Source organism: Lycium ferocissimum, chromosome 6 (genome assembly GCF_029784015.1).
Source record: "Lycium ferocissimum isolate CSIRO_LF1 chromosome 6, AGI_CSIRO_Lferr_CH_V1, whole genome shotgun sequence".
NCBI classification, from domain to species: Eukaryota; Viridiplantae; Streptophyta; class Magnoliopsida; order Solanales; family Solanaceae; genus Lycium; species Lycium ferocissimum.
Genome location: NC_081347.1, coordinates 21028922 through 21098315, shown reverse-complemented (window position 1 = coordinate 21098315; position 69394 = coordinate 21028922). Strand labels below are relative to the sequence as shown.

Below are 69394 nucleotides of genomic sequence, written 5' to 3'. Positions count from 1 at the left end.
AATACAATTAACAAAACTCGGACTCACGACTTCGATCAATTATTCTGTGGGTCCCTACCGAAAAACATATTTAAGACGCTCACATGAGCTCTTATATGAAGGTAGATAAGAAGCCTTACCTTGGGACTATGCTGAGCGGAGGATAGAAGCCGAGGCGATAAGCGATAACGAAGCACCATCAAAGCCGGTTAGCCCAAGCATAGATACTGATACAGTTGAAAAAATAATTATTCTCATACTTTGCATGTCGTCATACAGCTTATGAAAGTATATTTTCATTTTGTTGGTTTTACTTTAGTTGACCAAAAGCACATGTATGTGCAAGGATGTTTAAAGTGGCTATTTTGGTTTGTAGTCACTTTAATATGAATACAATCATTGTATTTTGAAAATTACATTGACTAATGTTAATGGTTATGTTTTCATGCATGTATACTGTATTCAAATATATATATATATATATATATATATATATATATATATATATATATATATATATATATATATATATATATATATAAGTTTGCTGAGAAAATTGTCTTTCTGATTGATCATCCTAATTCTTTGCCAAGCTTTTTTGTTGGTATAGAGTCCGTGTTCTGTGCTATACCAAATGGGATCATCTTCCTGCTCTGCTGAGCCAATATCAGTGGCATATATAATCTGCAAAAAATGGTTAGGAAGCACTCTGGATAGTTTATTGTAATTCCAGCTACCATTAGTAATATAATCTTTCACATGAGTTTCTGTTCATATTCCTAACATGAGGAATGGAAAGAATCAGTGCAAGAGGAACAATATCTGACCAAGAATCCCACTAGAAATTACAAGTATTAGAATTAATCTTCCATTTGATATTGCTTTCAGCCATTCCTCTTTGCCCAAATCAAATTTTCCAACTTTGAGAGTTGCCAGGAATCCATTTCTTGTTGACAATGTTGATTCTTGAGTCAGCCTGATGATCTTTCAACTTGAGAGCAATATGTTGTTCATGGTCTTCTATGATTTCTGTGTTGTCCATATGGTTCCAAAAGCACCAAATTTTCGCAGAAGTATTAGCAACACATTGTTGAAATCCTAGGAATCTTCTGTATCCAATAATCTTGTTCATGTTCACAAATGGTTCAAACATTGCCACAAAAACCACTTTGTTGATGTTGATAAACTGTTTCAATCTATGAATAGCTTTTTTGGATCTCACTCCCCTAATATTCCAAAATATTATACTAATCATTGGATATTATTTGATGGTTTTGTTTGTTGCTTTGTTCCTTCTGAGAAGGTTTTGTCATATCCTATTTTCCGTTAATTCTATATCTGCCCCTTCCTCTATTATTAGAGATTTTAGAGCTTTCCTGCATATGTATATCATCTTCATCCTCCCCTTTGTGAATTTTGATGTCAATAGTTTTGTGTTTCTCTCCTTTGCTAGTTTTACTTCTGCCACTATTGGTAGAGTCAGCTTCATAATTCTGATTCTAGATGTTACTTCCACTGTTGCTTTGTGTTCTGGATTAGAATCCTCATAATCCCTCCGTTTGTCTTGTTCGTCTTCTTTTTCAACTCTATTAATACTTTGAGAAGTATAAATTACAGTTGATTTCCACAAATAACTCAATAGCTTTCTGGTTCTTAATTTCCAATGGAACACTACTGGACTGGACTGCTCCTCTTCATTGGAATGATCTGTTTCTTGTCCATCCTTTGTAGCACCATGTTCTTCATTGATAGGTATTTCAGCATCATGTTCTTCCTGAAAATTCTGATTTGTTAAGTCAACATTGTCATGAAAGGTTTAAGTAGTTTCCTGAAAATTTCCCAAGTTCTGATCAGTGATTTGGGTTGCCTGGTTTCCATTTTCTTCATCCGTCTTGTTCTGGCTCATGTCCCCTGCACTTTCCAAAATATTGTCAGGATTCTGAGGCAAGTTGTGATCTTCCTGGCTTACTTCCATAACAATCTCCATAGGCTTTTTTTTTTTTTTTTTCTTTCTGAAATAATAGTTGACTGCTGTTTCTGAGTGTTTTTTGGTGTCAAGATAGGTTTGAACAGCACAATAGTCTTTTTTGGAGGTTTCTTGGGTCTTGTTTTTCTTTTTGGATGTCTCACCTTTCCAGCAGTATTGTACTGTATTGTTTTGATAAAAACAACATTTGGATAAATTGTATCGTTTCTTGTCATTACATAATGTTAGATATCAACAGTTTGAAGGATAAACCTACAAGAAAAGTAGGGTACAACATAAAGCTATCATAAAAAAGTGATGAAGGATAAAATATGATAATTAGATAATAAGAAAAGACAAAATGAGAAAAATAGATAAGGTAACAACGTGATAACACCAAATCGACTGTTACATAAAATGTTACTTTCTTCGTTACATAATGATGGATTTAACGATATGATACAATAAAATTAAAGCAACAATCAAAACAAACATTGTATTTAAACTAACAACACCATACAATACAATAGGTAACAACCATCCAAACAAGCTGGTAGTATACTTCCATCAACATTAGCAACTTTAGACTTTCCATCAGCAGCAGCCACATAATTCTTCCTTTCTGGGACTCTACAGTTCATAATGTTGTGTCCTAGTTTCCTGCATTCTTTACAATATTTTGGTATTCCTTCTTCATATTCAATTTTTTGTGCATAGCCTTTAAGAGGTGAATCATCATATTCAAGTCCCACCCACACTCTTTCTGTCAATGGTTTCAGACGATCAACTTCGTCTCTTATTTTTCCTCATAATTAACTTTCAATTAAAGAAAAAGAAAGAAGCTAAACACCCAATGGCCAAAGACCAACTTTCCAACCAATAACCCAAAATGCTCCCGAGTGCCTCGGGGACCGAACTGAACATCCCACCACGTCATAATCGACCATCCGGACCGCTCGAAATTAACGCAATTTCCGAAGAAGGTCCGTTTACACAAAAAGTCAACTATTGGTCAAACATTTTTCACTTGAAGGCCCTATGTCCCAAAAGTCCTCATAAATCCCGCCCGATCACCTTTGGGACCGTACCACCCATGCCCGTTGCTCAAAATCGTACTAATAGGGCTCGGGAAAGGGTCAACGGGGGTAAATGGGTCAAAAGCGTTATAACGACCAAACGGGTCATTACAGAATAAAAGCAAATTAGAAAAAGACGATTCTCTAAAAGGAAAAATGAAATTAATGTATGAAGAAAAACTGGGGAAATTTTGGCAAAGCAGGAAGGCGATAGGTCATTACTTGGACAATGGCCCATTACTTTTCCGTGGATCCATTCCCAATCAAATATCTCTGTATAGGTAACAAAGTATAAGCATTGGTAAATAAACCAATATTTTTAAGATAAAGAAAAGTAGTGGTTCCAAAGCAGCCTACAAGAGTGATTTTAAAAAAATAAAAAAAGTACAAACGTCATATTCATACTATAATATACTATAAATTATTTAACTGTGTATTCATAAAAGCAATTATTTTGTTAAATTCATGTCAATTAATATTTTCATTTTAATCAAGCTATTTCAAAGAGAGTAATAGTTAAATCACAAAATCCAATGAAAATCAAAGTACGTATAGTAGTACATTACTCTCTTTAGGTTTATAATAAGTATCAAAGGCAATTAACATTTTTTCCTTAAGGAAATAAGCGTCGCACATAATAAAAAAAAAAAAAATTATTTTTTCAACTTTGCCTTATTAAGTGGCAAGTGACCAGATCTCAATGTGTCAAATTAATAGTATGAAATTTATAGCACAAAGATTAAGGGTAAGCGTATGACTTATTCTTAAATTAAATAATGTGTTTAATTAAAAGCCTCAAACAAGGCTGTTTTTCTTTTTTTGGTCAACGCAACTCTTCGTTGGGGTATGTTTCCGTTTTCTTTCATAATAGGCCTATGAGTTGAAGCGCTGCTTCTGTTCGCAGATGTTAGTTTTAAATATTTTGTTAAATAAAGTGCTTAGGCTGATTAAGAAGTATATTTTAATAATTTAACTTTTTTGATTTTAAGGTTCCCATTTTTAAAATAAATATAGATATAGATAAAATACTACTTCCCCGGTCCATATAATATACTAGTATTTTTAGTTTGGACACACTTGTTAAGAAATTTTCAACTCTAAAGAGTAATATTTCGTAGACATTTTCACTAAATTATCCTGAATTAAAGTACCTATTTAATATGATTTCTTGGTTATGTAGATACTCATTATCTTAATATAAGGGTAACTTTAAAAAAAAATATTAATGCCTTTTTTATTATGTAAAAAATTATTTATTTTGGATTAAATATAAAAGCTAAAAGTATCTTATAATGTATATCTTTTTTTTTCTTTTTCTTTTTTTTTCTTATAATGTATATCTGCCGGTGCTTGCTTAAACACTTGCAATTTAATTTCTATTTCTATTTCTAATATTGTACCAATCAGATTTATGCATGTTACAAATTCTCTGAGGTCTTTGATATTAGAACAAGAATGATAATAATAAAAGAAATCCAAAATAAACTTGCTTGGCTTAGAGGCACGTTAAGACGTTTCTTGAAGATAGTTGGAGTCTCTCCCACGAGCAAACGGAAGAATAAATAACAACTCTATCTTCGGGATTCAACTAAGCCACAACAAGTAGCGTTCAAGAAAGTTGCTCTTCTATTCTTGAATTGGTGATTTCACCTTTTGATCAATGTCTCTCTAAAGTTTTAAGAGGAAATTGTTTTCTTCAAGTGCTTGCCTTTTCCAAAAGAATGAAACACTATTTATAGGATAAAAAATTACATAACATAAAAGTTTTCATTAAATAGGATTTAAAATAGGTTCATGAATTTTTCTTAAAATACATGCAACTTTCATGTAACTTTCAAGAACCTAAAACGTAAAATACTAAATGAAGAATGTATCTTCAAATTCACATTCATTTAGTTTGAAAAACTTTTGTCATATGAAATGTTTCAAAATTAATTAAAACATTAACTTAACAATCCCCCACTTGTTTCAAGAAATTTTGAAAATATTTTTGAGACATTAATCTAGTAATATGCATCAATAATGGTGTCTTTTGGACTTGAACCATTAGCTAGTGAATACATTCTAAATCATTGACTACTTAGTGAACGAATCTTGAACTCGAGTAGATCATTAAATGAAGTAGAAAAATTTCCACGCACATTACTATGTTCCTGTGAAAATCGTAATCCTTCGACACCTTACTGACCATGTGTCCCGAATCCTTTAAACTAAGTGCTTTAAGATTTCCCCGTTAAAAATCTTATTGAAGCGCCTCACTTCGCACTTAGCGCGGTGAATCATCATAACTTTGCATACTCCGACCAAATAGTCTACGAATTCATTAAGAGAATTTAATCTCATCCTCCTTTACAGACAAAGTGTCGGTAAATCTATCAAGAGGGTTCCTACACACTCCAACCGATACCGGTTTATAGACTTATTAAGAGAATATAATCTCATCCTCCTCTACAATAGGAATATTGGTAAATCTATCAAGAGTCGTCATACTAACTCCAACCGAGATCGGTCTTATAGATTTATTAAGAGAATAGAATCTCAACCTACGCACGTTTACTCAATCTTTGAAGAAATGGAATTTTTATTGATGTGCTCCACAATTGTAACTTTACTTGTTTTTCCCTTTGAACCTAAGATTACATCATTAGGTAGGGTTACCATAAAGTACCATTAGTTTACAACAGGCTTTATTCCCATCCCTTTACAAGTTTCCATTACTAACTCTTTGCCTAATCCTTTAGACAAAGGATCTGCTAGATTAAATATAGACTTCACATATTGAAGTGATATTATGCCATCCTCCAATAGTCTTCTCACATGATTGTGTTTGAGATGAACTTGCCTCGATTTGCCATTGTAACAATCACTTGAAGCTCGAAAAATAGCGGCTTTATTATCACAATAGATAGTCAAAGGTGGCATTGGCTTACTCCACATAGGAATATCTATCGGCATACTTAAAGCCGATCGACTTCTTCTCCGGCGAAAGACATAGCTATAAATTCGACTCCATGGTTGAGTGAGTAATACATGTCTTACCTTCTTTTGATTTCCAAGAGATTCTTCTTTCCCCAAAGTGAAAATCAGCGATAATAGATTTAGAGTCATTTGGATCGAAATTCCAAGTAGCATCACTATAGCCTTCAATAATCTGGAAAAGGTAGAATAATGTAGGCCATTATTAATCGTGCCTTTAGATACCTTAAAACACGAATTAAGGCATTCCAATGTTCAACTCAGGGTTACTAGTAAACTTGCTCAAAGTTCCTCTTTATAACCAATATACGGCCTGGTACAATGCATGGCATACATAAGACTCCCAACAATACGAGAATACGTCAATTGATCAAGAACGTCACTAGAGTTTCGCACTAGTTTGATGCTGAGATCAAATGGTGTAGAAAACGAACTTGTCATCAAAATGACCAAACCTCTTCGAACTTTCTCAATATAACTTGCTTGAGTAAGAGTCAAAGCATTAGGCGATCTCACGGCTTTTAATGCCCAAAATTACATCGAACTTCTCCAAGATCCTTCATTTCAAAGAGAAGCAAGAAATGATTTTGTTTCTTTAACTCTTTAAATATCAGTTCCAAACATCAACATGTCATCCACATAGAGACAGATTATAACTCCAGAGTTTTCTTGAAATTTACTGAATATGCATATATCGCCACCATTGATTGAGTAGCTATTAGAAATCATGACCTTTCTAAATTTCTCATGCCATTGCTTTGGAGCTTGTTTTAACCCATAAAGAGATTTACTTGCTTACAAACTTTATGTTCACGACCGGGAATGATGAACCCCTTTTGGTTGTTTCATGTAAACTTCTTCATCTAGATCTCCATTCAAAAACGCGGTCTTCACATCCATTTGATGAATTATCATATTATGAATTGTTTAAAAGCAATTAAGAGCCGAATAGATGTCATCCGAGCTACGAGAGTGCAAAGGTATCAAAATAATCAATATCTTTCATTTGAGTAAAACCTTTTGCTACCAAGCGAGCTTTGTACTTATCTATAGTACCATCGATTTTAATTTCTTCCTAAAAATCCATCTACAACTAATAGGTTTACACCCGAGAGGAAGATCCGACAAAATCCATGTATCATTTGACATGATAGAATGCGTTTCATCATCAATACTTCACGCCCGAGGAAAGGAGCGTCATGGGAAGATCTTTATGACATAACTTTCGGGATCTTTTTCAACCAAATAGACTTGAAAATCGGAGTCCAAAGTTCTTTGGGTGGGCTGATCTTATACCGCGCCTCGATGGCTTTCTTCCACGGACTCAAGCGTTTTCCTTTTAAGAGAGATGTAAAAGAACTTGCATCTTGTTCTAAAGATTCTTTTGCTTAGGAAATATATTCTCAAAAAAGTTAGCATGTAAGGATTCAATAATTGTGTGAGGACTTGAAGTCTCAAGATTTAAGAATCTATAAGCCTTCTTGATAGAATAACCAATAAACACACAATCTACTCCTATAGCCAACCTTAGCCAAATGTTGATCTGGTAATCTAACATGAGCCAAACAACCCCATACTTTAAAATAATTTATATTTGGCTTTCGGTTCTTCCAAAGTTCATAAGGGGATGCCTCAAGTTTCTTGGAAGGTATTCGATTCAAAATATGACGAAGCTGAAAATAAGGCTTCAAATCACAAATTTCCAGGCATACCGGATCCATAAAGCATAGAATTAACCATTTCTATGAAAGTCCTATTTTCCTTTACTGCTACACCATTTTGTTGTGGTGTATAAGATGTAGTCAATTGTTTTTCAATGCCTTCTTTTTCACAAAATCAATAAAATCTGATTTTAAATATTCTCCACCTCTATCGGATCTAATTGATTTAATCTTCAAACTCAATTTATTTTGACTTAACGCTTATATGTTTTGAAAGACTCAAATGCCTCATCTTTTGTTCTTAATGGAAAGACATATGTATATCTTGAGTAATCGTCAATTAAAGTGATAAAATATCTCTTACCATGACGTGACAAACAATCCATCTCACGGATATCGGTGTGAATTAATTCCAAAAGTGTGGATGTTCTTTCAACCGTCTTAAAAGGTTTCTTTGTTATCTTGCATTTACTACAAGTAAGACACTTAGTAGTATGATCTTTTCCACATCCTTAATTAATCCATTTTTCACCATAAGTTGTATGGATCTAAAATTCATACGACCAAGATGTTCATGCCATAAATCTAGAAGACTCCACAATATAAGCGAAATATTTTCATTATCAATATTGAGTTTGAACATTCCATTTGTAGCATAGCCTTTTCCAACAAATATGCCATTTTTAGACGCAGATAAATTTATACGCCTCAAAAATCATTCTAAAACCATGCTTCGAAAGGAGCGTACACGACACCAAGTTCTTCCTAATTTCGGGAACATGCAATACGTCCATCGCCGTGATTATCTTTCCGGAAGTAAACTTCAATTCAACGCTTCCTTTTCCCACAACCTTAGCGAGAGGATGAGTTTCCCATATACAAAACTTTATCGTTCCCACTAATTCATAGGTCTTGAAAGCATTTCGATCACCTGATATATGACGAGTTGCGCCCGTGTCTATCCACCATTCCACTTGATTTCCTGCTACAAATGCTTCTGTAACCATTGCTACAAATTCATCTTTTCTATGGTTATTTGCCTTTTCTTTCTTCTTTTCAGCTTTAAGAATTTTACAATCACGCGCATAGTGACCAAATTTGTGACAGTGGTAACATTCAATCGACTTAGAATTGGTACTAGTGCGCTTGAAATTCGTACTTCTCTTTGCCTTCGAATTTTCTTATTAACGATTCCTTCTTGGTTGATTTTTCTTGACCACGAGCTTTCATGACGGGTTCCTTCAAAATATTATTGTCACGATATCGAGTCTCTTGTTCAATTTGCAAATGTTGCAACAATTGCTCGAAGAGTCAAATCTTCTTTCTTGTGTAAGAGTTTGCTTCGCTATTCTTTCCAAGAGGAAGGAAGTTTCGAGACAATAGCACCAACATGAAAATTTTCATCAAGAACAATTCGAGAGATAGCAATTTTATTAGCTATAAGTTGGAATTCTTGCACTTGTTCGGTGATTGACTTATCATCAACCATTTTGAACTCCATATAGTTTGAAACAAGAAATTTCTTTGAACTCGCCTCTTCCAGCCAAATAGATATTTTTGGAGAGTGTCCCAAATATCCTTAGCAAATTTGCACTTGGTATAATATTGATCATAAAATTTGTTAGACATTCCTCCAAGAAGATAATTCTTACATAAATAATCATCATCTTTCCACTTGGCAATTTGTTCTTTAATCAAAGTAGCCTCGTCGCGTTCTACCTCGGAACCGGAGCATTAGGACAAGGTTGTTCAAGAACATATGCCAACTTCAATCTTCTTAAAAAGAATTCCATCTTTCCACGCCATCTAGGAAAGTCTTTGCCATCGAATATTTCAAAATTAGGATTAGGATTGGAGATGGAACACCATTTAATGTTGATGTAGTAGCCATAGAGACAACTATCTTCAAATTGTTAGAACAAGAATGATAATAATAAAAAAATCCAAAATAAACTTGCTTGGCTTAGAGGCACGTTAAGACATTTCTTGAAGATAGTTGGAGTCTCTCCCACGAGCAAACGGAAGAATAAATAACAACTCTATCTTCGGGATTCAACTAAGCCACAACAAGTAGCATTCAAGAAAGTTGCTCTTCTATTCTTGAATTGGTGATTTCACCTTTTGATCAATGTCTCTCTAAAGTTTTAAGAGGAAATTGTTTTCTTCAAGTGCTTGCCTTTTCCAAAAGAATGAAACACTATTTATAGGATAAAAAATTACATAACATAAAAGTTTTCATTAAATAGGATTTAAAATAGGTTCATGAATTTTTTTTCTTAAAATACATGCAACTTTCATGTAACTTTCAAGAACCTAAAACGTAAAATACTAAATGAAGAATGTATCTTCAAATTCACATTCATTTAGTTTGAAAAACTTTTGTCATATGAAATGTTTCAAAATTAATTAAAACATTAACTTAACATTTGATTCTAATATATTGAAGGATAGCATTGATACTTGAAAATTTGATTTGCATAAACTTTTTGCGTTCGTGAAAACTTAACTTTGTCATTTGTGTTAGATATTGATGTAATTAATTGTAATATGGTATGTCAATTATCATTTAATTCTGTTGCTGAAGTTGAAAAAAAAAAAAAGGAAGTCAAGATTCGCTTTGAGAAAATTGAGGTAAAACTCAAGAAAACAATGTCTGCGAAGATAAAAATCTTTGTATTCTACCAAAACTACAAAACATACAAGAATATAACTAATGCAAGAAAATCACTAAAAAATTTAATCCAAACCAAATTAAAGGGCATCTAAAGCAACTCCAAGTGCAAATATTTCATAATCATCAGCACTGAAAATACTATTACTATTGCACCCACAATAACCCTTGCAAGTACATGACTCATCCAATGATCTTCTCAATCTATTATTATTATTCCTAACTTTTGTTGCCTCATTTACTTTGACCTTCATTGCTATCTTCACTGCTGGAGGTTTCACATCTTCAATATTTTTCTTAGAAGTTGCCATGAATATTACCCACTCCTCTATCTCCATTTTTGTTGACTCAAATACTTTTTCCCATGGAATTTCAACTCTACCCAAGAGTTGTGAGCCACCAATATTTTTCCCAAAAACTGAATGATATTTTCTTGACCGGAGCTCGAAAAGGACTGTTCCTCTCTTCAGCATGTTAAAGGAGTCTTGATTTCCCATGCAATCCAATGAGAAAAATTCATCCCAAAACAAGTCTGATTTTGATGAGATTTCTTGGGTGTTAAGCTTAACTCTTTGGTTGTTTCCTGTTGGAAGATAACATCTAACAAACAAGTTGCTGTTTCTTAATAAACTTTGTTCTATGTTCCTTGCTCTTATGATTTGTATTTCACAATTAATAGATGAAAAATCTTGAGTACTCTCCATGAAAAAATTAAAAGTAGATTTTTTCTTTGATGGGGTTGTCTTGGATGGTTTGTTTGGATGATGAGAAGCATTTAGTTAGTGAGGTATTTATAGTTGGATAGTGCTAAGCAAGTGGTGTAACTAGTTAACTAGGATTATCCTTGTAAAATATAAGGAAAACCACCCACCAAGTGAGAATTAGTGCTATTCTAGTAAAGAATATTTGATGGAGCTAAAGTGAATCCTTTGAGAATCATATAAAAGATTATATTGCCTTTGTGAAAATTTCTTAAAGAGCTCTTTGGACTCTTGAAAGGTTAAAAAAAGTGTGAAATAACTCTTAGGATAAGTATTGATGTGGAATGCATCAAACTAGGGCTTAATGGGTTGATCTAACATTAGGAGTATCAAATTTAACTCATGAAAATATCACTAGTTTAAATTTGAGCTGGATGAAGTGGTAACCTGGTATATGTTCATTAGCATGTCATTTTGGGTATAATTTAAGTTGGTCCATACTAAAACTTACCAAAACATAGCCTCACCCTCCAACAAAGCCCCACCTCCACCCACCCCATCTCAACCCCCATAGCCACCACACTCCTACCCTTCATCCCATTCCCATAGCGTTCCTAGATTATATAAAATGTTTTTGGTATAATTTTTTTTACTTACTTAATTATTAAATAAATACCGGAAAATACATAAAAATCTAACTTATTTTCTAGATAAACATTTTTGGTAAAACACATTTTCCTCCAAACCACCAAACATACTGGAAGCATATAATGCACCTGACTGCCACTTATTTTTTTCTAACTAGTAGTGTAGTACTTGGATGTCATTACCCACATAAATTAAATGGCGATCCATGCTAAATGGCCTTGTATAAAGGTATTCCGCTTTTGTGAGGGACCCATTTTTTCTTGGCATAATCTAGTTCAAGCCATAAAGCTAATCCTAACACTAAAAGTTTATTTTTTAATTACACATGCATATGAAAAATATAATCTTAGGATAGCATAAACAAGGGTATACTTATTAATGGGATGTTCATTAAAATTAGGAGTGTCAATGATACGGTTCGGGCGGTTATTTTATAAAACTTATACCTTACCAATTTTTGGATTATTTCATTTTGTAGAACCAAAACAAGTCTGATTTTGATGAGATTTCTTGGCTGTTAAGCTTAACTCTTTGGTCGTTTCCTGTTGGAAGATAACATCTAACAAACAAGTTGCTCTTTCCTAATAAACTTTTCTCTATGTTCCTTGCTCTTATAATTTGTATTCCACAATTAGTAGATGAAAAATCTTGAGTACTCTCCATGAAAAAATTAAAAGTAGAATTTTTCTTTGATGGGCTTGTCTTGGATGGTTTGTTTTGATGATGAGAAACATTTAGTTAGTGAGGTATTTATTGTTGGATAGTGCTAAGAAAGAGGTGTAACTAGTTAACTAGGATTATCCTTGTAAAATACTCCATAAGAAGGAAAACCACCCACCAAATGAAAATTAGTGCTAATCTAGTAAAGAATATTTGATGGAGCTAAAGTGAATCCTTTGAGAATCATATAAAAGATTATATTGCCTTTGTGAAAATTTCTTAAAGAGCTCTTTGGACTCTTGAAAGGTTAAAAAAAGTGTGAAATAACTCTTAGGATAAGTATTGATGTGGAATGCATGAAACTAGGGCTTAATGGGTTGATCTAACATTAGGAGTGTCAAATTTAACTCATGAAAATATCAGTAACTTAAATTTGAGCTGGCTGAACTGATAATCTGGTATATGTTCATTAGCATGTCATTTTGGGTATAATTTAAGTTGGTCCATACTAAAACTTACCAAAACATAGCCTCACCCTCCAACAAATCCCCACCACCACCCACCCCATCTCAACCCCCATAGCCACCACACTCCTACCCTTCATCCCACTCCCATAGCGTTCCTAGATTATATAAAATGTTTTTGGTATAAATTTTTTTACTTACTTAATTATCAAATAAATACCAGAACATACATAAAAATCAACTTATTTTCTAGATAAACATTTTTCGTAAAACACATTTTCCTCCAAACCACCAAACATACTGGAAGCATATAATGCACCTGACTGCCACTTATTTTTTTCTAACTAGTGTAGTAATTGGATGTCATTACCCACATAAATTAAATGGCGATCCATGCTAAATGGCCTTGTATAAAGGTATTCCGCTTTTGTGAGGGACCCATTTTTTCTTGGCATAATCTAGTTCAAGCCATAAAGCTAATCCTAACACTAAAAGTTTATTTTTTAATTACACATGCATATGAAAAATATCTTAGGATAGCATAAACAAGTGTATACTTATTAATGGGATGTTCATTAAAATACACAAACAAGATTGAGAATATCCTAAACAGTATCTTTGAATCACTGACAAGATTCTGACTTTTTTACAACTCAAAAGCCCTTATACTTAGATGAACATATTTAATCACATAGATACATATCCATTGTATTAAGAAAATCAACTAGTTGGCAAGTAGATCTATATGATCTTAAATCTAATAAAATAATTAACACATATAAAAAAATGATATGATAGATTAAGAGGAAGTAGACTATAAAGTCATAAAAGAAATATAAAATTAACAATATTGTTTGACCTTAAATTTCTGGATAGCTGCTTATCAATTGGGATCACTGCTACCACCTATATATCACCTAAGAAAGAAAGAGAAAAAGAGAGACTATGTCTAGGCGGATCCAAGATTTTGAAGTTTATGGATTCCTATATCGACTTCAAAGTATAATACGATAATAATAACTGAGTTTACAGTCAAATATATACATATAAATATTTAGTAGGTTTTCTTAAATATCTATAAGGTCTGAACAAAAGCAACTGAGTTCACGTAAATTTGCAACTGAGCTTCTAGATCCGCTCTTCGACTAGGTTGTTATTTAATTTAACTTATAGTGATGTTGTACCATATAAACGTGTACAACTAAGTTTTAAAATGTGATCTTATGGGATTTCTATTGGATAGTGGACTTTGTAATTTAGTTTACCGCTCTTATTAAGTAGAAATTTGTTAACACTCAAAGATAACATAATTTTAAGTTAAAAGATGCTGAAAGAAATGAATAAAGATTTTGGCTTGACAACTTAAAACCCTTTGGTTTGTTACAAAGAATCAAGCACACCTTGTATAGACGAAAAGGTGATTAATTAGTTATTAGGAAGTGTAGCAATCCGAACCTTATGCACTCAACAAAGAAAGATTATGACAATTGACAGCCGTAAAAATAAAGTATATAAAGTGACAATTGACAGCCGTAAAAATAAAGTATATAAAGTGAAAAAAAGATACATTAATTAACACTACATCAATCTTAGTGCACATCCTCTTTGTCAACTTAATCTCCAGAATAATGTTATCATACGATAATTTGATATATAATACTAGCAATTTAGGCCACAGTAAAGTAGCAATATATATAAACCACACATAAAGTGTCAACACCGCAACAATCTTTTACTCACTTATGTACTCATCAAGGTAATTTGTGGTTTGTTTTCTTTTTGTGTTGTTGTTAAACACTTAAAAATTATTAATTACTATCTATAAGATTTTGCAGATCACCTGTCCTTAATTTAAAGGAAAAAAGAATCTAAAAGTGAAATTGGCATCACCCAAGCCTTCCATAAATTAAGATGTTGAGGGAACTATGTTTAACAATTTGAAAATTGAAAATTGAAAATTGAAAATTTGAGTGTTCATCCACTGAAAATTTAATATAATTCATGTTAATATTGTGTCGTCATTCTCCATTTAAGATCTGTCGACATTCCATCCTATGCTTCTATTCTATCCACCCCATGAGTTCCAACTTTCCCTCATTTAAGATCGTAGAATCCCTAATAAAATACTTTCCTTCTTATCCTCCTTTATATTAGATACTGTGTAAATATAAAATTTTCAATACCTCAAAAACTTTTCGCTTAAATATTCAGTTTCCACTTGAAGAAAGATGTTAAACAAAAAAGAGAAAAAAAATGCCAAGATATATTGGCTTTAACACATAGGTAGCCCTTAAACTTGCCAGGTTATTCCATGTAGATACTCGAATTAATTAAGCCCTATTGCAATTGAACACCTCAACTCATAAATAAATATTCCAACTAACACTTTCGGTTCAAATTTTGGAGAAAAAAAACTGCGTGTGTTTTCATTAGTCTATTAGGTAGTTAAGTTAATCACATAAAATAAGTCATCTCCTGTAATTATAATTCGCCTCATTAAGCCGTAAGACCCTAGATATCTTCTACTTGAGTTTAATGCGTATAATTAAAGGAGATGAAATATTTAATGTGGTTAACTTAACTACCTAATAGACTAATGAAAACACACTCAAAAAAATTCCAAAATTTAAACCAAAGTGTCTAATTAATACAATTTATTAAGAATTAAGGTGTTCAATTGGAATAAGATTTAGTTCGAGTGTCTAAAAGTTAAACGGGCTGGCTATCAGTTAATTAGTTATGGGAGGAAAAGGACCAATGAGGATCCGTGGCGCAATGGTAGCGCGTCTGACTCCAGATCAGAAGGTTGCGTGTTCGATTCACGTCGGGTTCAATTCCCCGATCCATCCTCTCTTTTTTTAATTTTTGTTTATCTCCTTTTCACTTTTAATTTTTGTTTATCTCCTTTTCACTTTTAATTTTTGTTTATCTCCTTTTCACTTTTAATTTTTGTTTATCTCCTTTTCACTTTTAATTTTTGTTTATCTCCTTTTCACTTTTTCTAAACCTTGTTTAGTATTTCCATGGTCATAAACATATAATCTTTGAAGAATTATTGGAAGTTAATTGTCACAAGATGGAGCAGTGAATTCTAGTTTATTTTGAGATATTTGATTCAAATGTGTAGTTGTGAATGCCTATATTATGGAGCTTCTTAGTAGTACCATTTTTTCCTGTAGAGTTCAACAGAGAGATGAGAGGCTGCCAACATGTTATGGAATACCTTCTAAATGGAATTTTTACACGTTATAGCTACTTTTAATACATAATTAGTGGTAATAACTATCTTTTATTTTAATTACTAATAATAAGTAAATACTTTTCTAATTTAATTATTATAGCTATACAAGACTTTCAATTACCATTTCACAAATACACCTAAAAATTAGCACCCCTAATCCCATATCTCCTTTTAATGGTAACAATATTAATCACTTAATATACATTACCATTCTCTCTCCTTTTTCATAAATTCTTACCTTTTTAAAAAGGAAAGAATCTGTGAATGCCCAGTGAAATAGTCGTCTTCTTCCTCGATCTCTTCCCCCTTCTACAAAAATTTCACTTCCATTCTCACCAATCAACAAGTTTTTTAGGGTTTTGAGAAAGTTTTTTAGGGTTTTGAGAAGACGAAAAATATATGTATTTGTGTATGTTCTATGATATAACTACCAATTGTTGTGGTTGGTGAAGTATTTTTGTAAGTTTTTCCTATATATTTGTGTATCTTGTTCAAATTAATTCCATTAGTTCATCTAGTTTCAAATACACAGGTGACGCAAATACATGATAAGTTTTTTATATATTTATGTATTTTGTTCAAATTAATCCCATCAAATACATGGGTGATGCAAATTGTTACCCATACAAATACATGAGATTTAATATAGAATACATGGGGTTTGATTGGAAACTTCAAATACATTAGTTATGTTATCAAATACATGGGTAAATAAAAAACGAAAATCAATATTGAAAACTTCAAATACATTACCACTAAATACATAGGTGATGCAAATTGTTACTTACACAAATACATGATATTTAATATAAAATACATGGAGTTTGATTGAAAGCTTCAAATACATTAGTTATGCTATCAAATACATGGGTAAATAAAAAACGAAATCAATATTGAAAACTTCAAATACATTGGCTGTTGAATGTCTTCAAATTTTGAATTTTTGATTTTTTACGTTTGAATGTTGAAGATTGTATGAAGGAATAGAAAACGGTTATGGAAAAGAAATCTAAAATCTGATTTTGTGGAAGAGTATGGTAAAAAAATACCAATTAATAACTAATTAAATGATCCCACCGTTATGGCCTAAAATCAAGGGATATGTTTTCTTTTTTTACTGTGTTTCTATGAATTTACATGCATCAAATACATCTAAAAAAATACCTTATTTTGGGAAAACATAGCTACAAATGGTAATATTTAAAAGGGTAGCTATAAATGATAGGAAACCACCATAAGGGAGTCATTTGAGTAATTTTACCATTCTAAATTCGAACCCATAACGTTACAATATCAACCCATTAGGTTAATTTTTTATACGAGTCAATATAAATACCTCTACATTATTATAAATTTTTATACAAGGTTGATAAACTGTATACAGTAGATGAATAAAGTTGTATAATGTTGTATACCGTGAAAAAGTGGCTATGCGAATGTAAATTAAAAATGTGGCTATGTGGATGTAATTTTGTATGCTGGATTGTACATTATTGAAATTTTCCCCTTTTTTTTAAGTGAATCCACTAGGGGAGGTGCCTAGAGCTAGTTTTTCTGTTTATATATGGGAAAATGACCTAATAATACCTATTTAAGACTCTATATACAAAACATAAAGGATACTTTTTCTTATTTACCAAACATACCAACAAAATTACAAAATATACCAGATTTGAGCTTAATGGGATACCCGCGATTTTAAGCTTTTTTTAAGAAAAAAAAATCTGATTTTAAATGTGGACTTAATTCTAGGGTAGTTACCATTCAACTTCTTCTTCTTTTTAAAAATATTTTTCTCTCTATCTCCCAGTGTAAATTTTCAAATCAATATTACAAAGTATTTTGATTGCTAACTTGTTTATTCAGTGTATATAAAAATTGATTTGTATCGTTTTGAGATATATATGATCATTGTCTGTTTTGAAAATCTATATAAATTATATAAACTGTTGTTTTAAAAAATGTTGAAAACTAATCTATGTATGAAATGTGTATGGAGTCCGCTATATATCATTTTTTTAGATATATGCGGCACAATATGTATGAAATGCGAACAAATTCGATATCAATTAGTCTTAAAAATGTTGAAAACTTATATGTGTGTGAAATGTGAATGGAATTTGGTTTGTATCAATCAGAAAACTTATTATACACATATACTTTCTCATAATCTATACATATTTTGATCAGATTTTATACAATTTATATGTACTTTATCATAATTACAATATACATACAACTTTTATACATATTTCATACGTAGAAATTATAACGAATTTATACATTTATACATATTGCATACAAAAATTAATATATATTTATTTTTCGGTGTGTGAACTTTGTATGGAATCTGGTTTGTATCAATTACAAGTTTATTATACATATTTTTCTCAAATTTTGTACATACTTTGATTAGATTTTATACAATTTATATGTACTTTATAAAAATCAAAATACACATACAATTTTTATACATATTTCATATATAAAAATTATAAGAATCTATATAGTTATACATATTGCATACGAAAATTATACATATATGTTTTTTGGTATATGAACTTTGTACATAAAAATTACCGATCATAATGGACTTTTTGAGTAAAAGTTAGAGAAAATTGGGTAACAATATCTCTTAATTTTGAATGGGGAGAGGAAAGTGGATGAAATAAGGAAGCAAAAGTTGGAGAAAATCAGAGAACTATATCTCTAAATTTTGAATGGAGAGAGAAAAGTGAATAAAATAAGTAAAACGATTTCCTTACCTTATTTAATGTATTTTAGTTGCTTCTTTTTAATTTACCTAATTCGTATAGATTTTGTAACAAGTCTATTGATATATTTTGTAAAAATATCATCATATTTTTTAAACATACCCTCTTAGCATTTACATATATGTTTTTTGCCCTTTATATATTAAAAGCGAAACTCAAAAGAAAAATAGAAGCAATGGGGCCTAGAAGTTACCTTACTAATCCAATTGAGGCGTAAAACCAACTTACGAAAGTGGATTCTCTACATCTACGAAATTTTGCTACAAAACTAACTGCTTTGATCTTTATGGATAGGATAGGTTTTTGCTCGTTTGGTAGGAGAATATAGTACGATCAATAACTTAAATTATACATTTACTTACTGTGTTTACCAAAAATTCATCAACCCGATGATGAGTTAGTATGTTCCATAGGTCGGGGCGTAAACCTTATTTCCTCCGTCCCAATTATCTATCGTGATTATTAAAATAGTTGTGTCAAATTATTTTAGATAAAATAGTCATTGTATTATATGTGGTATTATTTCATATCATGTTTGGTTGATATTTTGGGGTATGTATAACAATACCGGAATTATTTAATATACCATAGGGTGTAATAAGTGTATTATCTTATAGCACCACCCCTATGGGATAACTTATGGGAAAATAACCTAACAATACCTATTTAAGACTCTATACTACAAAACATAAAAATACTTTTCCTTATTTACAAAACATACCAACAAAATTACAAAGTATACCAGATTTAGGCTTAATGGGTTACCCATTTTAGGCTTTTTTTTTAAGGAAGAAAATACGATTTTAAATGTGGACTTAATTATAGGATAAGCTACCATTCAACTTCTTCTTCTTTTTAAAAATATTTCTCTTTCTCTCCCCCCCCCCCCCCCCCCACGATAGACACTATTTTCATACCTAAAATCCATCTTCTCTCCTAGTATAAATTTTCAAACCAATATTACAAAGTATTTTTTATTACTAACTTGTGTATTAATTGTATATAAAAATTGATTTGCATCGCTTTGAGACATATATATGATCATTGTGTGTTTTTAAAATCTGTATAAATTATATAAACTGTAGTTTTAAAAAATGTTAAAAACATATATACTTTCTCATAATCTATACATACTTTGATCAGATTTTATACAATTTATATGTACTTTATCATAATCACAATATACATACAACTTTTATACATATTTCATACGTAGAAATTATAACGAATTTATACATATTGCATACAACAATTAATATATATTTATTTTACGGTGTATGAACTTTGTATGGAATACGGTTTGTATCAATTACAAGTTTATTATACATATTTTTCTCAAAATTTATACATACTTTGATTAGATTTTGTACAATTTATATGTACTTTATAATAATCAAAATACACATACAATTTTTATACATATTTCATATATAAAAATTATAAGAATATATACAGTTATTCATATTGCATACGAAAATTATACATATATGTTTTTTGGTGTATGAACTTTTTACATAAAAATTACCGATTATAATGGAGTTTTTGAGTAAAAGTTGGAGAAAATTAGGTAACAATATCTCTTAATTTTGAATGGTGAGAGAAAAGTGGATGAAATAAGGAAGCAAAAGTTGGAGAAAATCAGGGAACTATATCTCTAAATTTTGAATGGAGAGAGAAACGTGGATAAAATAAGTAAAACAATTTCCTTACCTTATTTAATGTGTTTTATTTGCTTTTTTTTTTAATTTACCTAATTCGTATAGATTTTGTAACAAGTCTATTGATATATTTTGTTAACTGAAAAATATCGTCATGTTCTGTAAATATACCCTCTTATCATGTACATATATGTTTTTTGCCCATAACTTATCCATGGATAGCTTATCCATGAATAAAAAACTAAACTGACAAAACTAGCCCTGTTTCATATCAAGAAATTTATAAAGGTCAAGCATCCAAAGATATAATCGTAACAAATTATTCTTTAGTTTAAAAATAAATAAATATTCAAATAGTATATTTTGTGTCCAATCTTAGTGCAATGAAGCAAGCACCCAACAAAAATAATCCTTGTATTATTAATCCCTTCACTATGAATCCATGAATAACTTGTCTTTGAACCAGACGACCCTTTGTGTATTGCTTAGACGACGCATTTTTCTTTCGGTAAAGAAAACAAACCTAACTGTACCAGCAGTGCTTTCTTTTTAATGCAGTTGTAAACAACATTCCATTGTCTTTGTGGTATTTGATGAAGGTAGAATGAGATGATGACTATCCAGCTGAAGCATGGGCTATTGCGATTAACAAGATGATTGCATAACCTCTTTATCTTCATGCAAAATTATTTTTATAATTGTTAATATCTGGCAAGCGATGAGGATGGCAATACCACACAAAAAAAATATTATTATCGCAAATGAAAAGTAAGTGAGATTAAGCAAGAAAGGGTGCCGCTAACTAGTAAGATTTCGTCGTTCTAGACGCAAACATGGGGGCTGACCACAACAGAAGAACTATGAGCCTGCTAATGAATATCATCATATATAATGTAAAATGTCGAAGATAATATCAGTAAATCTGTCAGCCTCAGTTCTACCTCCCATTTTTATATAATGGGGGGCTGACCGGAAAGATTAAGCCTAAAACCTTTTACAACCATGGGACAAAGGCGCTATACACAAACTTGTTTTCCTCTATGAAATATTACAAGAAACAACTTAAATATTTGTATACCCTAACTGCATAGTTTCCTAGCCTCAATCTAACTGCAATGTATTACATGCATAATTCATTAATTATTGCCACTATACCCATCCGAGAACATTTTCACAACATTGGAATACATCATCGTAGTCACAATTGTTGTGTAAATTCATTTGGTTCGTCTTCCTGCTCCTCCATCTTAATTGAACGGAGCTGCCACTTGCCTTCACCATCAATCAACCGTAATTCCAGAGAATGGAAAGGTATTAAAGCAGGGCGCTGAGGAAAATCAGAGACACAGAAAAGTTGGATAAGATCTGGATTGATGGACAAAAGAAATACCGATGACAATTTGAGAGATGGATGAAAACAAACCTGTGAGGATGTAACAACAGTAATGCCAGCACCCTCAGCAAGCCTATAAAGGTGCTCTTCAACATCAACACTAGTAGCACTGCAAATGGAAGAGGAAATAGAAGCAGGATCAGGCATATGAGGCCATAGAAAGGCTGGAAGACACTGAGATCTGAGCGTGTTTACTTACTTTGTACATTCGTCAAGGATTCCAAACCGTGGCTTGTGAAAAAATAAGCGTGCCTTGTAAAAATGAACAAATCAGTTAGCAGCAGAGGAACGAAATATGATTATTAGATTTCCAAACAAAGTTGTTCGGTGCAGAAGCAATCAGCACATTTTCAGCTCACCATTCCTAATCGTTGTTGTTCTCCAAGAGATAAAATGTCTTCCCAGTTCTGGTTAGCATCCCAGCCACCTTCTCTTTCTAAAAGGTAGACTAATTTAACATTCTCAAGAATTGTTTGCAGATGAGAATCCAAAATGTTAGCAGACCCTTGCGGTCTCAGACCTGATATTCAAAAGATAAGTTACTGCGAAGACAATTATGTTGGCATCAAAACCTATACCTACTAACTCAAATGACTACTGGAACACTAGAAAAAGCCATAAAACAATCATAAAATATTTGCCAAATGTTGAAATTCTTAGTGGTACGTGAATATGTTTACAGAAATTTGTTCGTATCTCTCACCTTTCCTGTTGATCAACTTTTTGTTATTTGCATTATCTATAAAGCAGAGACCAGATATATGACCTGATACCGGAAGTTCGCGTCCATAATTATGATTTATCATTTGATGTTTTGGTCATTCTATTTTGAATTTCTTTTTATTTTGGACTTGTGCCTTCGGGACTTGAACTCCTAAAAGGACCACAGAATATACCAAACGCTGCAACCCAATTCAATAAATTTGGAGTTTAAAAATAACACTAAGTCTTAATATTTTAGATCACCTAAAGTACAAATTGTAACAGACTACAAGCAAGCCAACTCATAAAAAGCTGAGAAATATACTATAGCCAGAAAATTACCTTCTCGCAAAGAAGCCAGTACCCTTTTCTCAGCCACTTCATGTGAGAGAGGATATATAATTTGATCCCGTAGGGTTCCTAAGCACGTATATGGTCGTTGGGGTACATAGAAGATTCCACTGCCCAATTCTGAGTTAAGTGGCTGGCATGGTTTAACAAGTTTTCCACTCACAACTGGCCATAAACCGCGAAGGACTCTGAAGATTGAACTCTTTCCACTTCCATTAGGGCCTTCAGAAAGGAAGTAATTAACAGATAAGTATCACTATATATTAAAGTATAAGTACAGGTCATCTGGCCACTAACCAGTTACAAGAAGGCTTTTCCCCTTCACTATATCACAAGTTAGCTTCCTAGCCAAGTTTTTTTGTCCCGGTGTAATGATGTCCACTTCAGAGAAAGAAATTACATCCTCCGAGGATGGCGATGAAGAAACACCTTCAGGTACCTCTGCATGCATACAAGAAACATCAGCTCCATATAATGATACTAACACCTGCAGACTAGTACTAAAAAAATCCAGCCAAAAGCAATTTTATAAGGAAAGATCACTATGTCGTGATGTTAGAATTGAATGGTTTTAGGCACTTTTCAGCACTGGTGGATATCAGGAATTTTCCGGAAACAAATTTAGCTTCAGCTATTTGATTTTGCTACTCCAATATTATAGCTAAATGTCAACCAACTTTGTACCAAATTTCCCATATATATAAGAAGAAAATTCCCCACAATTTCTGGTAAAATGTGGAGTTTTAACCATTTTCAAAATCAAAATTGGCCCCAGAATTTGAGCCCCAGTTCCTTTGCCTGCTCATGAAATAATTACATGCACACTTGTTCCATCTAGTTTGTGGCAGTGGTATCGATTATCCTCGACAATGTTACACACTTCATACTCGAGAATCAAGAAGAAAAGGAAATTAGATGGCATTGATAGGAAGAGAGGATCACAGAAGAACTGGGAAACGCGAATGTTATCAAAGGAAAAAGAAAAGAAAGATAGTAAAATATTAAAACAAATAATTATGATGCGTAACGATTATGATTCAGTGGAGATAAACTATATTTCTGGTGCAGCTAGAAAGAGAGCTTTTTATTTATAACAGATGGTTCCCCCCCACCCCGAAATCCAAGTTACACAGTCTAGCAAATATGTACGCAATTTTGTCATGAGTCTCGGGACAAACTGGCTGGTCATTTATTAGAATAACCTAGTCGTAGCATATCTTCAAGGCGAACACTTCCATCCCAAAAATTCATCAGCCACAACTAAGTATTTTCCGCATATCCACTAGCATTAACCGTCCAATAAACTTTTAACAAACGAAACGACTTCACATTACATTTATCTATCTTCAATTTCTTTACCATGTTCATGCTCGCCTCTCCTTCACACACAAAACCGTGACATCTACAGTACTAATGCAATGGACTCAAACCGGCCTATCAACTCTAAGGTTTACAGCATAAATTTTGGAGTTTAACCATTAACTGCTGCACAAATGCCATTGAAGCTTTTATAAACAGAGAAGAGGAGTTGAGAGTTGAAAGTAACAAAAACAAGAGAAAAGCAAAAGTCAAATCACACCCACCATATTGAGCAGCATCTAGAAACTCTTCCAGCTCAAAAAGTCTATTGATACCACCAGAAAGCTCGATGAATTTTTTGTGGAGCTCAAGAATGTCACCAAAAGCCAAAAAGCTTTGAGACACAACAGATGCTAAAAATCGCAGTGCATGAGCGAGTTCACCTAAGAAAAGGGGACAGTAAAAAAAAAAAAAAAAAAAAAAAGAATTGGTAATTTTTAACAAAAAATAATAACAGCACAAAAATACACAAATTCATAGTTGGCTGGGTATCACCTTGAGTTGAAGTCAAAGCCCGATCGCCCTTGTGCTCCACTGCATACAACAGGCTCAATCCCCAAGTAACATTGTGAGGAAGCTGCTTTGTGATGAACTCATCTATTATGCCAAACAACCATTTCTTCTTAAGAAGCAAAGAAGAGTGATGAAGAAGTTCTTTAAATCTTGCCTCAACCATCTGCCATTCATAATATGTATCAGTATTGTGCTAGAGATAACTGGATCAACAAAGAAGACAGTAAAGGACATAACATTGCCCATGGACATCTAATTACATGTAGAGCAGGTTGCAGAAGACTAGAAGCAAAAGAACAGAAAATCTTTAGCTGGAATTGAGAGATCTTTTCATGCTTCAAGATAGGTACTCAAACTTTTATAAGAATCACATTTTCTTGGGCAAAACAGAGATGACTGGATACATGTGGATTAGTTTTAAGAAATTTTGTGTCTTAGCCAGCTTGTGCACACCTCGACTATTCTATCGAATACCTGCTACTTCCCACCAACACGGGTAGTTATGAGGGAATGGTAATGCAGGGATTATTCCCTGTTATATGATCAGTTTGATATACTACAAATTAGTGTTCAGTGAATAATTCCAATGTGTGTTACTTTTTAAACACTTATTTTGTTTACTATAACGAGGGATAGTTTTGTCATTTTAATGTTTTTAATCCATGAATTACTAAAACTCGAATTCTTATTCCACCCTCCATCCAGCATAAAATTATACATAGATCCCCGCATAACACAACTTATGCAGATATTACTAATGAGAAAAACAAAGTAGCAACCAAACATTGCATTAATTAATTGAGAATTGCATGCAGTGATTATATCTCCTCACTGCCCAACAAAATGACCACTAAATTTTTTACTCGAAATGGGGAAAAGATTAACAACCAAACTTTAAAAAGAAAATCCCTTTCTCTTGGACAAAACAAAGATGTCTGGAAGGTTAGATGGCTTAGTTTTAACACATCTTTTTGTTTTAGAATTTGCAAGTGTAGAAAAAACGACAAAGAACCACCACAAACTCCAAGATATGTACTGGATAGATACCCAAAGCCAATACAAGACTTGTACACTTCAATGCCTGTGGCAACTTGCTCTTTCGAAGAGAAAAATTATTCTACTTGTATTACCCATAAATTCAGACATGCCAAACGTAGTCCTTACACGTAACATCTCAGTCCCAACTTTGGGCCCACAATTATTTCTTAAAGGACAGCGAGCTCTTGATGTAATCTGTAGCAATTCATACAAAACGATCATAACAACTTAAAACTAGAAAGCTTATCTACCCGCCCGCTTTGTTTTTCCAAATAGGACACATAAAGGTGGGAAGAAATTTACTATACCAGCAAATTTCTAGCATGTCACACGGGAAAGAGATCACTTCAATCGATATGCATGTAACAAATATCAGACAAATGCAGCTAAATATCTTATTTCCGAAAGGTTGCACTGCTGATAAAAATAATGCTGCTAATTATACCTCTTTTTCACGAGCACCACCTCCAAAGAAAGCAACAGATTCAGCATGTGTTCGCAACCTTTCATGCATGAACCTGATAACAGATATTCAGTTGTAACAATAGCCTATCCAAACACAATAAGATAAGCAGTAACTAAAACATCAGGTAACCTGAAAGTTCCCTCAAGCTGTTGTTCTCGACTTGCCAGGTCACCAAAGTCAGGAGTAACACATCTCAGGAAACCCAGACCTAATAACATGTAAGCATATAATATAGCAACTCCTCTCTGTCCAGTTAGCAGTTTCATTCTCCATGTGAACCTGCATTTCAAAAGTACCTCTATAAAGCCAGACACATACTGTTAAAACACCAGCTTAGCAGCCACAACAGAAACTTACCACAGAATGTCAACAGTTGGCTTCACCATACCAGTTACCAGACTAGACAAGTCACCGGTTAGCTTCTCCAGATCTTGAGTTAATCTCTGATCCGCATCCAAGTTGACACCCGACATGTTAAATACCTACAATTCATCCTTCAACGTTACATTTGCAAGATATTTGAACGGTACATCAGACTTCTATCGAAAAGTGAAGTACTTTTCCTTATAAGTAGAGATAAAAACAGTTAAGGAACTACAGCATTAGTTATCCTTTAAAAAAACAGTTAAGGAACTACAGCATTAGTTATCCTTTAATCAAGGATGAAGGACAAGGGATTATGAAAAAAGAAGTTGTCCCACTATTCCAACAAACGAAAGACTGCAACAGGACCAAATGGATAATCAATCTGCCAAAAACTTTTGTCCATGTTGAATTTTCAATAGTCAAATTGATTTTTCAGATAAATTCATAAGCTTAAAGAAAATATAAACCTTCCACTACCATGGATTTTCAATAATCAATCTACCAAAAACTTTTGTACATGTTGAATTTTCAATAGTCAAATTGATTTTTCAGATAAATTCATAAGCTTAAACAAAATATAAACCTTCCACAAGGTAGTTTGTTTCATGTAGTTGATCATTTTTTCCATTTTCATAAAAATTTAACAAACCTAGTAATAAAACTACTTTGGCCAAAGCACTGTTTGACCTCTAAAAGTGAAATTTAGGCCAGAATTTTAGGACGAATGGAGTAGCATAAAAAATAATCCATTTGTTTGGTCAAGCTAGTGCTTGGAAATACAACAGGACCAAAACATTTCAAATGGCCAAAATTTTCACAATGTCATGGGTGAACATGGGATTTACTGAACAGCACATCTACAAATCCCCTTATGAGTTAGACAGTGATAGATATTCAAGTAACAGTCTAATTTGACAGAACTGAAAAGGATTTTCCGTAAATATTTATCTTGCCAGATAATATAGGTACCTTATAATATGCATTATTTCTTAAGTAGTTCTTCAACAAGTGCTTGGTCAAACGAATCCTCCATCCAAGTGCCAATGTCTGTGTCAAGTGCCTGTATGACAGCAGGAAGAAATTTTTATTGATCTCAAAGAAGAAAGGACAAAGGGCAACAAAGAACACACCATTAAAATGCCAATATGAAATACAACAGTCTAACACGACAAGAATCATTAGTAGATAATAAACCATAAACGCACTAAATGAAATGATGGTACACAGTTTGCCTACCCGATAGCAGCAAAAGCAGCAACCACGTGAACTTAAAACTACCCAACCACAAACTTTCTTTTAGAGGCCCCTATCATACCTAAAGAAATATCAGACTTCCAACCTTCCAGGATCCTGAATTAACAGACAGATCTTACTGTCCACGGCTATGGTGGTATATAGTTGTCCACAACTATTAACTCAGAGTCAAGAAAAAGGTTCCAGGATAATGTTGGAACCCAGCAAAATTGCCTCTAAAATTACCGTGTATTTTAAATAAGATCACTAAATGTATAACCTTATCAAAGATACATCACTATCTACATACTATAGAACAAAAAGTAGACATTAGGTTACTATAGCATTTGAACCTAGGAGTGTAGTTAGACCAAGATGTACTCTGTTTGAACCTCATAATTAGTGTCTGCGTGTTCTTTTTGTGCAATCATTCATCAAAATGAAAAAAGTATATGTTTTAATCTTGTAGACAAAAATTGGAGGTACATGTAATCGATATACTTATCCAACATAACTTTCCTCTGTGTGTCGCTTCAAAGGGTTTTTTCAGTCCGGGAAGAGAAACCGAGCTGCCTAAGTAAGGACTTACTCTCTGTCTTCCAGGTATAAATTTTAAAATTCACAGATGCTAAGCATGTTTGAAGGAAAGGCGTGTATACTCTTTCCATATATAAATTCACCTCAGAGATGGTGCAATAAAGGAGGAAGCAGCACTCTGAAGGACACTAATAACAATCAAACGTACGAATGCCGCCTTATCTTGCTCCAGGACAAATTTCACAGTTGTTCCTACATAAGCAGATGTCTTTGTTATAAATAGTACAATAAAATCCTTCATCCCAGATGAAGAAGAACAACATTTAAAAAGAAGAGAGAAGAAGTACCATTTAAAGAGGCAATGCGATCAGCAACCCATGTTCTAGACACCACAAGTAAAGCGACCGCGAGGAACTGTGCCCCCTGTTTATCTACCAGTCTGGGTACCTAAAACAAGCACTGGAGCTATATGAACCAAGCGAAAAAGATGGATCTCAATAATATTAACTCCCTCCACACAGGTGATCAGATCCTCATCAAAAAAGAAAATGATTATCCGCTTTACATGTTAATGCCAAAAGCTCCTCTTTTTCACAAAACCAACAACGGATATTCCTAATTTAGAAGATTTAATTTTTTCAAAATATCTTATCTTGACTGTAGGACCCAGTCAAGAGTACATATGGTAACATCTTATATTGAGACAGAAGACATACATACATATATATATTTTTTAGATATGTGTGTGTGTGTACCCATCACTAAGCGAGATTCTTTGTCCGTTCAAACACGCCTTACCATTTTTCCACCCTACACCTTTTAAGTCTAAGCCAGTAAATGTTACATGTACATCGCACTAAATAAGATATGTTGTCTTTAAAGCATATAGAATTTACTTTTTTTCAAATTCACAACCAAATAAAAGGAAAGCATCCACTGTGAGAGGAAATTGGAAACTAACCAGCTAAAAGGACCAAGTTTGATGTCATAGTAATACAACACTCACCAGAACTTTAGACATGGCAGCAATTCTCAATGGAAGTATCCTTGGAACATTCTTAAGATGTGGAAACACATGCAAGGAGGACTCATCAGCTTCAGATGGAGATGCCAATATCAACTCCGAGAAATACAATTCGGCCTCTGACTTGGAGAATTCTGTGCCCTGTGGATGATGCCAAAGAGAAGAGTTAGTTGGAGCAACAGAAGACGTCTCTGAGAACAAGTGTGAACAGCATGAGTATCCAAACCTTTTTTGCATTTTCAAATGCACGCTGCACAGTCATTGCATCACTTTGACGATCTGTCTCATTATACTGGTCCTCATTGAACTCTGAGTCTGTGAGACTGGGAGCCTCTGCCCTGAAGGTTTTGTTGAACAGCAACTAATAAGTATCTGCATTTGCAGAGTGTGTGTGGAATAGTTAGTTACTTTAGCTTTGTACCTCTTGTAGTGAACCCTCCAGCCTCCTTCACCATCCAGGGACAAGACGACATCATGAAATGCAACCAAAGCAGGGCGGTGGGAGATAGTGATACATGATGTTCCCATCGCTCTTACTTTTGAACAAAAGCGTTCCTCCATATCGGTTGTCACAGCACTGGTACATTCATCCAGAATGGCAAACTTTGGTTTATGGTAGAAAAGTCTAGCCATCCCCAATCTTTGCTGCTCTCCCAGAGATAATTCTTCACCCCAGTTTACCTCCTTTTCAGGAGGATAGCGATCCAGAAGATACTCAAGATCAACCTAGTATGAAAATGAAGAATTCATGGCGTTAAACCAAAATAATGACATTATAAATTCCAAGCCTTAAATATATGATAGATTGGTCATAGGGAAAGATGCAGGTTTCGGGGATTAATTATAGGAACTTACATTTTTAAGAAGTTCAGCCATGCCACTTCGTGTGAGCGGTTCAACCTCTTGATCAGCAGTCAAAGGATATATAATCTGGTCACGTAGTGTTCCAATAGCTGTATATGGACGTTGAGGCACATAAAAGATCTCCTTATTCAGATCAGAACCAATTCCAGGTTTTACAATATGGCCAGAAACAAGTGGCCAAAGGCCTCCCAAGACTCGAAAAAGTGAGCTTTTGCCGCTACCATTTGGACCTTCAAAATGAACCAGTGAGAATTATATTCTATGTTATATCCAAAAAAATATATATATAGTGAAGAACCAGTTGCCAATATTTTGTTCACTGTGCTCCAACGTAACACTTGAATAACTAAGGAATAGTTTGAAATAATTAGTCCAAGCATAAAATCTCATATAAGATAGTATAGTGTCTTGTTGACTGCGTAAGGGAAATATCGATGCATAACTAATGTAATGGTTGTTTGGCAGTATTAAATATCACCTGCATTAAGTTATGCGGAAAACTATATGATTTTATGCAAAGAATAGAATATGAAATTAGACTGTGTATTAGCTATGAGGGAGTTGGATAAAGACGAAAATGCCCTTTGAAAGTAAGTAAAATTTATGTATAACAATCTCCTCATTGTTAATCACCTCATAACAACTTCTACATTATTAATCATCCCTGCATTATAATCCACATCTAACTAGTATATGAACCAAAGGAACCTTATAAGTCTGTTCACCGTGTTCAAACATGACAATTAAGTATCTGTCCCCATATTTATGCCCAAGATTAGGATTATATGCTTGTGATTATGTAGTTTTCCTATTTAGGTAACTTGTAAACTTCAATTAGTCCCCCCCAAACTTAGAGACATACTCAAGAATAATACTCCCCAAAAGAATCCTTTTCTTCTTTTATTCAGTAGCATCTAAAGTTCCTAGTTTTATAGACGATCGGGTGGAGTTTATAGAGAATCATATTTTGTAGATTGGTTTTCCCCTTGTATACGGCCAGTTTTGGCCATGTTTATGAATGAAAATACATCTAGTTGATCAAAAAAGTAGCATCTAAAGTAGCTAAGAATGTAGTGTTGCCAATAAGGAAACAAAAATACATCTCAGAGAAAAAAAATATTTGTGGCAAACCAAAAAATATTTGTGGCAAACCCACATAACAATGCTCCGACATATTACAAGAAGGGTGTCACAAAAATGCAAATATTAAGATGGATCTGCAGTCATACAAAATTAGACAAGATTAGAAATGAAAATATTCGAGAAAAGGTGCAACTGCCACAAATAGAAAATAAAATAAGAGAGAAAGTCGCTTGAGATGGTATGTCCATATCCTGTGTTGATCACCAAATGCACCGATCCATAGATGTAAAAGTGAAACCATAATCATTAAAGGTGTTAAAAGGGGACAAGACAAACCTTAAAATCACATAAAAGAAAGCTGACTCGAAAGACCTACAACCCCTTGGAATCCATGCAAACTTGGTGAAATTAGGACCCAAAAGGGTGGGAAAAAAAAACCATCAATTGCTTCAGATTAAGGCTTAATCGTGTTAGCACGCTTACTTTAGGTCCAATGCTCTAAAAAATCTTTTATTGTTAGAGATTTGTGTATCAATAGACAAAGTAAAGAACTTCTAATGTTAGAAAATCTAACTTTTTAGAAAAATTAAATTAAGAAAAGCTACAATGGAACGACATGCTAAGACTTCATATAGCCGACCCTAACTAAATTGGGATTGAGGTGTAGTTATTGTTGATCCCACATGTTTCTGGATTTTGACACAGTTAGTAGATAGGATAATTCATCTCCATAACCCAAATTGGTCCAAGGGAAGGGAAGAGAGATAAAATGATTTTCTTTTCTAGCATTCCTCAACTGTTTGCTAGAATTTGAAGGGATGGATTAGCTATCAATTTCCAACGGCATGGCCATGGGCTTACACCATTTAAGACCGAAGGGCACTACGAAGAGTTGACTAAGTTTGACCAAGGGTTGACAGGCATTTGACCATGTTTGATGACGACATTGACTAGGTTGACTAGCATTTGGACTTCTGGAATTATCATTCTCATGACCGAATCACTTGTGAGCCACAGCCCACCCCACATAGGCCACATGGCCAACCTAGTTATTTAGGATCTTTTGTACTTAGGCCAAGGCCATTAGCTTTACGCAAAAATAGGAAGTCTTTTAGTCTGGGGTTTAGTTTATGATGTTTTGATGCAGAATTCTCTTGTGACACATCCCCTCTATGGCATTGATCTTTACCTCTTCTCTTTAACCTCCTCTTGATCCTTCTAGTAAGTATTCAATGCATGAGTTCAATACATGTTTCTGCCTTGGACTAAATCTTGTATTTGAATGCCATTAGTTGGTACCAAGTCCTTTTACTTGTTAGCTAGGAGTAATTGCATCTTTTACTTGTTAGCTAGGAGTAATTTGCATCTGTTACTTGATTTCTCCCTTCCTTCTTGACAATCTAGTTAAAGGTTATTAGATAGTAATTTCAAGGAATCAACAATTCTATTACTTGATTTTGTATCATTACTTATCTACATGACCTTGCCCCATCTATTCCATGCTTTCACCATGTTCACGTGTCCATCAATTTTCTTGATACTCATGGAATTTCTTTCCCTGACCTGTCCACATTCAGACTAGTTGGAAAGATGACGTGGAGGAATCGATACCCATCCACTTTTAGTTCCTGGTTATAACAGATAATTAACGCTTCACTTCCAGCTACAGTTGGGGATATTTTGGAGTACCAACCTAATGACTACATGAGAACTTTTAGTAAATTGTAAATCTGACACAACTGAACCAAAAGCACCATTGCTCAAAAAACAAAGTCAAAGGTCAATCAAAAGAAAATACAAAAAACATTAATGTACCTGTTATCAAAAGATTAGACCCTGATTCAACCCTTAGGCTCAAGTCCTCTACCAACACATTACCAGTTGGAGTAACAACCTGAAAGCACCAAAGATCTAGGATCAGAACCCAAATACAGATGGTGGTAAAATCAAAACAAACAGATGATTTATCACCTTAACCCCATCGAACTCAATGTAATTTGCCTCAGTGACATAATTGCTCCCGTTAAATTGTATGGAAGAGGCATTACGTCCACCTAAATCTCTAGAAACAACCATGAGCTCATGAATACGATCTGCATACCCACTGCAAGTGCCAAAACCGGTTTAGAAAACATATATGGACTATCTCAAGTATAAAGTAGAACTGCAAATGAAAATGTGTAGTACACTCTAGTATACCAATATGATTACGTGTCATATATAGCTCAAAACTGTTACAATCTAACATACAGTTAAATCTATGAACTCTAGACTCGTATAGGATCTTCTACTGTCCCCACCACTTAGATAGTTTTTGGGGTAGAAGTCAAACCCATCCCTTATGGTAGGCCACCCAATATAGGATATTACTTCACGCTCCAAAGGTCCAATCATAGGCATGGACGGGAGAGGAAGAGCTGCTATAATCCCACATCGGATAAGTCTTCTTATTTAACCTATTGGCTATAGTCTTCTTATTTAGCCTTGGATCCCCACCACTTGAACTAGTATTTGGGTCGATTTAAGCACCAAAGTCAATTTGCTAACAAAAACAATGAAGCAAAATTAGTATCTTCTAGTGATTACTACAAAGATTTGGAGCCAAGAGATAGGATTCACAGATTGATATACTAGTGAACCTCCATTGAATCACTGGAAACAAATCTAACAAATTCTTTCATTGATCTGTTATTCAGTTTATTGCTGATAAGAGTTTCACTTCTTATATAAGTTCCCTGTTATCAATCTATCACAGATGAGTAATAAAAAAAGGTGGAAAGTTTATCTTAGTAATTTCCCTCTTGTTTTGTCTTTATTTTACTAGGGTACAGCCATGCCTGGTTCTGTAACCGCTGTTAAGTTCAAGAAAGACACAGAAGCATCAGCCTCCTCTAGACAATCTTGCGGTAGATACTGAACTTACATTGTGGCTTAAGCAATACAGTAGCAAGAGACTGATGCAGAAAGCGTTTATCTAGAGCCAGGCTAAATCACTTAGTAAAGCTAATGAGAAGCATGTACAAGATATAGTGATCCCTTCATTGTAAAGGCAATAAAGCAATACCTTAGACGATTGAGTCGTCTTGAACTTATCGCAAGGGTTCCCAGCGCCTGGAATAAGGATACTATGACACTTGTGTGATATCTCAAGTTACTCAACATCTCCGCTCGTCCCAATGTGGATGCGTCAGGTCTCAAATTGCCAGAGAAGAAGGGCTCAATAATCAGGACAACAGCAACTGTAGCACCAAGATACTTGTGCAAGAAATCCTGAATCATCCCAAACCACCAGTGCTCATGAAGAACGGCCTTCATATGCCGAACTAGAGTCTTAAACTTCTGCTGAATGTGGAAATCTTCTCGGGTTTCACCACCATAAAATGCTATGCTTTCTGCATGGGTCCTTAATCGTGAGTGAAGCTGTCTGTATTCCCCTTCCAGTTGCTGTTCTTTTGACATTAGTCTCCCAAATGGAGGTGAGAAGTTTCTAATCGTAACCCCTGCCCCTAGAACATACGCCTGGAAAATAACATTAAATAAGAGAATTCACTAGACAAAAGAGTTCCGAATTGAAACTTTGGAGAAAAAAATTAGGAATTAAACATAAATGGGCATTTGAAGAACTCAACCATTAATAAGTTAAACATAGAGAAGTTGGAATAATTTAACAAAATAATTACCAAAATCCAGAAAAGATACTTCGGACTTGCATACGAACACAGGCGCCAAGTATATAGAAGCCCATCAGCGACAGCTACAAGATCCTCTTGTACAAGATCACTCAGCTCTGAAGAGAACCTGGGTACGTCACTTGCAATTCTCTGTTCTGGATGTGTTATTTGGCCGTCAACATGGGACAGTTTATAGTACACCATATCCTAATACCCAGCACAAAGATTTGTTAAACTACGATAGTAGACAAACTTCCACTATTTAGTTCCTATCTGGACACATCATAACAAGTGTTTGGCAGACCAAATTCCTGAAAATTTTTAAGACCATTGTGCACTTATAAATATGTGCCAACAGGAAGCCATCAATGTGATTTGACTACAAACCATGCGATGCTGTCTTTCCTGCTCTAGAAAGGCTATCTAGGAAAAAGTATACTTAATTACAACAACAACAACAACATACCCAGTATAATCCCACCAGGTGGGGTCTGGGGAGGGTAGAGTGTACGCAGACCTTACCCCTACCTTGTGACGGGTAGAGAGGTTGTTTCCGATAGACCCCCGGCTCAAGGAGAGATGAAAAAGCATCAGTAATAATACATAGTACTAATAACCAGTAACAGCAGCAAGATAATAAGATAACAGAGTGAAAGAAACAATCAGATAGTACTAGGGATCTAATAACATGCAGACGTAACAAAACAAGAAAAAGTATGTATAAAACAGGGTTTCTGTCTAAGCTGCTCTGGCGTACTCTCAATTTAAGTGATAGATAGCATCTTGGTGACCCAAAGACCAACATGGTACACAAACAAATGCTGTCAGATGTCACAAGTTAATCTCTACCTGAAAATATTGTGCATGAATAAGCCTTGTTAAGATATTCCGGAAGCGTAAACTCAAGGTCCCCGTTATATATTTAGAGGTCGAATGCAGGGCTGACTGGAGGAAACACAACACAATATTTTCAAGTATGAGGCGGAAGAACATTGGCACACGCCGGAGGAAGGCAGCACGAAAAAGAAACCCCTGCACTTTTGCCAATCTGTTGCTTACAGCAGTTCGTAACACCTGCAAACAAAGCAGAACAACAGTTTGGGTTACTGCCAATGCAAACCTGGCCTACTAGGGAAAAAGATTGAACTGAACAGCTTTTTAATGGGAACGCTTATACCATCCGACTTCTCAGTGGTTCTTGTAGAACCCTGCATAACAGCAGTTATGGTTGTCCTCATATTATGACCACCAAAACACTCAATTTCACATGCATAATTCACATGCAATGACAGAAACCACTCAATTTCCCACCGTTAATTGCAATTGAAAAAACCATGAAACACACATTTGCATTGATAAACTTGAGATTTGACAATAGAAGATCCTCAACTTCTAACCAAGGATAACTAACGTTCAGCTTTCGAAGCTCAAGTGCAGGTCGTTCCATGTGCAGATTACCGATTCCTTTTATAAAAACAAATCGATTTTTATATGAGCTAATAATATGAATATTTCAGGATACCCGAGCCGAAATTTCTGCAATCTCATCATCACTGTGGAAATATATCCTTTCCCAAGATCACAGGATAAATGTTCTTTTTTTATCAGGAAGACCACAAGATAAACAGATAGACCCATGCAATTCAACTCAAGACACAAATAAACCGTTCAATCCATATGCACTCATATAAAAAGATACATAAAAATAAAGCACAACTATATATACGATCCAACCACTCTTGCCCACAATATTCACATCAATGTTCCCCTCTCCGTTAAATTCTCTGTTTAATTAGAAGTTTTTCGACTGAAGCCAATTCCACCGGCTTCCTTGACAGCTATTACCAATTTTGTGAGAAAAAGTTGCGATTTTGCTCCAAGGTATACATAATTTGATAAGACACACCAAAAGAATATGCAAGCCAACCATGTACACTTTACAGATGCTGAAAGGCCAGTATGTCTATAAGACAATCATTAAGATTTTCTTAGTTCTTTATACACATTGTAAGGTACTCTTTTGGGTGTATTTTTGCCACAGCATTTCCTTAGTTCATTTACATCAATAATACTTGCTTATTACTTATTAAAACAGAGTCAATATACAAGAGAAAGGGTAGGTAGAATAATCCACAAAGATTGCATGCCAGCCAAATATAAGAAAATGAACTTCATTATGTAAATTTAAACATGCCAACACTCAGAAAATAAAGAAATAAATGGAAAGCATTAAACATCAAGCACTCTTTAGAAGTCACTTCAATGGGCTGAACTTCAACAACAACAACATACCCAGTGTAATCCCACAAGTGGGGTCTGGGGAGGGTAGTGTGTACGCAAACCTTACCTCTACCTTGGGAAAGTAGAGAGGCTGTTTAGGGGAGACCCTTGGCTCATAGAAAGACGAAAAAAAGGTAGTAACAACAAGCAAAAACAATAGCAAGATAATAAGATAACCGATGCTAAGGAAACAACAGATAGTAATAGAAATCTAAAAAATAAGAAAATAAAAGAATAATGCTAAAACTCGGGAACGAAAAAGAAATGCGCCCGATTACCCGCTACCCTTCTACTCTAATTCTCGACCTCCACAGCCTCCTATCAAGGGCCATGTCCTCAGTGAGCTGAAGTAGAGCCATGTCCTACCTAATCACCTCACCCCAATACTTCTTCGGCCTACCTCTACCCCTCCTCAAGCCCGCAACGGCTAACCTCTCACACCTCCTTACCGGGGCATCTGCATCTCTCCTCCTCAAATGCCCGAACCATCTCAGCCTCATTTTCCGCATCTTTATCATCTACAGGGGCCACTCTTACCTTGTCACGAATATCTACATTCCTAATCTTATTCAGTTGGTAATTTGTAAATTCTAACCCAGCCTTACAACTTAACTCACTTAACTTCAATTTTCAGATTTTATTGAGTTTCTCTTGGTTGAGGAGTAGCCTCCGCTCTCTTATTTACTTTTGGGGTAAACGGAAAGTTCCTAGTTGTATAGAGGATTGGGTGGAGTTTGTAGAGGATCATAGTTTCTAGATTCTTGATCTAGTGGTATACCCTTTGTATACGGCCGTTGTGGCAATGTTTATGATGAAAATACTTTTACTTGATCAAAGAAAAAAATCCTATATAAGAAGTAGCTAGAGTAGAAATACACCAAGCACATTTGCACGAAATTAGCATTATACAAAGACAACTCAGATAACTTTTGTCCCAACTTTCCCCTTTAGACCAAAATGCAAATTATAGGCAAGAAAAAGAGGCCAGATGTTCATGATTTCACAATCCAAGACCCCTCTGATTCTAAAGCCAAACCTCTAAAGCAAAAATACCAAAATCCAGCAGTAGTATCTGCATATGCTAGCAACTTGTGAAATCTTTAAAATACTGGAGCTTTTACTTATCTTTCCTTTTTGATAAGTCCCAATGTTATGTCTTTCTCTCCATTGGAAACTACAGAATATCTCCAACACATTTCTAGATACTCCAAAATTATCAGATCCTAGAAGCGGTTGAATAGTAACATATATGTTTAATGTTAGACATGAAGGATATGCTTTGACTAAAGAATCTCACCACTGTGGCTACCAGAGCCAACAGATCTCTTGTACCCATTTTGCCCATTCGAGATAGCAGAATGGCTGCTAAAACTTTGACGGACTTCAAACCTCCTTTCTTTTGCCTGCTTTTCTTCACATTATTACCCTTTGCGATCTGCTTATTTGGCTCTATTATATCATCATTCATTCCATTGCACTGCGTAGAATCATGCCCCCTATAGGTTCTCCCTGACCGCATGTATGCAGCAGCTGTTCCACCAGCAACAATTATACCTGTTGTAAGCAGCAGCGCTTTCCTGTAAATTAAGAATAACATTTTGAGATTACTATTGCAGGTATGAGCTAAGGAATTGATTGATGCACAGTTTTCAAAACACTGTTGGAAGATAGTGATGCATGCAAGAATATATAAACATGATGTTGGATTTCACGTCACTTGAAGTTCAGAGGTATGGCTTCAAGCACAAAAAAGTGGAAAACCAGAAATAGGTTAAAGTTAAAAACTTCAAATTAACTACGCATAGCTAACCTACATTCTCACCCTTTCTGTGTAGTAACATAAATTCACTTAAATCCTCACCAGTTTCAAGATTAACTCTTTTGTTCATTAGTTTTGGTGATAGATATATCTCTTGTAAATCCTTCTAAGTCGTGTAGTTTGCTCTTTTCACTTTCTAGGCACTCCTGACTTCAAATTTATAGTATCTCTCATTTCATTGATAAAACATTAAATGTGCATAAATGATTCCTTTTAGATAAATGTTTTTTCTCACTTCCTGAATGTTTCCTTGATCCTCATTTTTACTTCTTTAAACCACGTGTTACTATAAACATCAATAGGCCTTCGCCTGACATGCACTTTTGCCTTCTAAAACATTGGTTCATTCTATTGAAGTTCGATACAGAGCAGCCAGGAAGATCAGGAATTTCTGTTCTTGAACTCTACCAAAAACTCTCTCCCAACGAAAGCATGCCTAGGAGATCTTCCTTCAAACATTTCTGTAATACTAATATTCTACCATAATCAATCAGATATAGTTTTCTGTAAAGAGAAGGTAATCTCTAGTAAACGACAACATTTTGCATTCTACATCGTCCTGAACCTGATTATATATCCCTTCTGTTAAAACTCTTATACTATAGCTCTTTATTTGTTGGATCACATGATGAACTTGAACTTTTGCTTGTAAATCTATATCATGTAACCCCGTTTTGGGAAAGTAAAGTTTTATTACTTATCAAAAGAAAAGAGATAGAACAATGCACTAGTCTCAGAAATTTTTGGTAATGTTCGTTCATTTCTTTTGCCTATTATTTTTGGTATTTTAAAAACTAGACATGCATTGACACCAGAAAAAAGATATGAATTAGCAAGCACAAAATGGAGAAAAAATTCAATACCTTTTAGAAGCCAGAAGGCCTCGCCCATGTTCAGTCAACTGAAGAAGCTGAAGAGAAGGCATGTCTGCAAATAAACCTTCCAAGCCAACAGATTTTAGCAGCTAAAGATCTTGATATCTGTAGGAATAGTGCTTGTATATTAGTAATGTGGGACATGAAGAAATATAAACTTCAAGAACAACATAAGGAAACATTAATAATGTCACTGTTTCAGCATACTGAAAATGAAACCACCACAGCATGAAAATGGCAGCATATAAAGGAGCAAAAGAAGTTTACACACCTATTCACTAATACTTTATCTTTCCTACCAAAAGAAACACCTATTCACTAATTCTTCCAACAGCTCGCCCAACCCCCAGGAAAAATTCTAAGAGGGAGGAGGGGAAGAAGAAGATAGGAAAGTAAAAGAGATGCAAAGGATAATCCAAAGATCACCAAATACAGAAATTTATATGTTTTGATATCCAGCATCCTCTTACTGGCTAGCTATTACTGAGCAACATTACATTTACTTGCTTTTTGACATTCATGAAAATCTTACTGTGCCAAGGTGACTAACACATCAAGCCTTACAGATCAGGGACATGGCTTTCAATTACTTAAATCAGAAAACTTCCCCGCGACAGCAATATTTTAAGATAAACACAATAAAGACTTTTCTTTATTTATAACCTACACAACTACTAACAAGTACACTGGCAAAAAAAGCAATAATTTCTGCCCAAATCCTATACAGAAAGGAAAATAGAAAAGCATATCATATATTTTAGCGCACTAAACCATCCATAGCTTCAAGAGTATGTGGTGATCCATTAAGCTGTAATAATCCAACCTTACTTTTTAACTACACAAATGAAGGTTCAAAATTATGGGTTTTACTCACAGTGTTTGGCTTTTCTTAATGTGGCTACTGATCTATAAAAGAGGATCAGTGTTCAGTTTCTACAACAATGGTTAGGAAGTATGGAGATTGTTTTGAAAGCATCATGAGCCAATGGAAGGTCAAAGTCAGAATCTAAGATGATCAGAATTATATCAAGTAGCCGCAAGTATACAGATATACAAAAGTAACCAATGCCTACTTAATTGAATCCTTCTCGGCAGAACCAACCTCATCCTACTTTTACTCTATTCTTTCCATTTCATTGCTAGCTCAATAGCACCTAGATTGTTCAGCTCTGTCTTGATTCTTTCTTTTCTCTCTGGATCAGACAAATGAAAACATGACAAGATGCATGTATATTTCCAAGGGAATCAAAGTCCTGATCATGCAACTCATGAAATCTATATGGGACTTCATTCATAAATACAAAAAACGGCTTCCTATCAGTTAGCCAATCGTACGGAAAAAAGAAAATCACTCAAAGATGGTGATAGAAAGCTACCTTTGGAAGTGGCGAAAAAGCTAACCAAGCCCCGTCAGATAAAGAAATCGGTACAAAAACATACTTCTTGAAAGTGGATTTGATGGATGAACTTCAGCTCATTGCACAAGCGTAATATGGCGCAAATCGTCTTCAGCAGAGATTCACAGTCTCAGAGAAACAGCTGTATTTGTAGATTAAAAAACTTGATTTAGTCGAATGATTTGATTCAAATAGAAAAACACATAGAGAACATGGAAGTCCAGACATGGAACACTGATGGTAAACATGTAGTGCTAAAGTAGTGGATCAATTAATACCAAGATCATACCAACTTAATCCCAATACAACAAAAACAACATACCCAGTGTAATTCACCCCTCATACTTGGCATCATTATATAGGGTGGGTCTTAGAAACGTCCTCCAATCCAAGAATGATTCAACAATATCATACCTTATATTTGAGTTGACAACGAAACCAAAAATGCAGCTATGCAGCAAAAGCAAAGCAACTTTGAGATTTTAAGCACAAGATGTTGAGGCTTGTTAGATCTAAAGAAAATACCACTTCATTCAATTAATTGAATAGAACAACGAAGCTGTTTCTTCGTTTTTGAGACAACTCAAGTCTCAGCCTACAAACAACATGCTGTGAATCAACAGTACGTGGTTTCAAAATCTTCTTGTCTCTCCTTTATTGATGTTGTCTCAACTTCGAGCTCCCAATTTCTAAGGAATTTTTTCTCAATGCCAACAAGTACATAACTTGTGGGGTAATTTACATGTTTTAAGCCTTCGCCATCAACTCACACTTAGTAACAACTTTGTTGCTATGAGAAAGCACTAATTAATAAATCTCAAGGTACAAACTTTCAACTAACAACAAATTACTTAGTAATGTCGAGGAAACAAACAAATATCTTATTAACAAGGCATCACATTAATCGAATCTTTTACACAAGTTCGACAAAATAAAGATCATATTACATTCCTCCTTTTGAATTTCAACGAGGATCATATTAATCACACTGTTTTAAACAATTTAAATTTTCGAGGTGAAATTATAACAAAACGGACAAGAAATATCCTGGCCTCAATATACAATTATACATACAAGTAACCTACATTTAATTATTTTAAAATCAAAAATAATCAACTAAACCAACTTGTTTTAATAATTCCCATAGATAATTAATCACAGATTTCACAAACACTTACACAAACTAATGATAAACCCACATAAATCAAGAAAATAAAGAGTAAGCAAATTAATAATAAGTGAGATTTATAACCTGAAATCTTGAAGCAGCAAAACCCAAGGACTTTTAAATCAATTGGTCAAGCCCTAGAATCTTTTTTATACAAATAAAAAAATCTATTTTTTTTTCCTAATAAGACACAACCAGGAAAAAAAAATATGAAAAAAATAATATTGTGCAACAACCGAGTAACAAACTTCCCTGAATAGTTGGGAGTGAGAAAATGGAAGGAGAGAAAATAGTAGTAAGTATTGTGCAAGTAACAAATACTAGTACTAGTATTATTTAGATTGGAGAAGCGTTGAAGATGAAGATGATGATGATTGAGAGAAAAAGTGAGGTGTCTTTTCTCAAGGGTAAAATACTATTTTTACACTTTTAATGGAATTTTTGTTTTTTTCCTAAATTAGCTTAGTTAGCTTATATAGAAATGGAAAAAAATAGTATTTATATTAAGAAAATTTACTCCCTCCGTTCCATAATAAGTGTCACCTTAGCCAAAAAAAATTCATTTCATAATAAGTGTCACCTTAAGAAATCAAGACTTAAATTGACTAGTTTTTTCCAAATAATGATTGGAAAAGTCGCATAGTAACTTGGTATTGTTGGATTTCCAATGTTAAAATATTTACTTCTTGTGCATGCTCTAATCAAAAGGTAAAAATAATTTATTTTTATTATATAGGGGTAATTTGGTAAAAACATATCGTATTATTGGCTTTAATATACCTTTTTTAAAGGCGACACTTCTTACGATTTTATGAGTAAAGTAAATTATTTACTTTTTAGTTGTGTAAGGGGTCGTTTGGTATATATGTTGGGCAGGCATAAATAATCCGGAGATAAAACTTTAGTATTATCTTATTCCTCGGCATTAGTTATCTTTAGAAATTATACAATGCATGTTATTTTAAGACAACAAACCAAACAGTCAATAAAAAATAATACCAGAATAACTAATTGCATTCAAACCAAAAGACCCCTAATAGTATAGTTTTTGAATGAAAATATTAACCTTGTAACTATTGTTGTAAACTTGTAGTCATCTTATAGCTTATTTTTTACCAAGCTCTTTGGGGGTTAAGAATATTTATTTTTCAGACAAGAAATAAATTTTTGAAGATAATCTTATAATTTTAAAAATATTTTTTATTGAGTCTACTTCAGAAGTTGTAAGCCGTGCATCTTCACGTCATACTTCCTCGTGTAATACTACTTTATTTTCTTCATTTGTTTCTTTTATGAGATTTGGATTTTCTCAAGAATAGGGTGTACGTACAGATTTTTTCTTTGGCCAAACGCTTCATACCATAAGTATTTTGTTAATGTTACATAAATTATTTGTCTTTGACCAAATGCACATTTTTTATTTTATAGAGGAGAATATTATAATATGACAAGCACACCAAGTGACAAACTTCAATAGGAGCCCCTATTTTGACTTGGTAACAACCATACTCTTTCTTTGAAAACTCTCAAGTGTAAATTAATTCGTCGCAGCAAAAATACAAACCAGTATCGATTTGTTATAAATTTTGATGAATATGATGTACTTTCGTGGTACTCCCTGTGAACTTTACAACTCATTTAAGAAATACTAATAAATAAAGTATACTATATTTTTATTATAATACTCATACAAATTGGTGTATAGTTTTAAGTCTAGAAAAATGAAAATATGACTTGTCCATTGTAGACTTTGCACATCCCTTAAAAAATAATAAATGAAGTGTATAATTTATCATGATATCAATATTAATTGATGCATATTTTTAATTGGACTAGAAAAATGATTTGAAATGAGTAATTAATATTATGAGTAAAACAGGATAAAGAAAATTGTCTTTTATTGATATGTTAAAAGTGACAAGTAAAAGAAAAATGTATTTTTAAAATATTAGACAAGTAAAAATGAACAGAGGAAGTAATTAAGAGTAAGATATAACAATTTTTTTCCTGATATGCTAATAAATAAAAATAAAAATATATATTTTAATATAATGAATAAGTAAAAGGGAACAAAACACTATAATATTGGAAAACGAAAAATAAGAGTAAAAGAAAATGGGTACCTGGGGGACCGAATGAAAATTGCCTCGTTAGGCGTAATTTGGCAAATGGGTTAAAATATTATCCGCTGATCCAACCCATTTTAAATGGGTTGATACCCTATCCATTTAATATGGTCCAATATGAGTCAACCCATATTATCCACTTAAAATATGGGTAAATTAATGGGTAAAATGGATAAAAACCCACAACATGAAGTATGAAGGAAATGTTTTCCAATTTTCCTCCCATGCTTGGTTAGTCAAAATGTTTTAAAAATATTTTCTCTAGAAAACAAGTTCTTAATCACCCCCTCCTACCCCCACCCCCACTACCTCCCTCCCCACCCTATAACCACCTGTTTCACCCCTCACTCCCTATCACCACCTACCCCAACCCTTACCTCTCACCTCCTTACCACCACCCCTATCTCTCAACTTTGCAAAACTAGACATTTTGAAGTTTTCAAAAATAGCAACTTTAAAAAAAGTAATCACATTACAAAAAGTAGCCATTTTTTTCAAAATATTACTTGCGAAAAGTAGCTACTTTTCAAAAATAGTCAGTTTTGCAAAAGTATTCACCTAAGAAAATAGTCACTTTGTAAAATTAGTCACTTTTAGAAAATAGCCACTTTGTGAAAGTAGATACTTTTTAAAAATAGTCACTTTTTGATGAGTCAATTTTCATGAATAGTCATTTTGTGAAAGTAGTTACTTTAAAAACTAACTGCTTTGCAAAAGTAGCCATTTTTTAAAATAGCTTCTTTGTGAAAGTATTAAAATAACCATTTTTGAAATGTGCCATTTCCAAGAGGTTGGTCAATTTTGTAAAGTAGCCATTTTTTTAAAGTGACACAAAAATGGCTACTTTTGTAAAGTGGCCATTTTTTGAAAAATGACAAAAAAGTTGCTTATTTTTGCAAATTTGCATTTTCGTCATTTTCCAAGAAATAAATTTTTGCAAAATAACCATTTTTAACTTTATAAAAATGGTCAATTTATATTTTTTGTCACTTTTAAAAATGGCTAGTTTACAAACATAGATTGTTCAAAAGTACAAAGTAGTCATATGTGAAATAGACGCTTTGGGAGAATGACAAAAAACAAAAAGATGCCGCGTTAGGCGATCGTTAGATTTATATCAAGTGGGTGGTGGGGGTGGGGTTGGGTGGATATTTTCCAAAAAAGATTTTCGAGGTCGTGTCATTAGAAAGGTTCGAAGTTCTATTCTTCCCACAAGATGCAACTATGTAAATTGGACAAAATGGTAAATTAATCTTCTCCATATTGGCTACATTAAGCCAACATCTTTGAAGTAGCTTTGGATAATATGATAATATGGATATCCATATTATCCGAATGGTAACCCATTTTTTAACCGTGTTAAATATGGGGCGGGTTCCTCCGTTTTTTGTCAACTCATTTTCGACCCGACCCATATCCGACTCGACCCACCCGTTTGCCACCCCTAGGCGTAATGTTGATATTTGTTGGTTCTAAAGGATACGACGAAAGTGATGACTTGGTGGCGTATGACGTATGAAAAGTTGCAGAAATATTCTTTTTTATTTTATTTTTAATGGATCTATGTATTGTGTCATTTGTTAAATACTACTTATTATTTTTATATTGTATGAAATATTATCTCTTTAATTTTCCTTTAAAAAATTGAACTCCCTAACTTTAGAAAGTAAGTTTTTAGCTTCCTATCTCAATTAATTTCTTTAAATGTCTATCGTCTTACTCTTGAAATTATCAACCTCAATCATCTTTTTACTTTTTTTTGAAAGAGTTGAAGTAATAGACACTCTCAGTAAGGTGGCAAATGAGCGGATCGCATTATATACAGACGGGTTGAAAACGGGTTGAAAAAAAATGAGATAAAATCCAATCCGCACATATTTAATATAAGTTAAAAAGAGTGTTGAATAATTTGGCTAATCGATATTCTTGTCATTGATGTGGTAGGAACCTCAGCCCTCAAATACCATCAAGTATATGTTAGTTTCAAAGCTTTTTCGTTTGTTAGCCCCTAATTAACATACAATAAGAACTTAAATTTGTAATAAACATAATTATTTAATAATGTTAGTACAACGAAAGGATGAGTAGAATGAAAAATTTAAAATGATTGGTCTAGTGGACTTGATTTCCGAGGGCCCATATGATGTGATTGATCGGTACTTACGTACTACATATCTTACTCGCTACTTTAATACCTTATTGGATCAATATGTGTGTGTATCCTATTATTGGTGCTTTCATGCATATTTTAAAGACTTGCTCTATGGGGTATGACGACCGGGTGGGTCGACGATCTTGCTATATGCTCACCCTTGTTGATTTTCAGTTGATAGCAGATCCTTAGCTTCTACTACAGTGTGGTTATTGGTCGGCTTTGACTAGCTTGTTCGAGGCCTTGTCACTGTTTAGTTGAGGAACCAACCGTGTCAGTTGTGGTGGCACTTCAAGCTAGCGATGACCCAACTAATGTATTTAGAATCTAGTAGTGTTCATTGACAATCAGCTTGGAATATGAGTGACTTTTTAGCTATGCACTCTTGAATTTCCTTTGTTCATTTTATCTGAACTCACTACTTATTAATCGCTTGTATTTTAATTAGGAAAAAGGATAAAAAATATCCCTCTACTTTGGAAAAAGGGCTAAAAATATCCTCTGTTCCGCATTTGGGTAAAAAATACCCCTCCCATTATTAAAATTTTTAAATATACCCTGTCTTAATGGAGATCCCCAAATCCCCTAAAATAACCCGATTTCATTTTTTAAACCCGCTTCATCGTCTAAACCCCACTCAACTAGAGAGTATACATCGAAACCCACCGAAAGTTGACACTTTTTTCAATAAGACATCTAAACTTTGTGAGGGTCCTATAACCCCCTGAACAACTTCGAAGTGGTATTAATACACCTTTTTTTTTTTTTTTATCAATCCTCATTTTTGAGAAAGAAAGTGAATCTCACGCACCTATCACTGATGGACACGTGTCAAAATTAAAAAAATTACAAAAAAGAAAAGGACAATCTTTTATAAATTAAAAAAATATATATCTGTGCCTCCCTCTACACTGTCCTAACGAACTAATGATCAGAAATGGAAGTGGGTACTTAGCTTTCAGAATGGAAACTAAGTGGAAGTCCACCGTTAATGTTATCATCAACTGTAATTAGCTTAAACACATATGTGGTCAATAAATCAATTTGAAGAGCTTTATTCCACTGGCAAAAATCACCATGGCTGACCACCACTACTTCCATCTTTTCTCCTTCAAATCACTTAAAATACTCATGTAATCGTAAATCCCACGGTCCACCCCATCCTCAACTTGAAAGCGAAAAGACTCGCCGGGAAAAGCTCCCATCATGTGACCTTTATTCATCATCTTCTATCTTCCCCTATTAATGCTTACCAGAACAAATTTCATACCATCATTAAAAAAAATAGGCAGAAATAAGAAAATGCACCACCTCCGGCCGCTTTATCACCGGAAAACACCCTTCGTCGTGAAACGGCGGCTGGCAACGATCATCTCCCTCTCCCTTCATTCTATACACTTTATATTGCTCTTCATCATCCTCGACGGAAAAGCAAACACCGGTAATTAGAAAAACCACCAACTTCTATAATGGAGAAGAAGGGAGAAATTAAAAATAAAAAATAAAAAGGAAAAAAATTACTCAAAATGAAAAGAGAGAAAAGTAAGAAAAATACTTATAATAAAAGAAATCAGTCAAAAATAAAATTTTCAAGCTTTTTTGGGTGAGAGAATGACTTACACTCACTATGCTAGGTGGCCCAAAAAGGGTGTATTAATACCAATTTGAAGTTGTTTAGGGGTCATAGGAACCCCGCAAAGTTTAGGTGTTTTATTGAAAAAAAAGTGTCAACTTTCGGGGGGTTTTGTCACGACCCAACCGAAGGGCCATGACGGGCACCCGGAGCTAACCTGCCGAGCACCTCTCATCATACTTTTATAATCATATCTAGGTGAGCCACATGGCTAACTCATAATTACGATGCACCAATAACACAAATTCCCTCCGACTAAGGCACCATTTTATATAAACATCATCAACTATGCCCATATATACACAAGCCGACAAGGCTATCAAAATGATATACAAAACATGAGCCGACAAAGCTGAGAGATACCTAGCTATATACAACTGTCTACGAGCCTCTACGAAGAGTACATAGAATCATAAAGACGGGACAGGACCCCGCCATGCCCATATATGTACACCAAAAGAACAATACGAGAACTATTGCAGCTTCGGATCAAATGGAGCACCTCTATGCAATCACTGATGAAGCAACCTAAAGGTCTGGTCTGTCTCCCTGTCTACCTGCGGGCACGAACGCAGCGTCCATAAACAAAAGGACGTCAGTACGAACAATGTACTGAGTATGTAAGGCATGAATAGTAATATGATAAAAGCAGGAAAAGTAACATAAGATAAATGAATCATTTATACCTCATAATATCTTTTAAGACGTTCATCATGCTTACTCAACCTTTCTCTAAAGGACTCACTCCATACATTTACATATAATGATACCATACCCGACCGTAGGTTCGGTGTGTCATCCATACCCGCCATAACAAGGCTCGCGTTGTCCGTACCCAACCGGCAGCGGGGTGCGCGTGCAATAAATATCATACCCGATCATATAAGCTCGGTGTCACAACATAGTTACATACTTTTATGACATACATAAGTATCCGAGAGAAACATTACAACTCTATCGGGGTGACATAAAGTCTGTAAACCCCCGATTTCTATTATGGAATCACCATCATCATTATCATCATCACTATGAAGAGATTTTACCAAAAATATCTCAAGAATATTGAAAGTCATGAACTTCTAGCATTTCTAGGAATAAGACATTGCGAATATCTTGGATGGCATCTCTAGAATTTAAATCATCATCATAAGCATTATCAATATTATCACAAAGAACATTGTCAACAATATCATGAGAATATCGAGATTTATGAGCTTCTAGCATTTATGGGAATAGGAGTATTGTGGATATTATGTATGGGTTCACAACAAGGAAATCATGCCTTTAGAAAGAAGAGTTATCCTTACATACCTTTTCGTCTTCTTAACTATTTAACGTTCTCCTCCAAAGTCCGCAAAATCTACATTCAAGAGGATTCATACTAAGGTTAAGTCTTGAAAACATTCTTAAGTTCAAACTAGTGCAATTAACGGGCTAACGAAATTTGGGCGGCATTTCCCCTATTTTATCGACTTCCACCAACGTACAAATCAACTCCCAAACGACTATAATAACATTCATAATACCATATTCAAGAAGCTACATTCAATTCAATCTCAAATTTACCCAAAATCCCGTTTTTAAGTTCATCTCATAGTCATCTTCTTCACTTCAACATTTATGACTTCTCCACTTTAATTCTTTTCCTTTCCAAGGGTCACTAAACCTTTATATCAACTCAATCATGTAAATAATTGGAAGATCATACCTTATTATAGAAGAAATTCACCTTCCCCAACTCCTTTCAAGACCAAGTTCATCATAACTTTGAAGAGAAGCAAGAACAATCACCTTCCATGGATTCTCTTTGGGTTTTGATATTGATCTTCTCTCTTGATGATATGGAAAGGTTTGGAGTGTTATGGAGCCTTAAAGAACTCTCAAGAAATTTCTATAAGTGTGGGGAAATAAATGTGGGAGGTTGGTATGAAAATGGGGTCCCTTGGGATTTAAAAAGGTGGCAAGGTCGCTCCCCCGCACCCACTTGCGGCGGAGATGCGGCATCGCATATGGGATATGCAGCTGAATCTCCCCTCCTCTCCTTAGGGAGGAGGCTAGGAAGTGAGGGTTGCAAATTTGGGGAGTTTGCCGCCCATATGTGGTCCAACATACTGAGTATGCGGCCGCATATGGCCTCAATTTCCCCGATTTCGCGAAAATGCGTTCCTTTTGATTTGTTTGACCTCCAATCCTTATGGAACCTTCTTGGAACTAGTATAATACTTCATTAATCATCTAAGGGGCCTTATAGTTCCCCCCTCAGGACATTACCACACAATGCATAACTCAAACAATATGAAACCTTCCCAAAACATGATTCAAATTTCCAATTCCTTCAACGAACTTACTTTCATCGCTACATATGACTCTGAAACCTTAAGGCACATACTTGGAATTATTAGATAAATGCACTTTAGGCTTGCGCTAGTTTACTCATAATGCAAACGACACGAAATTTCCAAGATGTAACAGGTTTCGATGTATTTTCTCAACTAAATAAAAAACCTACCGTCCCCAAAGCCTACGAACTTGATTCCTTTTGGTCTTACAATCAAGGAGAAAACCATAGATCTTGATGACTTCATAGCTGCAAAAAGTGCCAAGGCATTGTAAGTTAAAATAAATAAATCTTGTTCATGTCTGCGCAGCTAGAGCTGATTTTAAGCTAAGCGCACACGGATGTAATAAATGGCTTGATACTTGCATTCACTTCTTTGAGAAAGATGCTTTTATGATCAAGAAAATGTCATTAACTCGTCTTTTCTATGGGTTTATTTTGTCCCATGAATACATTGTAGTTCTTCTCTAATGACTTCCTCACCTTCTTCAGACCTCGTGCATAATCGGAGCTTAATGCATTGGACTCTCCTTTAAACATGTAGACAAGGGTGTGTTAAGGTTGCTTTTTTTTTTTCAGTTTGGTTCAACTGTTATTAGTTCGTTAGAGCGGTGCCAGTGATTTATTATGAGCTCCAAATATTCAAACAGTTAGTATCATAGATGAAAAGCAATAAATATGTAGGTTTTTATTTAGTTGGTCGAGTTTAAATGATGGAGCGGGTTTAAAAATGAAATCGAATTATTTTGGAAATTTGAGAATTTCCGTTAAGACAGTGGTATATTTGAAAATTTTAATTACGGAAGAAGTATTTTTGACCCAAATTCGTAATGAATGATATTTTTAGCCCTTTTTCCTCAAAGTAAAGAGGTATTTTTGACCCTTTTCCCTTTTAATTATTCCGCTAAGATTCGAGTATGAATGTGATGTTAGAGAATAGGGTATGCCTAGAAGTAGTGGCTTAGTACCAGCCTTGGCCTCATGACATGAGCACTGCATTACAAAGAATAAGCAGTGGAGTTTAAGTACTTAATGCTTAAGCTCCCGCTTGACCATAGATGTTGAGATTGAAATTTGAAAATTTGAGTTTTTGGAAGTTGCGGTTTTTGGAACTTGAGGTTGTGTTTGGACATGCATTTTACTTGGAAATAATTTGAAGTTTTGTGAATGAAAGTCCCAAAAACTAGTCTGGACCAATTTTTGAAACTTAAATTTTTTTTGAAGATAGATTTTCAAAATCAGATCCAAAATCTATGGCCAAACAGATATTTGAAGACAATTTTTCAAAACCTGATCCAAAGTCTATGGCAAGCTAGCTAAGATACTTCGGTGATCTCAAGTTCAAAAATACTCGCACAATTAATATGATGATTACTTCCATTGACACATATAATTTAGCCATATGTGGATCTCATTTGCAGGCCTCCAATGGACTTGTTCTTCGAGCAAGCATCCATGTATTAACATTAAGCATCACCTTGCTTACAACTTGTGACAACTACTGCTTGATACAATATCAAGAAGTACTCCCTCTGTTTCTAAATAAATGGTGTTTTAAGCTTTTCATTTTGTTTCAAAATAAGCGGTGCTTCAGGATTTCAAGAAGAAATTGATCTCATTCTTCCAAAATTATCCTTATTTACATAATCAAGAATCATTAATTAGCTTTTCTAGGAAAGAGGTAAAATTTGATTAGGGATAAGTTAGTAAAAATACTTCTAATTTTTTAGGAGTGAGCAATTTCTTAAGGGATTTGCATAAGATAAAAGCACCATTTATTATGAAATCGAAGGAATATAATTATTTTTTTGTCCGTCCGCATTAACAATATCCAATCTTATTAATACTATAATTCTAGAAATGATTTTGATATTTACACATTTGCATGCAATAAGAATATCACATCATAAACTCTCATGAATTGCACTATGTTATGATACATGTTTACCTCTAAAAAGGTAACAATTGAATTTATACGCAGTTTAAAGGATACGTGGTTTATTAGTGGTTAACGTAATGAAGCAAGCAATAAGAATCAATTGAATACAACAAATAAAGATAGTAATTGTCATGCCCTGTTTTTAACTGATTAAAACCAGTTCACAACTTATGACTATGTTTCCTTTGGTTTTGCAAATTTTCAGAGTCGTCACCTAATTTTTAGGAAATATTAGGAAACCATTTGTAAAAATGTAAACTCCATTTTTAGTCTTTGAAACCTGTGAGATTCTAGGTAAGTGTTTTATTTACCCCGAGGGGAAGGTGTTAAGCATCCCTCAGAGCCTATCCGAAGGCAGTCTTTAAACTTAGCTTAATTAACACTAGAGGGAGATTATTTAATTATTTCTTATTTATTATTACCTATTTAAGGAATTGCGGAAAAGAAACTACTCTCTCAAAACTATTCGTGTAAAAAAGGGGGTTTTAAAAGTAACATAGTAAATGCATATTTTATAAATGAAGTAGTTAATGGTAATGCATGCATGAGGAAGATATGTGACATTTATTTTATATAAGAATAGTATGTATAAATATAGAATAAGGAGATGTATATTTTTTATAAGAAAATAATATACATGTGACATGTATACCCTAGGTGTATACTTAAAAGTAGTTATTGATGACATGATAATACTTATATATATGCATATTATGAAAAGACGACTAAGGGAATTGGTGAAAATAAGATAGTATAGGTATGATGCGTGTTTATGAAAATAGTATATAGGTATACTCATGTTGAAGGAAAATAATTAATACGAGATGTATATATGCATGTGATGAGAAAAATGATTAAAGGAATACATGTAAAATGATATCTTTGTATAAAAAGTAGAGTATATACCTTGTAGTTTTTGAAAAATACTTGGACCACTATACTTGGGTCCTAATATGATTTCCTTATATTAAACTTGCAGAATTTGGGCCTGCTCATGTTAGCTTATCAAAAATAGATGACTTCTAAAAAGTAATGTAATACCATTTGGGCCTTCTTAGGCATTTGATCTTAGGAAAAATCAACATCTTTTGTGTTTCTTGCAAACTCATATTTTTTTTATTTTTTGGCTACCCTTTTAGTATGTGGAAAAGGAAACGTTAGTTTGGGAATTAATTGGCATAGGGAATTTTCAGTTTTCATATCTTAGTAAAAGAACGTTTGTAGTTTGAAGAAATGGGATCCAAAATAGTCACTTTGTGAATGAGATACAACAGTGTTTACTCCTATAGCAAATCAGTTAAAAAAAATATAAAAAAAAACCTGGCAATTGTTTAGAAAATTAACATATATAGCACAACTAAACCCAATTGATTAAGTAAAGTCTAATGGCGGGAAGAGATTAAGCAAACTATTCCTCCTAACCATTCTTGAGAGTTCACGCCCAAAACAAGAAATAAATACTGCAAATACAAAACCCACAAAATGTTAGTAAAATATGTAAACGACACATCAATACAAAGATATAAAATTTTTGAAGAGAGGAAAGAAGACGTCGACACTTAGACACGAGAGAAAATCGGGACGGCTAGACACGAGCACACGACGCCACCACTAATGGTTCTGTGCTTCTGGGCATAATTGGAATTGAGTTACAATAACTCGATATGCTCCCATGGGTACATGTAAATAGAAGGAAGAAAAGGAAGAATAAGTATGCAGTAGTAAAATATGGAGATACTAATATTCATGGCTATAGATGAAGTCATGTTAAACGAAGGTAACTATCAAGACAATACAAGTATTTATTTTGAATTAATTCTAAAGGAAGTAACATTCCACTCCTAACATCACGTTGCAATACTTTGAAATGTGCTTCTGATACAATGTGTTCATTGTTCATGACCAGCAACTAAACAACTCGAGGACCAAACATATTATTTCTACTAAAAATTATTACAAGTCCCAATTGGATTATTGCTAAAGAGATGAAATTAAGACCAGCCACATGCCAATATATTCTATAACTATGTATAGCACTAATAATTAAACAGGAGCAGCTGAAGCGAGACTTCTACGGCGTGAACAGAGAGTACTCTTCCATTCACATTAAAAGAAAGATTTTTTTTTTTTTAATTGTGAAAGCACGTTTTTACAATGTGGAAAGGAAGTACTCTTTTAGAACGTACAAGGAAAACTCTCCTCTAGGATAGCATCACTTTTTAGAGCGAGATAAGGAATAAGGTTCCGAACCTCAAGAATATTGTGTGCATCTACTCTAATTTACAGAAATTTCTATAGTTAGTGCCACAGTATCCAGCCAAGTTTTTGCAAAAATAAAAAATAAATTCTGGACACATATCACTAAGCTTTAAAGGAAGACTCAAAATCATATTTTCCATTAGCATACTATGGGAGAAGAAACAGATATTCAAAAGGTTCCAAAAAAGGTAGATTTCTATTTTTTTTTTAATTAATACTCTTGAAGAATGAAAACAGTAGGCTAATTTTAACAAATAAGAATGAAATAATTAATCGTCGAATGCAATGTGTCATGATAAATAAATTAAACTAACAAAGCCTAACTACTCCCAGATACTTGATTAATCGACAGAGAAATTTCCAATGGTAAAAAATACTCTAATATGCCCTTTAAAGAGGTGTTCAACACATAAACATATACAACATCACTTCGGCTGGTTAGCACTAAAAGAGACAGAAGAAACAGAACCCTAACATTGTCTCGAAAATATGACATAAAACAGCTTTCAATCCAATTTATACATTATGCGACCATATTTTCTAAAAGAAGATGCGAACCAAACAAGTGTCCTCTAATCCATTCCGACAAGCAGTGATACAAAAATAAAGAAGTTGAAGAAGTTCAGAATTTTCATTCAATATCAACAAACTTAGCATGCTAGACCAGTCTCATTTTAGTAACGGAAAGTTGAACTCTTAGGGTCTTTCATAATAACCAAAGAAAGCTCAAGGCTCCTCCTTCAAAAATCTATATAAAATTTTATAGTCTGAGCTTGACACAAAAAAAAAATAAAAAAAATTCATAGATAAATTCAATCAGCCTAGCGTTCCTTAATCCCATTCGGTTTTCAATGTTATAGAGTCCCTAAACCTGCTATATTGGTTTGAAGAAAGAAACATAATTCAAATCAGTTTTATAGCGATTTAAACCAAACTATCATCTTAACTAATTTATCCCCTGGAATTTAGACAAGCCTAGCCACTTTGACTAACTTATGCTTTACTAATTGAAGGAAAGACACAAATTAGCAGCCACTAGAACAAAAGTCGAGGCTGGTTGATTCAGAAGTAAGCCAACGAACAAGCTTAATCATAATTCACTGTAGGTTATCTCTTCTTTTGCTTTTAAAATAAAATAGCGATAAGACCATCTCATTAAGGGTGTTAAAACAGAAATTAAACTAGTGATACACTTATTCACACAATCGACAAGTTAAGTTGTTATTACTCGTAAGTGTTAATAGTTCGTTTAACCATTTCATCTACTAATTCAAACAAGAACAAACCCGAAATATGCAGAATACCAAATAAACTAGCACAAGTAATCAAATGACTACATTTTTAATTCTATAAACTAAAAAAAATGAAACGAGGAGAGGACGAGGGTGATTTACATATTTAACATAGATTCTTCAAAGTTCACATAAGAATCTCATTTTTTACCTTCTAACATAGCACAATATCAACTTAAGTTCTTCCCAAACTTAACCAATGTACAACCATTTTACTGTCCTACGCATTTGCTAGTTCTAAAAAAAATACGCTAGTAACTTAGTCATGCATACATCCTTAGCGAAACTAATCTAGAATGAAGATTTTTAGCCAAAGTGACCAGCTCAGATTTTAGACGGCATTTTCCAACTCAAAATCGATGTTGTGCTTAATATTATCCCATGTATTTTTTCAAGAAAATAGACAGCCTAGATTATCATGATTTTTAGCTTTATCTCTATGGATTTCTTATGCGCCAATTCATTTATTGGCACGGTACGTCCCAAGGATGGCAAAACAAGAGTACAAGGAACAGAATGTTAGACAAGCGACATAGTGAAACATATATTTATCGATTCAACAATTCTTCAAAGTGTCGTTATTTCGTTTTAACTTCTACATACTGATTTCATCAAGCAAGAGCAACAAAAACAGGTTCGACACACCTTAAACAGAAAGATTAGATAAGCAAATTGTGGATACAAAATACATTTAAAATAGAAAACCAAACGAGAGGCAAAAAAACATTCAAACAATTACATTTATGTAACAATTGAAATGATAGGGAAAGTGAAGTTGATTACTGACCTTCTCCGGGACAGCGAACTGAGGCTATTGTAGTCGTCGAGTCTTCGAATCCGCTCGAAGTAGTTTTTGCTTGGCCGAGAACTTGAAAGAAGATTTTGATAACCAAAAGACTTAAGAGTTAAAAAAATAGAATTTTCTGAGAACCCAAGTTTTAAAGCAATAGAAATTTTATGAGAGGGGAAAGCTTGCGAAAAATAAAAGGGATTTTTTGTGGTTGTTCAACCTGTCCTAAAACAGCCCATGGAGGCTGGAATTTATAGCCAAAGTCTTAGGTGTTTCAACAGCTTGTTCATAAGGCTTTGCCTTGGAATTTCGGATTAAAGGGAGGGAAAATTCTGAAATTTTAAAAAAGATGAAATGATGAAGAAAAAGTGACGGATTCTCACCTTTTCAGATGGATTTGAAAGCTACAAATTTGTTGGGACTCCGAATTTAGTGGATTTTTCATGGTTTTAGGCTCCAACGGACTAAAACAAAGCTTTACCCTATGGACTGTTGGAAGAACGGCCTAGAATCCCAAAGATGTTCGCGTGCTTTTCGATTTGGGGGCTGATTCGCCTTTGGACGAGCTGTTCGAAGCTCTGTCACTTGAAGAAAAGGGGAGAAAGGGATAGGGGTTGATGGGAGGCAGCGTCAATGCCGCCGAAATCGGCTTTAGCCGATGGTCCGATGGGTAAAGGGGGGTGGCAGCGTGGTGGAAGAGAGCGAGGAGAGGAGCATTAGTTATAGGGCTGTTTGGTTCTGATTAGAGACTTAGGGGTTGTTTAGTTTAGGGGTTTGGGCCGGGTCCGGTCGGTGGGGAATTGGGCTAGGGATATTTTGGGCTACTGATTTTGTTAAGAGGAAAAGGGAGATGGCCCAATATCTTTAGGTAGATGAATTATTTTCTAATCCCTTTTTACTTCAATCAATTAATTAAAATATGTTTCTTTGTCCTAATTAATTCCCAAATATATACACCTATATAAATTACAATGCAAGTAATTTAATATACGTATTTAGTTTAAAAATAGAGTAAAAGACGATTAATATAGTAATAAATAGGATTAAAGGAAAAATGCCAACACCAATATTGATATAGGAATACCAACACTATTTTTGAGCGATTTAATTATAAAGGATGATGTTTAGTAAAAATATGATGTTTGGTGATTTTCAAGAAACAATAAAAAAATGATCTTAAATTAGAGAAATAATATCTCAAAAATTAGTGTAGTAATTAATGAAAATATTCCAAACTCATTTTGGGGAATTTTTAGGATTGAGAAGCATAGTGAAATTAATTAAACGAAAAAGGAGGGCCAAAATTGGGTATCAACAGTAATAGCCTGTATCGTGTATATTTTCACTTGAAAATTGGTCCGGCCCCGAGTTTAGAATTGCGAACCCGAGCCAATTAGAAGAGAGCTTGAGCTTTCTTATGAGAGATGTTACAGAGTAAACGTGTGTTAAGAGTGAAAAATCAGGCCTAAAATATGAGGGTTTCACCCCTTTTTATAGTTACAAGAATAGGTCTCTCCTTAAACCCTAAAGGCCCGATAAAACCCTAACTAAAGGCAGCGCCTCCACAGCTGTCCGTGTAACGGACAACGTAACGGGTGGCGAGAAATCCAACCCGTAACGAATTCCTCGCATGCATTGACTGGCGTCTCTTTGGTCTCCGGTGTCACTTCGGCTTCTGGTGTCTTCGGTTCAATGGGAAAACGACCCCTCGGACATTAACTCATCCGAATCACCGAACTCAATCCAACGTTACATCTGTCGGTGTTTTTATTTTACTCTGACCCCTCGTGGCACTTTACACGATTTTTACCGTATACAAATAGTCCCCATACTTCCCGGATCAAAGTCTATTAGAGTGATGGGAAGTGGAATGATAACCTCAGTATCTTCTCTTGTAAGTTTCGAAATAGGCGAGAAAACAAACGTCCTTTCACATCACGTTCGTCTGACTTCGGACACGTATAACTTCCTGATTGGGCGTCCCTTCGGTTCTCTGATCGATGCGTTTTTGCCATAATTACTCTCCTTCTATAAAAGCACGATTCCCTTGATTTTTCACCATTTACTTCTCGATTATTTACTCCTTGTTCTTCACTCTTGCCTTCCTTCAACCCTTCATCTGAAGCCTTCAAATCTTCATATTTTCTTCAAATCCTCATCAAAAACCTTCAAATCTTCATCAGAAACCGTCGAATCTTCATATTTTCTTCAAATCTTCATCAGAAAACTTCAAATCTTCAAAAATGGCAACGAACTCCCGATTATCTTCTTCTAGAAATGCTTCACCAGCTGCTTCTCTTCCTCCGGCGGCCGACGTCATCGCTAGCCCTGGGGTTAGCACTTGAACCGAAGGGTTTTGTAATCCCGAGGCCTGAATCAACCGATGCCTCTCCAGCGCCAAGTTCGGAGTTTGATCCGTCAGGCTCAGCGCGGCTTATTGCCGAGGTAGAGGAGAAGAAAAAGAAGTCCAAGTCTTCCAGGCCCCCAAAGTCATCTTCTTTGGGTAAAAAAAGAAAGAAAAGCTCCAAGGGTGTTGGCGGCGCTTCAGGAGTTCGGAGTTTGAGGGACTTCCCGGACGATAATTATAATAGCGAGAGTCAACCCCGACTTGGCTACAACTGCTGTCGCCGAGATGGAACCCATTCTGGTAAATGTTCCAGAGGAAAATATTACCGCCGGTTCGACCAATCCTGTTGTCGATGGCGCAGCTGAAAACTGTTCAGTCCTCACTGTCAATATTGTTCAATCATTGGCCCCGTTGAAGGTCATCTTGCCTGAGGTAGAAACTGCCGTGGTTGAGGACGACACGTTCCCGGATGTAAAATCTGCGGCCAAGAGGGCCAGGCAAGCCGAGTCAACTTTCTCTTTACCTCTTGCCCATTCCTTTGGGCAAGAAGGTTTTGACCATATGTTCCCCAACGGCGGGGTTACTACCTCGTCCGCTGTGATGGCGGATGCCGCTAGGTTCAGCCAGCTCGCTATTCTGCAAGGATCGAGGGAGTTTTCCCCTAAGATATCCGAATATGACTCGCGGTTGAAGCTCATGGATGTCTTCCCGGCTCCGAGTATCGACCCAAAAAGAATGAGGTCAGTCACCATTACCGTTCCTGAGGATACCAGCTTCTTGTCCCGGCTTGTCGGGGTAGCCAGTTATCTCCGCCCCTTCATGTCTGAATTCGATAAGGAAAAGATAGGGCGAGTCTCTTGGTAATGTCTTTTTAATGAGAGCATGCATGCAGCCAACCAAGTAATTATTTCATCCTTCCAAGAAAGTATTATTTGTTTTGAGTAACTCTCATAGCCTGTTGATTTTTAACTTTGTTCACTTTTGCAGTCTATCATGCTCGAGAACGAAGGTCTCCTTCGAGCCATACGAGAGATGGACGATCTGCCAAGCCAATTGGATGCCCAAAGTCGAGAAACTGAGAAGTTCATGCTTCTCCTGCAACAAAAAGAAGACCAACTGCGTCAAATTGGTGACTCTTCGGCTCTCAAAGCCGAGCTTGTTGAAGCCAAAAAAGAAAGCCTCCGAGAAAAAAATGATCTCGAGGACATGATCGATAAAAGTAAGTTCCTTGAGGCAGACATAAAGAAGCTCGTTGAGGATGCCTCCGCCTCCGCCAAGCAGTTCGAGAAATGTGGGGCAACCATCGCCCAGCTAAGGCAAGAAGTAGACTCTCTCAAAGTCGAGGCTGTCAACCTCGAGGACAGGTTTGCCCGGATTGAGGCTGAGAGGGCCTCCGAGAAAGAAGTCTTGAGGGTTGCCCAAGAAAAGGCTGACAAACGGGCCAAAGCCATCGAAGAACTCAGGGGTGAGCTCGAAACTTCTGCCTAAGCCCGTGACACCCTGATTCAAAAGAATGCCAAGCTGACGGCTCAACTACAGCAAGCCTTAGTCGAAAGGAACCATGCTCATGATGATGTTGAAGCGGCCAGGCTCAGTCCGTGTTAAAGGTTGAGCATGAGAGATAGAAATCTCGGAGGGCTACTTTGGAAGAAGCTCGGGGTGAGGAGGCGAAGGTTGTAGAGAGCAAAGCTCAGAAAGCACTCCTCAAGGATAGCTCGGAAGATGACCCCGAAGGCTCCGGCTCTGATGGCTCGGATTCCTCTTCGGAAGATTAGATAGGCTTAGCTTTGTATTTTCTTTTGATTTTTTGGAAATTTCTCAAGATCGGTCTCCGGCCTTCTATTTATATAAAATGAAAACCTTGGTTCGACTTTATTCCTTCGTTATTTCCTTTTCGAGCATTCTTCTGCTTTTAATACTTATCTGAATAAGATCTAAACTTTTGAATTAGATAACATTAAAGGCGTTCTAAACTTTTGAGTTGGATAACATTATGGCATTACCTTGTCTAGGCTCAACCTTGAGAAAATCTTAACAGTTTTCGTCTTAACGAAATTTTGAACCAAAAGGTTTTAGGCTCGTTTTACAGTCTTTTCTGCCGGTGATTATTTTTTGAAGGCTTTTACGTAAGGGCCTTTCTTTTATGCTTGTGAATTTGGACGTCTCCAAACCACTTTGGGTATATAAGTTTTAATTGCTTCCAACCTTTTTAGATTATTTGAAGTCTTTACAAATTAGCCTTAGTTCACTATGACTTTAATACCTTCGTTTTGTTTCGTCTATTTTGTGATGACAATCCCCAGTCGAGGGTAGCCCGTGGGCTTCAAAGATTAATTGCTCGGGAATGTTAAACGAATATTCACGCGAGTTGACACAGATCTTAAAAGTGTTCTTCCCATTTCAAACATCTGTCTCGTACAAACGACTGCGACGATTCATTTGATTTTTTCTGCGCTTGCCGTAGCAAGCAGACTGGCCGGGCAAGATTCATTCAATCGTTTGGCCCTTACAATTTTTTCTGCCCTTGCCGCAGCAAGTAAACTAGTCGGGCATGATTCATTCGATCGTTTGGACCTTACAACAAATCCTAGTGCAGAAGGTGCAAAAAATGCAAAAAATATCTGGCTTCTTTTAGCTACCTCGAACTTTGTCGATTTTTTTAGCGACCTTGAACTTGTCGAGGGTATGGCAGTCCCCCAGTGTTTGTGTCGAAGTAAGTCGAATACTATAAAAGTCGACGCCGAGCAGTCTCCAGTCCCCAACACTTAGCTAGTCTTCGATATGAAAAGTAACACGTTGTACATTATTGCCTCGCTAAAAACCTTATCGGAAACCCCACTTTGGGACAAAATCGAGCTAAGGGAAAAAGAGTGTAACACGTGTTTTCAAACCTAATTCTAACCTTTTGAGCTTTGTTCCGGTCTGTACCTGCAAGGATCAATTGACAAAACTTAAGAAATTTATAAAGGGTTAACGATCTATACCTTAGCAATAATATCTTTTCAAGTGTGCCACACTCCAATTTGTTTGCAACTGTTGGCCACCTTCAGATTCCAGTTGATACGAGCCTTTACCCGTTATTCCGGTAACTCTGTACGGTCCTTCCCAATTCGGACCCAACTTCCCATCGTTGGGATTTTTAGTATGAAGGGTAACTTTTCGTAGAACTAAGTCCCCAACTTGGAAGTGTCGAAGATTCGTTCTTTGATTGTAATATCTTCCCATCCGTTGTTTCTGTGCTACTAAACGGACCAACGCATTTTTGTGAAGTTCATCCGTCAATCAAGCTTTATGACCATAGCTTTCTCGTTTGATTCATCTGTGGCGTACTGGAATCTTAAGCTCGGTTCTCCGACTTCCACAGGAATTAAGGCCTCAGAACCATACACTGGAGAAAATGGTGTTTCTCCAGTGCTCGACTTTGAGGTCGTTATATGCCCGGAGTACCTCCGGCAAAACCTCTTTCCATTTGTGCTTTGACTCCTCCAAGCGCTTCCTTAGATTTTGAATAATGGTTTTGTTAGTTGACTCCGCTTGTCCGTTTGCACTTGGGTGGTACGGGGTCGACAAAATCTTTTTAATCTTCAAGCCTTCGAGGAAATTATTGACCTTGCTGCTAATAAACTGACGGTCGTTATCACATGTGATCTCGGTGGGAATGTCTAATCGACAGATGATGTGATCCCAAATGAAGTCACTGACCTCCTTTTCTCTAACTTTCTCAAAGGCCTGCGCTTCAACCCATTTACAAAAATAGTCAGCCATAAATAAAATGAATCGTACCTTACCAGAAGCCCAAGGCAACGGTTCGACAATATCCATTCCCCATTTCATGAATGGCCATAAAGACAGGACCGGGTGCATTAGTTCCCCCAGTTAGTATATCATCGATGCGTGCCGCTAGCACTTGTCGCACTTCCGGATGAAATTCTTTATATCTTCTTCCATATGATTTCAGTAGTAACCGGCCCTGATCAACTTCCGGACCAACGACTCTGCTCCCAAATGATTGCCACAAGTCCCCTTGTGGACTTCGCGCATCACGCAATCTGTTTCTCCTGGCCCCAAAAACCTAGCCAAAGGACCGTAGAAAGATCGACGATATAATTTTCGATCAGGCACAATCTCGCCGCTTTGATACGAAGAGCTCTGGACTCCTTAGGATCCGATGGCAGCTTCCCATTTTGAAGATAGTCTATATATTTGTTGCGCCAGTCCCAAGTCAGGCTTGTTGTGTTTAACTCGGCGTGACTGTTTTCTACCGCAGAGTTCATTAACTAAACGACCGTACCGGAGTTAAATTCCTCCACTCCTACTAACGAACCCAAGTTGGCCAATGCATCTGCCTCATTATTCTTTTCTCTTAGTACACGTTGCATGGTCCAGTCCTTGAATCGGTGTAAAATCACTTGGATTTTTTCCAAGTACCTTTGCATCCTTTCTTCTTTTACTTCGAAAACCCCTGTGAATTGGTTCACGACAAGGAGTGAGTCATATTTTGCTTCGATGACTTCATCTTCCAAACTCCTTACGAGCTCTAAACCTGCAATCATAGCCTTATATTCGGCTTTATTCTTAGTCAATTTTAAGGTTCTTATTGATTGCTGAATAATATCGCCCGTGGGAGCCTTAAGTACGACTCCCAGTTCGAACCCCTACACGTTTGATGCTCCCTCTGTGTATAAGGTCCAGACCTCCGAAGTTTTTCTCGAAGGTAGTAAAAGTTCTTTTTTTACTTCGGGAACCATCGCGGGCGTAAAGTCTGCTAAAATCTGAGACTTTATAGTCGTTCTTGGTTTGTAATCAATGTCGTAACTACTAATTTCTACCGCCCATTTTGCTAACCTACCAGATAATTCCGGCTTATGCATGACATTTTTTAACGGGTATGTGGTTACTACCCATATAGGATGACATTGAAAATAAGGTTTCAGCTTTCTCAATGCACTTATCAAAGCTAGAGCCAATTTTTCTAAATGAGGTTCGAGTTTATGCATCCCCTAAGGTTCTGCTTACATAATAAATTGGGAATTGCATACCTTCTTCTTTTTGAACCAAAACTCCACTTACCGCGGCCTTGGATACTTCCAGGTACAAAAACAACGGTTCGTCTACCTTCGGTGTATGCAATAAAGGTGGGCTCGACAAATATTTCTTCAATTCTTCTAAAGCTCCTTGACATTCTGGTGTCCACACGAAGTCATTCTTCTTTTCCAGCAGTGAAAAAACCGATGACTTTTGTCAGAAGATTGAGAGATGAACCTGCTCAAAGCTATGATCCTCCCAGTTAACCTTTGCACCTCTTTTACATTATCGAACATTGCGATGTCTTCGATGGCCTTGATTTTGTCCGAGTTGATTTCTATCCTCGGTTTGACACCATGAGACCCAAGAACTTGCCCGAGCCTACTCCGAAGGCGCATTTCTCCGGATTCAACTTCATGTTGTATTTGCAAAGTATATCAAAAGTTTCTTGCAAATGCTTTAAATGGTCCTTTGTTTCCAGGGACTTAACTAGCATGTCATCAATATAAACTTCCATTGTTTTCCCTATTTGTTCTTCGAACATCCAATATAGGTTTCTCTAATGTTTTTAGTCCGAATGGCATTACATTTTAACAATATATCCCATATCTAGTTATAAAAGAAGTTTTCTCTTGGTCCTCCGGGTCTATCCGAATCTGGTTGTACCCGGAGTAAGCGTCGAGAAAACTTAGCATTTCGTGCCCTGCCGTCGCGTCAATCATTCAATCAATATAAGGCAAAGGAAACGAATCCTTCGGGCATGCTTTATTTAAATCTTTATAATCTACACACATTTTGAATTTATTACATTTCTTAGGCACAACTACTACGTTAGCTAACCAGTTCGGGTATTTGACTTCCTAAATGGAACCTATTTTTAAAAGCTTTGTTATCTCTTCCTTGACGAACTTATGCTTAACTTCGGCCATTGGTCTCCTTTTCTGCTTCAGGTTGCTGAACCTGGTGGGAGTTCCAGTTGATCATCTTCCACGCTAATTTTGGACTCATACCTATTGTGGACGTCGGCCCATGTCACTAACTCGTACTCTAACAAGTTCTCCTTCAGTTTAAATGAGGCGGCGGAACTCCGAGGGTTTAGCCCCTTGGTGAAAGCTTGCGCTGCCCGTTCCTCTGGAACCAGGGGCAGAAGCATCCATTCCTTTTGGAGTTTCGATACGAACTCTCGTAGTAATTCGTTGTCCTTTTAGGTGATCCTGAATATATTAGCCTTCCTTGCTTGAACCTTCAGAGCTCCAGGCGGCGAGCCTTTATAAAAGTATCTGCAAGCATTTCAAATGAGTTAACAGAATGTTCAGGAACCATAAAATACCATGTCATTGCCCCTTTGGACAATGTCTCGCCGAACTTCTTTAGCAGCACGGGCTCAATCTCGTCCTCTTTGAGATCGTTGCCTTTTATGGCACAAGTATAGGAAGTCACGTGTTCATGTGGATCCGGTGTTCCGTCGTACGTAGGAGTGTCCAGCATCTTAAACCTCTTCGGGATCAACTTCGGGGCCGCGCTCGGAGGGTAACATCTTTGACGGCGATTTGGAATCGACCTCTTAAGATGGGGTGGGGCCCACAGGGATGCGGTTTACTCGTGAATTATAAGTTTCCACTTTTTTCTCATTGGTGTCAATCCGTTTGGACAATGCTTTAAGCATTTTCAGGACTTTGGACGACCTATTGGAGCCCGATCCGTTACCGTAGTCAGCGACTTGATCATTCCTGCGGACCGTTTCACCGATTTGGCTCGATCCTTCCACACTTGAGCCGCTGTTCTTCTTTTGGAGTTGAGCTATAGCCACCCGTAGTTCCTGCAACATATCAAAAATTAAGCGTAAGTTAATTTCTTCTCCCGTATCACCAGGTGTCTTTCGTATGGAAGCCCGCAGTCAAAACACAGGGTTATTGCTGTTGAATAGATCATCGGGTTGAATGCCATCGACATTTAGGTAGATAGCGTCATTCGAATTGACAGCATTTGGATCAACGGGGCGAACACCATTTGGATCTTGGGGAAACTCGTCGACCGGCACCCCGTTGTTGTTGTTTTCGCCGTGGTTACCTGGTTCACCATTATTGTTCAAGTGAATTGATTGGCTGTTGTTTGACATTTTGAGGGTAACCTGAAATTACAAATTTCAAGAGAACAAATGAGAGTAGGGTTGTAAACAAATCACCACTATTAATTACAAACTTCAAGAGAACAAATGAGAGTAGGGTTGTAAACAAATCACCACTATTATCCTTTGCCCCACGGTGGGTGCCAAACTGTTTACTCCTAAAAAGGTAACAATTGAATTTATACGCGGTTTAAAGGATACGTGGTTTGATTAGTGGTTAATGAACCAAGCAATAACAATCAATTGAATACAACAAATAAAGAAAGTAATAGCCCGTATCGTGTATATTTCCACTGGAAAATTGGTCCGGCCCCGAGTTTAGAACTGCGAACTCGAGCCAATTAGAAGAGAGCTTGAGCCATCTTATGAGAGATGTTGCAGAGTAATAGCCTGTTTGGCCAAGCTTCTAAAAACAACTTATTTTAAAAAGTACTTTTTTCAAAAGTACTTTTCAAAAAAGTACTTTTGGCTAAAAACAGTTTGTGTTTGGCCAATTAATTTAAAAAGTACTTTTGAGCAGCAATTAGTGTTTGGCCAAGCTTTTAAAAAGTGCTTCTATGTGTATTTTTCTCAAAAGTACTTTTGGGCAAAAGCTATTTTTTTTAGCTTCTGAAAAACTGCTTCTGCTACTCCCCAAAAGCACTTATTTTCTCCCCAAAGCTTGGCCAAACACCTCGCTTTTTTTAAAATAAGCACTTATTAAAAAAATAAGTACTTTTGGGGGAAAAATAAGCTTGGCCAAACAGGCCATAAACGTGTGTTAAGAGCAAAAAATCAAGCCTAAAATATGAGGGTTTCACCCCTTTTTATAGTTACAAGAATGGGCTCTCCATAAACCCTAAAAGCCCGATAAAACCCTAACTAAAGGCGGCCTCTCCACAGCTGTCAGTGTAACAGACGACATAACGGGCGGCGAGAAATCCGGCCCGTAACGAATTCCTCACATGCGTTGACTGGCGTCTCTTCGGTCTCTGGTGTCACTTCGAATTCTGGTGTCCTCGATTTAATGGGCAGACGACCCCTCAGGCATTAACTCATCCGAACCACCGAACTCAATACAATGTCACATCTGTTGGAGTTTATATTTTACTCCGATCCCTCGTGGCACTTTACACCGGTTTTTACCGTATGCAATACCATTCATTTTATTTTGTAATTTAAGATTTTATGCAGACAAATGAATTAACATAAGTATTAAGAAAAAAAAAAAACATCTCAGACTAGTTCTAATGTAAATATATATAGTACTTAGAGGGGCCTCTTGTCGTAAGTAAGTTTGTTTTAGTATTAAGTCCTTCTATTACCAAAAAAATAAAAATAAAAAATCATAAAATAAATTAGTAACAAATACATAAAATGAATCATATTTGCATCACATGCTTAAGAGCAAAAGATTGTTAGACTTGATTATTTTGACAGGATAGCAAGTCATACCAAAATGGTTTTCTACCAGTCGTCTTAAACACAAAACTTCTAATTGAAGGCAAAAAGATTCCAATAACTCACTCCACTACTTCGTTGATAAATTATTTGCAGAATTGTTAAAGTGTGAACACTCCATGTTTGACTTAAAAAATGAAAGAAATTAAAGAGAAGAGTGTGAACAATTGGAGAATTGTGGGGCTTATCAAACAGGGCCCTTTTTTAGTTTCTGTAATATTTTGTCCTTTTGAGTCATTTTTTGAGAAAAGAAATGCGTACAATACTTGAGAGTCTAATTCCTGAATTTTTGGGGACGCAAAGGGCAAGATAATCGAAACTGTACTTTGATTTAACTTATTTTTGGCACGATAATAACCAAAATGGTTGTCAGCTTGAGTAGGTTAGTAATGATTAATGACAACATCTAGTGATGAGACGGCATCAATTTCTATTTAAATATTTGGGATAATTTCAGGAATTTGCTTTCAGATTTAACTTTTCTTGTGATTTATAATATTACGTTTATGTTTCTTATTTTGATTTTCTTTAACGATACTTTTAATCTATTTATTAGTAATATATAAATTTATATTCTGTCCAATTTACCCTTTCTAGTCAATGTCTACCAACTTAAGCTTTCAGTTTGAACCTCCTTGTTCATATTAGAAAGGACAAATTAATCAGAGTATAAATTTTTTTGTTAATAATAAATAGGTTAAAAGTATCGTACAAATAAATCAAAATAAGAGAGGTAACCGTAATATTGTAAACCACAAGGAAGATGAGTGTATGAATCTAAATTTGAGGGGAGATCTCTGAAATTATTCCTAAATTTTTTTATGATATTTATTTCTAATGTTCAAATCTTAAATTTAAACTAATTGTATCTAACATTTAATTAAATTTGTATCAACCATATATAGGTCGATGTCAAAGTCAAACTAAAACAATAGGTCCTTTTTTCTTTTCCAGTAAACTAGGAAACCCACGATTCTGATTTTTGCAGGTCTGGTAAACACTCACTCTGGTAACAAGCACCGTAAACAACACGAGAGATGTAAACCGCACTAATAGTAAGTTCTTTCTTTTAATAATACAACGTTTTCCCTTTATTTTTCTTTTTTTGATTTTAGCACTTGGTACCATACACTACCATAAATGAATGGCTCTAATTGAGCTTGAATATAGGTTAGTTTAAAGAAAAAAGATGTCATTTGTATTTAGTTATGATGATTGGGGAGGTCCACCCATCCTACATGTGTCCCCCTTTACCGCTTTCGCCGCTACTCCACAATTAGGATGTTTTTATTTGCTAAACGATAGTTTCTA

The 69394-nt window shown here is 35.1% G+C and overlaps 2 protein-coding genes and 1 non-coding gene across 4 annotated transcripts; 1 reads left to right on the top strand and 2 right to left on the bottom strand.

Annotated features, from left to right (window-relative positions):
* Positions 1-10310: 10310 nt before the first annotated feature.
* Positions 10311-11075, bottom strand: LOC132060722 (uncharacterized). The gene has a single exon (XM_059453677.1). The coding sequence runs from the start codon at positions 11031-11033 to the stop codon at positions 10410-10412; it is 624 nt and encodes a 207-aa protein (XP_059309660.1). The 5' UTR covers positions 11034-11075; the 3' UTR covers positions 10311-10409.
* Positions 11076-15563: 4488 nt separating this feature from the next.
* On the top strand, positions 15564-15635 carry TRNAW-CCA (transfer RNA tryptophan (anticodon CCA)). Its single transcript has one exon. It is a non-coding gene; the product is annotated as a tRNA-Trp (tRNA).
* Positions 15636-21336: 5701 nt separating this feature from the next.
* On the bottom strand, positions 21337-43011 carry LOC132059488 (ABC transporter D family member 1). Of its 2 annotated transcripts, none has more exons than XM_059452108.1 (27): positions 42699-43011; positions 41426-41588; positions 40038-40154; positions 38653-38932; positions 35925-36149; positions 35085-35282; positions 34469-34923; positions 33376-33508; positions 33220-33298; positions 30313-30551; positions 29879-30183; positions 29684-29795; positions 29440-29598; positions 28781-28880; positions 28577-28685; positions 27633-27723; positions 26655-26779; positions 26427-26576; positions 26277-26349; positions 24776-24956; positions 24505-24663; positions 23219-23362; positions 22913-23143; positions 22228-22388; positions 22068-22120; positions 21899-21977; positions 21337-21802 (listed from the first exon to the last, which is right to left on the bottom strand). In XM_059452108.1, exons 3-27 carry the CDS (start codon positions 40097-40099, stop codon positions 21674-21676), a joined length of 4032 nt encoding a protein of 1343 aa, XP_059308091.1. In that variant the 5' UTR covers positions 40100-40154; positions 41426-41588; positions 42699-43011; the 3' UTR covers positions 21337-21673. The 2 variants fall into 2 exon arrangements, with proteins under 2 accessions (XP_059308091.1, XP_059308092.1); XM_059452109.1 differs by having other exon boundaries at positions 40038-40113.
* Between the last annotated feature and the right edge of the window lie 26383 nt (positions 43012-69394).

Bases quoted from the DNA above. Each gene is read 5' to 3' on its own strand.
- LOC132060722 (XM_059453677.1), bottom strand. From the start codon at position 11,033: ATGGAGAGTACTCAAGATTTTTCATCTATTAATTGTGAAATACAAATC.
- LOC132059488 (XM_059452108.1), bottom strand. From the start codon at position 40,099: ATGCCTTCTCTTCAGCTTCTTCAGTTGACTGAACATGGGCGAGGCCTT. The intron at 33,509-34,468 runs GTATTGCTTTAT...TGGCACTTGCAG, and splicing joins AGACGACTCAATCGTCTAAG to TGGGTATGCAGATCGTATTC. The intron at 27,724-28,576 runs GTGAATTTATAT...GCTGTCATACAG, and splicing joins TTTATTGCACCATCTCTGAG to GCACTTGACACAGACATTGG.